Below are 72089 nucleotides of genomic sequence, written 5' to 3'. Positions count from 1 at the left end.
AAAAATTACAGTTGGAGATGTTATTTAGTCCAAATTAAAGTGAACCATCATCTTTCAACATTGGTATTTATCATTCTCTAGACAGAAACCTATAGACTTAATTGAAAAAATAATAAGAAAAAATAAGTAAATCTCTAAATGCTTTTACTATATTGCCCAAGTAATAAGATTTGAAAAGAGTTATTCATGCTTTCTCTCAATTAAAATACTAGTCTTTCTTCATTTATCACCTATCCGATATTTCTTGAGTCCCCTTTTCTAAGTGATGGCATAACAATCCATTATTTTGTCTCTAAGACTGCTGGACCATGGTAATAATCTACTAGGGGAGGGAACGCGAAAGTTATATTTAATCAGATGTGTCTTCATCTAGAAAAGTTTTTTGTTAAGAGTACACAGTAAATAACAGACTAGAATTTGGCACTTCACTTCATGGGACTTTGATACTGTAATTTCCTTATTTGTTTCTAGCTTCAAAGCAGTTTCTTAGACTGTAAGATGAAAATTTAGGTTTAGGCTACAATTATCTAAGATAGTTGCACAATTACTAGCTGTTTGAGAAGTGCCATAATTGACACTCATCAGGATGAATAGATAGATGAGTTGATGGATAGGAGTAGAGATAGATGAGAAAATTCTTTCAGAAGCAAGACATGTTGTATACTTATCAGGAAGTGAACACCCATAAACTCACTGCATTTATCAATGATTATGATAGGTAAAAATGTGTATTCAATAGGCCTCACTTTCTCTTAAGTTAAAATGTAATCTCCACTTCAAGTGAAAAATATATGATGGTTTAAATGTACCAAAAATGTATCCCCAAACAACATAATAGAGATAATTTTTTATAACTGGTATATATTTGTATAACATATAATTATAACATACATACCATAATAAATAATATGTGATACATATTTACTGTTTTATTTTTAGTGAAGGAATGTGTAATAGCCTTTCAACTATGGAATTAAAAAATTCAATGCAGGTTATTAATAGTAAGTGTGTTCTGTTCATGGAATCTATGAGTTGGAAATACTTTCAGACATAATCTAGTCTAAGGTCCCACCCAATGCAGGAATTCCCAGTAAAAGATCCTGGACAGATGGTTATCCTGTCTGTCCACATCTACCAGCAATCAGGAAATATCTTAGAACACAGGTTATGCACAATAGAACAATTTCAATTTTTGTAAAGCTCTCTCTTTTTGTCATTATGCATCCCTGCAACTTCTTGGTTACCTATCAGTACCTGATAATGTGAAACATTTTTTCAAGGGACCCTGGTTTATATCTAGTCACTACCATTTTCTTTCTAGTGTTCTCTACCTGTTGGATATGAAGATGATAATGAAATGGGACAGTCAAAGAAGATTCTGGATATCAAAGTTATGATGCAAACCATTTAAACATCCATAAAGCAAGTTGCTTTTGACACTGTGATATTCAGCATGGCTAAATTCAAAACTGTAATGTGCTTCAATAAATGAGTTGCATAGAAGGTGATGGAGACCTGAGCTGGCTGAAACATGAAAAGGCTACTTCTCTTTCCATTCAAACTTCAAATGCTGCATTAATTAAAGACAATTAATGAGGAACTACATGTGAATTCATAGTGTGACACAGCTGAAAAAGTCTGAACAATCTGAATTAATACAAATATAATTTTCTTGAATCCTTTGAGATTATCACTTTTTTAAATTCATGGTCAAAACACATCTTGAGCTCTGTCTTAGAGGTGTTTGGGCAGACCAAATTTGTCCAGAAGTGATTCAGATAGGAAAAGATCTAGAAACCTATCAGAGGTCAAGAGACTAAAAATAGTCAGTGGTCAAAGACTAAAGATAGTGCTGTGGAAGAAGAGCTGGCCTCAGAAGCTGAGAACCAAGGAAACAGAGGAAAATTATAGGGAGTCAGACAGCTCACTGTAAGAAAGGATTGTGTGTGTGTTGGGGTTAGGAGTGTACTGGAGATTGAACCCAGGGCCTCACACATGCTAAGCAAGTGTTCTACCACTGAGTTACTCCCAAACCCAGGAAAGATCTTTCTAAAACTGAGACTGAAAGATTGTTCCATCAAACACAAGGAACCTCCATGAAGAGGGGTGCCCAAGAACTGTCAGATATCCAATAAAACTTTATAAAACACTCTGGGGGAGAAAGGTTTTTTATAGTTGACTCTTGATTCAGCATTAACTGTGTGCTTATTAGGTTCTGGGCACTTGAGTGCCCCCTGAGGAATAGCTTGCTCTAAAGGAGGTCACAATCTGTCATTAAAACCTCCCTTGAAGGCCTTGTGCTTTGGCCAGTTCAGAGTCATAACACCAATGAATAAGATGACCATATAATTTATCTTTCAGATCAGGATAATTTGAAAGTGAAAAGGGTATTACTAATAATCATGCCAGAGCCACAAGTGTAAAAGGGAAATGTCCAGATAAATGAGGACATCTGGTTACCCTATTAACAAGTCCCCAAAGCAGAAGGAAATCCAGACTTTCTGGGAATAATAAATCCCCTTCTAAGTTGAATTTGCAAACTGGCCATCAATTGTTTTGTCCTCCTAGCTTCTCCTTCTGCATTGTTATGAAAAGAATACTCCCCCACTTCAGATGAGATCAGGCACGTTCAGTGTGGTATAGCCGTAGAAAACTCCCCTATTTTATCCATTCCAGAAATGCAATTCTTGCTCACACTTCAGCCACAGGTGGGCACAAGACTCAGTCAAGACTTTCTCCCTGAGGTATTTTTTATGACTATCCCTCTCTAGTGGTAGAACTATATGGATGTAGAACTTAGGTAAAGGTTACAGTCTAGTAGAGAGGATGAAGTCAACATGTAGAAAAGAAGTGATGAGAAATTGAAAAAGAGAATCCCTGTAGTACTTGACTATCTATGTTCAGTCTACCGATGCTCAGGTGCTTATCATCATTTCTGTGATTTGATTGCTCAGCCTTTTAATTGTGTTCCTAGTCTTTCAATATTTTTCCCTTTCTACTTTATCTAGATTTCTGGCACTGTCAGTCTCAAATCATGTAAGTCAACATAATTAATCAAGATTTAGGTAGAAAAGCTGGCTCTTAAAGAACTTCTTCCATTTAACTCCCACCTTTGACCCTGTTCCAGTTCCTAGGAGAGAAGATACTTACCCAGTCTTGAGCAATTAGATAATTGTATCCTGAGACCAGCCTCATCTGATTCACTAACTTGTATTTCTGAGCATCTTTCTTCATCCTCTTTTCTGAAGCTCTGCTTTGGTAACTTGTAGTTACCACAGGTCTCACCTGGTTCATTGACTTGACTTGACTTTACAAATTACCTTCCCCAAGAAGGTAACAGTTGTTCAGTTGTGAATGTGGCCTTGTTACCCATACAGGTTGCTTATTAGACTTTATTGTATTTGTCCTCTTTGATAGATTTATGCTGCTGATATGTACTCCTTCTTGACCTTGTCTTTTCTCTTGATCTCTAAGACATGGAGTTCTTCCCAATCTTGTCCCACTTTTCTAAGTCCTTTTTTATGTGTTCTCATACCATCTTCCCTTTGTTCACAGCCAAAATGCTAGAGATCTTGGGAAGGTTTACTTAATGTCTCATCTCTAAATATTCTTTAATTTAATTGAATCTCATGATTCTACTACCAGCAGAATAATGACTACCAATTCTATTTTTCCAAGCCATGTCTTTCTTGAGCTCCTGATTCATAATCCAACTATGTATTAGACATCATTCACTGGGTGACCCTTTAAGTGCCTCAAAGTCAAAGCATCCCAAAATGATTTCATCTTTTCTAAAAGCAGTTACATTTATGACATTTTTATTTTCTTCAGATCGCATTATAATCCACCCTCCTAACAATTCTTGAAGCTATTCCTACCTATCAACTCTCACTTTGAATACCTTAGTTCAGGTCCTTCTCCTTTATTCCTTTAACTATTTTAATGGTATCCTAAATGGTTTTCCTTTATCCCTTCCCAAATAACCTTGTTGTCATCATCTTCTGAAATAGTCTCAAGTTCAAAATTACCCAGTGACTTCCTATTATCTATAAAACAACTCAAACTCTTCAGTAAGGCCTGTGAATTCACACTGGAGGTAACCTGGCTACACCCCTTAAACCCAACTGAACAGCTCACCCTTTTCTTAAAGGCCCATGCCTTTTGTACATGTCATAAAATGCCATGCAGCTTCTTCCTTTTGGGATGCTAACTCTTACTTTGTTCCCTCTTTATTTTTATTTTTTATTAGCATACATCAGCTGTACAAAAGGGTTTCATTGTGATATTCCCATACATACTAGAAATATACCTCCATCAAATTCACCTCTTCATCCTCTTCCCCTTTGCAAAACAATTTCAACAGGCTCCATAGTTCTATTTTCATACATGGGTATAAAGTACTTAGACCATATTCACCCCCGCTTCACCTTTTCCTCTCACCCTCCACCATTTTGAAACACAGATGCCAGGTCATGAGAAGCTCAAGTCACATGAAAATGCTGCAGTAGTGCTGCAGTCAACAGTCCTGGGCAAGTCTAGCTCAGGTGCCAACCATGTTAATGAAGATACCTCCAGAGGATCCAGATGGTTTTGGCCCTAGCTGTCCTATCTTGCCATCCACTTAAGTCTTCCCAGCTGAGATCCCAGACTCAAAATATACTTGCTGTGCACTCTCTGAACTCCTGGCCTCAGAATCAATGAACATAATAAAATGATTGTTGCTTGCACAACTAAGTTTGGGGTATTTTATTACAGGGCAACTGATAACTAAAAAACCGTCTCATATCATTCAGTTATCTGGAATATTGCACTCTAGGATGCTTCCCTATATCTTCCATAATTTGTCCCCCCTCCCATTATAATAATTTCCATAGGGCTGTACTCATTGGCTTCTTAGAAAATATGTTTTACTTATCTTTGCCCAGGGCCTTTCCCTAAGGATTTGTGTAGGGTCATGTCTGCAGGAAGATCATAAGGTTTAGGACATCTTTTTGTACAATACAGACAGGAAACTAAGCCTTCTTTTACCTGTGAGAAATAAAGATTTAAAACTTTGTTAAACCAAACCTATATAGGCAGAAAATGCAAGATATATTTAGAATTAAAGATATATTTATATACAGAAAAATATATTCATATATAGAAAATTTTCAACAAATGTTCTTGATTGAATTCCTGAGCTACCTCTCTCTAGTTACTCATCACTGTGTCTTAGGAACACAGTGGGACCCTCCTCCACTCTATCCTTTATTGCTATAGTTTATTTTTAACTTTTATTGCTGATAATTGTCCCAGAATCATCTTTGCCCCTCAAAATAAGTTCTTCAACAGCTATGGCTCCAGAAGTTCACTCAGTGAACAGACATCAGTCTAGTTTCAACCTAGCTCCTTCCTGTAACCAGAGAAGGTATTGCATGGGTTCCAAGACATGGCATGGATCCATACCTGATGGTATAAGGAAAGGTGGCAGTGACAAATTCATTTTCATACTTACCGTGTGTCTGTTGTGCTAGAAGCTCTCCACATGTTATCTGCCCTAATCTTTTTGGCAACTCTGTGGAACAGACATTACAATTTCAGTAACGCACCTAGGGTCATTTAGCTGGTAATTGACAAAATTAAAGACCAAACCAAGCCTGCTTGTTCCAAAGTCAATATACTTTCTCCATGCCACATTTTCAGAGAATCTCTCCCAGTCCAGAAATACACTAATCCATGAGAAAGCTAATGGATAAAAATCTCACAAGTAAAATTTTATTTCAATGACTATAATCACAAAAGGAGTTTATTCTCTGATAACATGCAAAACACCTAAAACAGACTCAATTAGTATAATCAATCAATAATGTTCCAGCATGCACATGTTTATTCAGGGAAAGTCTGCCTGGAAAGTGGAGAAAGGAAGCAGAGTGTGCAGAAGGCCTGCAGGAGAAGAAGGAGCTGTCTCAAGGTGAAGTCAGAGGGAAACTGATGAAAGGAAAACCTGGAGCTTGACACAAAGGGCCTTTCCTTGGGGATCTGAGTAGGGTGTGTCCTTGGGAAGATCAGAGGGTCTAGAAAGTCCTTTTGTATAATACAGACAGGAAGCTAGAACTCCTTCTTTTGCAACTGAGCAGAGAATATTTAAAACTTAGTTAAGCCAAACCTATATGGAAAGAAACATACCAAAATGAAACTTGTATGGTAGGGTTCTATTTTTAGATTTTCATTAATGTTAGCTTTATCACTCTTTAATTAGATGTAAATAGATTTTTTTTTCATTATTGTCAAAAGATTCATGTACAGCAAAGTTGGATTCAGGGTTAATTTCTTTTTCTTTTTTCACTATTTTGGTATATTTTAGTGAAGGGCAATTGATCAATATTTTAGAAAAAAATGAGGCTCCTTTCCCTTGCCATCATTGATCTATGTCTGAGCCAATGAATTCCCAAAAGCCAATCTCTGTTTTTCTTGTCAAGAAGAGTTGAGATCTTGGTCCAAGCTGCCACATTGATGCCACTGGTAAGCCAAATAAGTGCATCTTGGCAATCCATAGTGTACCCAGCATTCTCTATTTGTACCTCTTTTCTAGGCAGCCTATAAGCATGTATCTTGGGGATTAGGAAATAGGTCACATGTTTAAAATCTGGTTTCCTAAACCAGAAGTCATGGATTTCTCAAGAAGATCTGGCTCTACAAAATAAATGGATTTTCCTCTAAGTTGGGACTAATTCCTTTCTATATCCTCTGAGCAGAAGTCATGGTTTTGCCAAAGCCTTTTATGGGGTTTGTCCTAATATCAAATGAAAATGTGTTATTCACTTTAAAACACACACACACACACACACACACACACACACACACCACATTCAAATTAAACTTAGGCTGTTTCTGAGGAATTTCTTTAAGTACTATATAAAACATTTCAAAAGATAAAGATTGTGGTGCTAAGCGGTCCAGGTGAAACCATATTAGGACTCAATTCTGCTCTTTGCTACATTCTACCATCAGACAATCAAGGGAATCCTATGAGGTCTACTAAGATGGCATAGTCCAAGAAGAAAGAATTTCATCTTATCCACTTTATTCTTTTTCATTCTGTCACTCAACAAAGATATATAAAGCTTTATTATGTGCAAGGACTTCACCTGTCTCTGGAGATGGGGCGGTAAGTAAAATGATTAGGTTTTCTGCTCTTAGGGAATTTATAATCTAATAATGAAACCAGAAAATAAAAGAAATAAGTAAGTGAATTAACAGTACAATGACAAGATTGTGATCATTGCTATGAAGAACATAGAATAATTAGCTAGAATGGTTGGAGAAGGGTAGATGTCAATTTTGTACAATGGCTGGAGAAGTCACCTGTGGGGAAGATGACAAACTGACCTCTATGGAGAAGAAAAGGCTAGCCACATGAAGAGCTAGAAGTGGATTATTCTAGCTTGAGTTCTGGCAAGTGCAAAGGTCCTGAGGCAAAATATACTGTGACATGCTTTAGGCACTGTTAAGAAGAAAGAGATGATGTAAAGGCTTCAAAAATGGATGAAGCCAGCAATCAAGAGAACTAACAATAGAAGTAGACAAATCCACAATCATAGTTGAAGACCTTACCACATAACAAATGCCCATAAAACATAGAAAACTAAAACAATAGGTATGGATGATATCAGTTTCTGATTGGCAGGTCTTCTGAAGCAACTGACTGATTGGTTCTAGCTAGTGGCTCTCAGTAGTTGCCTTCTATATACCAACTGAGACTGCAGTCATCTGAAAGCTTGATTGGTGCAGGAGGGTCTATTTATAGCTGTCTCCTCACTGACTGTAAGCAAGAGACTTACCCATGGGTTTGTCAGTAAGGATGCCTGAGGGTCTTTAGGACATGGTAACTGGTCCCCCACAGTGAAGGTGCTAAAAGAGAGAGCAAGTCAAAATTGTTTTCTACTAGTCTTGGTTGTTACACATGGTCACTTTCAACATATGTTATTCATTATTATTTCATCACTAAGTCCAACTCATACTTAAAGGGAGGTCAGGAAAAATACAAAAAAATAAAGTAAAATCAGTGATCATTTCTTAAAACCACCGGAGGATGTTAACTTTATACTTGACGAATCCTGCAGTAGAAATAGAATGAAATTAGGGGAAAGAGTCCTGAAGTTCACCAGCATAAATTGTATTAGACATTAGGGAACTGGATGAAGTCATTAGGGAAAGAAGACATTATTAACAAAAAGATAGTCCAGCACTGAGCTCTGGGGCCCCCTCTAGTGTTCAGAGATCCAATACAGGAAGAAGAACCATAAAAGAAGAGAGGGGACAAGGAGCCACTGAGGTAGGAAGAAACCAGAAGCATGATATCATCAAAGTAGAGGGACAAGCATTTTGATAGTGATAATATATTAGCACAACAACAGTAACAATTAATAACAGTTATTAAGCACTTTCTATTGTCTCGATCATTGTTTAAAGTATTTCACACATACTAACTTTTCCCCCTAATAATAGTGTAAACACCTCATGATTCCCTACTTACTGTTGGAGAAATTGAGACACAAAGATGCTAATTTTTCCAAAGTCTTACAGATAACAAATGGAGGACTGGGAGAATGAATTAGTCTCTGGCTAATCCAAACCCTGATTTAACCCAACTCTGTCTATTTACATATGCACCTGAGGTTTTTACAGCTCTTGTTCTTCTTTCACTCACCCTGTTAACAGTATTTAGTAGAGTTCATTCATTCATTCATCAGGCAAATGTATATTTAATGCCAGGAACTGAAGACATTAGGGTAAATGAAATAACAAAAATAAATAACTGTCCTGTGATATTGTACCTTCCAGTGAAAGAGGCAGATCACAAGAAAAATACGTAAAATCGTTATATGTAAAATAGTGGTAAAGTAGCGAAAAATAAAGCTGGGAGAGGCAAAAGGAAGTGTGTGTGAAGCAGGCAGGGAGTAATTTTAGACAAGCCACTCAAAGAAAACCTAGATGTCAATTCAGCAAAGCCATTAAGTGAGGGGTGCTCCATGGGGCTATCTGTAGAAAAGCTTTCCAGGCATAGAAAAACATTGTTGAAAAGGCCCAGAGGGAAGAATGTTTCTGGCATGGGACAGAATAGTAAGGAGGCCAGAGTGGGAAGAGTAGAGGAAGCAAGGAAAGAGTCTCTAGAGAAGACAGAGAGAGAACAGGGTCAGAACAGGTATGGTCTTGCAGATATAGGAGTGAACCTTACTTTTATCCCAAGTGAAATGGAAACAAGGTTTTTGGGTGAGGGATTTATATGTTCTTTCCTGCATGTTACATGGCTTGTGCTGTGCTAACTATGATTATAGAGACAAGAACAGAAATATAGAGATCAGTTTGGAAGCCAGTCCATTCATCTAGGCAATAATTTCCAGTGACTTAGCCAGAATGGTGACAGTGAGTTGATAAGAAAGGTTGTCTGGAAATAATTTGAAGGTAAGATAAACAGGATATGCTGATGAACTGGACATAAGGTCTGAAGGATAAAAGGAAGTTTGATTTCAAGGGTTTTGGAAATTGGAAGTAATCAGAGCACATTATGTGGAATGTAAAGCCTTGAAAATGGATAAGACCACCAAGAACAAGTGTGGAAAGAAAACGAACAAGGTTCGTGTGCTAAACTCAGGACTTCCCCACTATCTAGGGTTGGGTGACATAAAAGAATAAGAAAAGGAGTCTGACAGGAGCTGCCAGAGAGGTAGGTGGGAAACTAAGCAAGTGTGAGGTCTTGGTTGCCAGGTAAAACAAATGTTTCATGCCCAACTGTGCAAGTAATGTGAAAGAGCAGCATTGTTCAGATCTCACAACTTCAACACCATTTATTGACACCATTTGCTGACCTTATTCAGAATAATTTTCTTGGAGCAGTGAGGGAAATGACTGACCATAGGGGCTTCAAGACAGAATGAGGATGAGCAAGACAAAACTGGAGGCATCAAGTATAGCTAGCTCTCTTGCAAAGAATCTTGGTATAGAAGGAAAAAAAGAAATAGACTAGTAACTAGAAGAAAAGTGAGGCCAATACATTTTTGTTGTTGCTGGGCTGCTATTAGTTTTTAACCAAAGAGATGATGTGGAGGGTGTCAGATCTCCAGAAAGTAGCAGGACATAGAGCACAGAGCGTAAGTGCAGAGACTGGTCCTGAGAGGCACAGATGTGAGTAGATTGCAGAGAAGCAGTTTTCTGAGAGCTTCTAATGTATCTCTTTAGTTTTCATGAACAAAATTATATGAATTTATCAAGTATAACATGTTTTGAAATGCATATATTGTAGAACCATTAAGTCAAGCTATTTAACATATACATTTCATCAAATACTTATCATTTCGTGGTGCAAACACTTAAAATCTATTTTCCTAGCAGTTTCCAAGAACATGGTGCATTGTTATAATCTTAACATGATGTGCAATAGATTTCTATCTCTTGAGCTTATTCTTCATAACTGAAATTTTTTGTCCTTTGACCAACATTTCCACACTCCCTACCCCCAATCCCTGCCCACCATTCTATTCTCTACTGTTATATGTTCATGTAGAATTCTGTACCTGGCCTTCTTCATTTAACATAATGTTCTCCGGTTCATCCATGTTGTCCCAAAAGGCAGGAGTCCCTTATTTTTTAAGGCTGAATAGTAATACATTGTGCACAAGTGCCACATTTTCTTTATCCATTCATCTAGTTGTGGGCCCTTAGATTGAGTCCATATCTTGGCTATTGTGAGTAATGCTGCAATGAACACAGGAGTACAGCTGTCTTTTTAAAATACTGACTTCATTTCCTTTGGATATATACCTAGTACCAGGGACCTGTATTCTTTCTTTTCCTTTTAATTTTTTTTGGAAACATCCAGTTTGAATTCAGGGCTTTTCACTTGCTAAGCAGGCACTCTACCACTTGATCCATGCCTCCAGCCCTTTTTGCTCGGTTATTTTGGAAATAGGGTCTTGTTTTTTGCCCAGACCAGCCTGGACTGTGATTCTCCTACTATGCACTTCCCACCATCACTGGGATAGCAAGTACATGCCACCATACCCAGCTTTTTTTCCATAAGATCAGTGTCTTGTAAACTTTTGCCTGACTGTTCTCAAACTGCAGTCCTCCTGATCTCAGGATTACAGGTGTAAGCCACGTATGCCCAGTTTTAATTATGTATTCTTAATAATGATAAGATAATGTCATTAGTTGGAAAGAAGAAGGGAAGTGTGGGAAGTTGGGAGACAGAGAAAACAGTATAAAATAATTATCTCACAGATCGGCAAGTATACTCACTATGGAAACAGCCAGATTCCTGGCCATCATTAGATGTCATTTAAGGTTTGCTATCCCAACTTTAAAGTTAAAGTCATCAATTTAAAATCAGTCCATCTGGTTCTGTGATTTTCTTCAGCAATAGCTACTGAGAAGCTGAAGAGTAGTTCAGATGTCTACTGGGATCCAGTCATGAAAAATGTCCCAACTCTGGAACCCCAGGACCATGGCAGAAAGGGAAACCAGTAGGTAACAACTATAGGGTGACAACCAGAGGGTGACACTGTGTGTTATTCTGGCTGCCAAACACTTTAAATGAGTTTCTATTTTAAGAGCTTAGATGTCAATAGTGCTTAATTTAATCAACTTCTTACAGGTTAAAATGGAAATTGAAAATCCACATGAGTACTGAGAAAAGTTTTTATGAGACACTCAGACTGATGGTTAAGGAACATTACAGAGCAAAGAGAATAGCTTTATCTGTTCACATCAAAACAGTTATGATCTTGCAGGACAAATTCTTTAACTTGAATGCTTTTTATCTAGATCTAATCAGGATCTGATCATTGCTTTTGGGAAGAATCTCTCCTTTTTTCTTGCTTCATTTCTTAGACTAGCCACAGAAACATGTCTGCTGGCTCCAAGGTCAGTCCTGACCACAGTACAAAGATTTTAGGAGTTCTAGGTCAGAACTCAGGGACCCTGGCCTCCTCACTGTGGCATATAAGGCCTTCTAAGGTACAATTTCAACCTATCTTCCCAGGTTCATTTCCTACCACTTCAGTTATATTATAGTGCTTATATATTCCCTGGTAATTCATACGTCCAAGAAATTCCCTTTCTCTACCTACAGTGTCTTTCTTGTCTTTCCACTTAGGGAGTATTTCTGTCTCCTCAAGACTCCTCAAATATCACCTCCTCAAGCCTTCTCTGATTTCCTTCATCCCTCATTTCCCCAATCAACATTGCATCTGGCTCTTCAAGCTCTTACCACATTATGTTGTGTGTTTATGAATTTGTCTATCACAGTATTCTTTGATGGACTATGTCAAGTTTCTTCTTGCATACCCAACACTTGCTGTGAATGCTAAGCATTTGTGCTTGAAAAATAACAGCCTCAGATTCAACTCATTGTGGGAAAAAAACCAAAATGGGCAAGAGATCTTTAAATCTTTTCCCAAAGATCAAACCCCATGTCAAAATCTATAGCATTTTGGGTGCTTGTCTAGTAAAGTAGTTAAGATTTGGGTTTTAGTTGGAGATCTGGATTTGAATCTCAGTGCTACCATTCATCAACCAAGAACTTCTCTGTGCCTCAGTTTCCTCATATGATTAATGATGAATATTAGAGAATTGACTTCACAAAGATGCCATGAAAATCAGATGGGAATGTGCATGCTATATTCTTAGGTTAATGTTTTGAGGGCATGACCCATAATGGGCTATAACCATTAGTTATTGTGATTATTATTGTGAACTATAATTATCTACAAGCTAGCATCTTGCTGAATTTCTGTGTCTGAATACTTATCCAAAAATCTTAACCATTTTACTTGCTCAGTGAGTACATCTCTGCCTTGCAGTCTCCTCCTTTCTCTTCCTTCCATCCCCACCACCATCCCAAGATGTCTGCTCTTCCAGGAGCAGAAGCCTGGCACCTGGTTAACCAGTCTCACTCATCTTCACTGTCTGCTTGCATCTCTCATATCATGTCTTTGAGGCTCCCTGTTGCCATGTTCCACCTGCCTGCCTACAGTGGAGTCCCCTTCTGACTCTAGTTTCTTCCTCAGCTTCCCTCCCACTGTCTGTACCCTTACTGAAGCTCAGCCTTCCAGATTGCCCTTCTTTCCTCTTCCATTGAATCTATCCCCATCTCCAATATCTGCCCCACACCAGCTTTTCCAGCTCTGTCTGTATCTGTCTGGGCATGTCTTCAATAACCTTTTCCTATATCTCTGGCTATAACATGCACCTTACAAATGCTATGTACACTTTTGCTGCACAATGAGTACTAGTGTCATCACAGCACACAAGAGAGTGTGCTGACCCAGTTAAATTCCTTGAGATGCTTTCTCTCCAAAGAGCCTCATTTAATCACACATTAGATTATACCACAATTTGTTAGTTTTAACCAAAGCCATCTAAACAGCCCAACCATTTCCTCCATGCAGCAGCTCAGGAGAGTAAGTATTCCAGCTGCAGTGTATAAAATGACTTTGACTTTTTATTCAGATGAACTTCCCCACCAAAACTTCAGGCCTGGGCAATATTTTGCCTAAAAATCTCTACCCACTACTACCAAATAATATAAAGAAATTCAGTGGATTTTTAGCAGATGTAAATGTGATGAAACAGGAGAATCATCACATACTCTTAATGTTTGTTTCCCAAGTCAGAATTGGAAATGACCATGGGCAATTAATTTAAACTAAAGTGTCAGTCAACTGAAATGGTGAATTTAGAGAGGGTAAAGAGAGAGAGAGAGAAAGAGGGAGAGAGAGAGAGAGAGAGGTGCAAAAGCAGAAGCTGCCATTGAATAAACAAATTATCCTTAAAACACAGCTGCCACAATTCCATTAAAGAGGCGTTTACTTGCACTTCACCAAGCATGGTAACAACTTTTTCTGTAAGACTATTTAGACTATTTTTCCTTCATCTTACTCTCACAGAATTTTGTATAAATTTGTATGATTTGGGAGAAATTAATTCATACATGATGATTATGCTTATATAATTATAGTTTATAAAGAAGACATGTTTCTAGACCTGAGGACCTCTGTAACCTGAAATAAAATCTTAATACAAAAGAAAGGAAGGTAGTTTCTTCTACTTCCTCAGGAGAGAAATCATAGGGCAATAATATCTTTCCATTCATCATGGCAGTGGTTAATTAACCCAATATGAGAAAGGAAGTGAGAGCTGAGAGGAGAAAAATCACTGTTTACAGCATATGGAGTGATGATTCATTCAACAATCACAGATTCTTTCCTCTATGTTAAAAAAGCAACAAAGCTGAAAGGGACTGAATTAGCTTTTCCAGACTTGCAAAGTGTGCCATCCAGACAATTTAGAGGAGGTGGGGGAAGGGCAACTGGGCTTTGGAGCTCTCCTAAGACATCAGCCTAGAGCTTCCTGGGGATCCGCAGTAGTCCCTTACACATCTGCATTCCAGCAGCCCACTCGATTCAGCTGCCTTTCCCCAGTGTCTGATACTAAATATAGCTGCGGCTGCAGACTGACAGCAGAGCTCCCACTGCTGCCCTGGGAGCTGAATCTTCACTTCTCACACTCCTAATATGGTCAGCCCCGCAGCTGGCTCTTACCCTTCCCAAGGTTAACCTTTGTGTGGAGGACAGAGGAAACCTAGAGGGACCACTGGTAGCTGAGATTTTCTGTTACAAATAAAACCAAATCATATGGACATGGTCTAGAAACGAGGATCCAGTCCACCTTGGAAATACAAGCGTTTATACTCGGTCGCTAAGCATCCGATCAGGGTAGCAGGGCAAGACACAGTGCCTTAACCCTTCAGCTCACTGAAATCAAACAGGCAAAGAAAAAGGAAGCTAGGGAAGAAAACATCCTCAGGAGTGGGGAGAGGCATTGGGAACAAGGACTACAAGGAGACTGACAAATGTGTGTCACCCACAGCCCACAGGCCGCACGTCTCCTCTCTTACAGCAGCTGCTGCCCAAGACAAAGAGAAAAACAGGTGTCCTCAGAAGCTTTTACAACAGCGCAAGCAGAGAACAGAGAATGGGTGTCTCTGTGGGCCACTTCATAAGCTTCCCAGCCTGTTAGAGCAGCCAGCACCCCAAAGCTGGGACCATTCTGAGTTTCAGAGGGTTTACAAAGAACCAAAGGTTGCAGATCTTGGAGGAATAATAAGGAAAAGTCAGGCAGGAAATGAGTACTTAATGCTCGTAATAACCTGGTGCATTGGGGTGAGATACTAAAAGCTTCTGTGGCAGCTCCTCAGTATATGAAGTTCCTCAGGACTGATGTGTTCCTTTGTAAGAGGGGTGATATTAAACAACATGAGTGATGTTCGTCATGCTGGTTATTCTCAGGATCCAACTGGCCTCCACAGTTTGGGCTATGTATCCTCGGGAAGAGGATAGGACTCTTAGAAACAGTATCAAGGCCGGTGCCAGTAGCTCACGCCCGTAATCCTATTTACTCAGGAGGCAGAGATCAGAAGGATTGAGGTTCGAGGTCAGCATGAGCAAATAGTTCCTGAGACCCTATCTCAAAAAAAACCATCACAAAAAAGGGCTGGTGAAGTGGCTCAAGGCCCTGAGTACTGCAAAAAAAAAAAAAAAAAAAAAAAAGAAAGAAAGAAACAGTATCCAGGATTTATTAAATGTGGCTGTAGCCCTGCTCCTCACTGCCAACTGTGCTGAGCATCTTTGCCCTGCATTATAAAAACAATTTTTCGTACTTTTTGTCAAGGTCAGAATCCCCTGTAAGCACATTAGGGGAGGTTCTAAATTAGAAATGAGACAACGTTTGGGATTGTGACAAAAGGCATGGATCAAACCTCTGCTAGCCATCATCTTCTTCCTAGTGAAACCAGGTTCCCTTGCGCTCTCTGGCCCCACCCAGTATGTGTCTGTGTCACCTTATGCCTCTCTAAGCAGCAAGGACCCTACCTGTGTGTCCAGGGTGGCTTTCAGTTGATACTTAGGAGGAGCCCAGCAGAGTCTCAGGTGGCAGATTGGTGTCCTATGGTGAGAACTGCTCAGGAAAGTTCCCTCCCGACACAGGGGAGATACCTCAAGCTTTGCCAGGGTAATGAGTGAAAGAAGACTACCTGTAGCTTTCGCTTGGCTTTCATGTGCTCCCTGGCCTCTGCCATCCTCTGGCACCTCTGCACTCTCTCCCCTCCTTCTGGAAACCAAGGCCATGCCCCTTAAGGTCACATCCCTGTCTGCATCTCTCTGTGCAAGACCTCCCCACCCCACCAGCACTCACACATTTTTCTTTTCAATCTTTGTTGTTGCATAAATTCATGAATGGGACTTTCCCTTCCTCCTCTGTGACTTTGCTTTGGTTTCAAAGGACCCCCCACTAGCAAATCCAAAAATCTCTAATTAGCTATTTCTTTCCCTTGGTTTTGGAACACAATAATCCCAATTCTCCCTGTGTCAATGTGGAAGCCTCAAGCAGCTGCCAAAAGTATTAGGAAACATGAGAAGAAAGAAAAGCATAAAATTAATACATAAAGACCTTTTCAGGCATGAGGTTACATGCTTATAATCCATGCCCAGAACTCAGGAGGATGAGGCAAGAAAATGTGGAGTAGGAGACCAGCATGGGCTATACAATAGGTGCCAGGCTAACCTGGACTACATAGAAAGACCCTGTCCACACACACACACACACACACACACACACACACATACGTACACACACATACACATACACACATACACACACACACACACACATATACACACACACACAAAACAAAATAAAATCTTGTACTCATTGGCCAATCTAATCAACTGTATGACAGAAGGGATAAATGGTATCCAATTAGCAGAACACCAAGAGAAAATTAAAAGCATCACTTTATTTTCAATAAAGTATAAATAAAAAGTGCTGTGTCAAAAATTGTATTACTCCCCATATTTGAAACCCAAATTAAAAAAAAAAGACATGGAGGATGTTTTTTCAGAAGTCACATTAACTTCGCTAATTCATAACCTCAGTCCTACAACTGGACTTCAGCACACTTGTCCCCTATCCCATCAGAGTTGGAGGCACCCATAACAAGCGTTTATATTCCTTTGATGTTTTGTATCTCCATGGTGACAGGCCCTAAAGAAGTGTAGAATATGAATCTAATATGCTCTTATTTGTAAATGATTTGTATTGGCAATTAACAGTAAGCAACAGGATTCATTTATGATTGTAACTTAACACAACAATTATATTTTGAGTCCTGCTACATGTTATTCTCTGTTGTAGCTGAGAGAGATACTATAGTAGCCAAAGTGTTCCTACCCTTTGAAACTTTAAATGGAAAAAATGGATAGAACAAAGTACTGATTTTCATAATTTCTATGAAGGAAATAAATGAGACAATATAATGTGTGGAGAAAACGTGCACTACAGATGCTGTTTTAAAAAGTGTGACCCAAAGAGAAAGACTTCTCTGAGAAGGGGACATTTTGAGTTGAGACAGACCTGGTAGTACAAAGGTCTTAAATGCAACAGCCAGTTCAGCCCAGATGGTGGGCAGAAATGCCAATGCATGGCTTGAGCCCTCATCAAAAGAGGAGGATGAAAGCGATGACAGTGCTTAGGAAGGAGGGTCTGGAAAAGGCTCAGAAGAGGTCACACATTTATTCTAATTTCAGTGGGAAAGAAAGGAGAAGATTTTAGCAGAGAAGGACTGGGATCTGAATTCCAGGTTAAATATCAACAATTTCTAAACAGTATTTTAGTAATTAATCACCAAAGTGATAACAGTGAAGATACAAGACATCTGCTGGTGTCTGTATGCCATCTTAGCAACTCAAGAGGCTCCTACTGTTTCAGCTTCTCAAAGTTTGAAAATTCTGCATCACCAAGCACCTGAGTCCTTCAGGAGTCAACAATATTGAAGAATACCTCGTAGGAGTGCTCCTTTCTTTTCCCTCTGTCAGGAACCAGCAAGGACCTTTCCCCTCAGAGTATATCTAAGAAAGCTAACAACCCTATCAAATTACAGGGAAGACCTATGACACTGGCCTTGTGTTTGCTCACATTCTAGGTTCTAAGTTTGCACAAAAAATTATCCAAACCAGGAAAGACAAGCAAGTTTCTTATTCCAGACATCACACGTGGAAACCGATTGTTAATATAAACAATACATAAGAAACAGAATGATTTCAGTAGCTGTCCTTTGGTTGAACTTTCTTCCCTGTTCTTTTGGTTACTATCTTGATAGCTTTTTGTAACTTCTGATAGCATAGCTGATTAGCCTTTAGGTGAAAATATCTATACTGAATTCTCACCTGCCTGAGCCTAACTTAACTTCTGAATACTTACAGGATGAAAGAAGAGGGGTCTGGCTATATTTACACTGGAAAGAGCTGAAGATGTATTTTTTCAGGTAGAGATCCTGTCTTCAGGGTTGACCACCTAAACTTTCAAAAGGTATAAATGAGGAATGACATGCTTCCCGTGCCATAGCAAGGCCTCAAGGGTCTAATAAAACATCACTTAATATTCATGAGCTTTCTTTTATGCGTGCCCTCTGTCATCTCCAGTTACACAGAGGAGAAGTTGAAGGTTCTTATGAAGCACTGGAAATGAGCACAAGCATAAATCTCAAATTTAATTAGTAATGCCATTCAGCTTTAAAATGAGCTGACATGCCCTTTGTAGGGCTTTGAGTTGGTAAAGCCAGGGGATCGATACCAGTTGAAAGGTTGTTTGTGTTCACGCATGGAACCCCACAAAGGAAAGAATTCTTCCTAGGAAACAGCAGAGATCTGTTTCTTCAAAAGTGGGTAAATATGTAGACAATGGCCATTTTCACAATAAACATTAGTTCAACCATTACTTTTTTAAAACAGATTTATTAGGTGGGTTTGTGTGAATGTGTGCATTTGGCAAAGTTCTTGAAAGTTGTTCTTTTTTTCATGAGAGGTATAAAAAACTCTCAGCAGAGGCCGAGGAAACTATTTCAGCAAAGAAAGGAGCTACAATGGCCTGTAATATAACCCAGGAAATAATTGTAGCCAGAACCAGAAAATGCAGACACTGGAAAGGCTGCAGTAAGAACCAGGCTGTGACCAGGAGCCCCCCAGATGGCAGCCCTTTTATCTTTATGGACTCTACTACTGGAGAATGACCTTAAGATGACTTTCAAGTCCTAAGTTTCTCCATGAAAGAAAATATTAGAAAGGAACATGAAATTATGGACAGGACCTAAAAATTGAATGAAAGAGGAAAGAATTCTAAGGTTAAAGAAAATGATTCAATTCCTTTGAAATTATCTTTTATCCTTTTTTTGTTGGTAGTGATGGTACTTGGGTTTTGAACTCAGGGTCTTGCACTTGCCCACTGAGTTATGCTCCCAGCCCTTTTTGTCTTTGGTTATTTTTTCCATAGGGTCTTGCATTTTTTTTGGGCTGCCATGATCTCCATGTCTCTGCCTCCTACGTAGCTGGGATTGCAGATGTGCACCATCATGACCAGCTCTTGAAATGATCCTTTATCTTAAAGTACAAAAAAAGGCATTGGGGAGGAAAAAGAACTGGACACACAGTCAGATCAAGAATTTACAGGCCAAATGCTGAAACAGACTCAATTAAAAGCCATCGATTTAGTTAGGTCACCTCACAACTTTGATCAGGGAGACCATTTACCAAGTGTGACATTGTTCAATATTTGCTACACTGAAGGATAAAAGGAAGAATGCATTGTGGTAGATGCTGCCATGGGCTTGCATGCAGACAAAGCATCTAATAAGCAGGTGAGTGTTAGGCGTGATCACTGTGTTCTTGATCTGTATTTGCCCATCTGAGATTCTCTTCTCTGCCTGTGCTATAGCCCACGGACTGACTCCTGCAAACTGCCTGCGTGCTGCTGACTTTTGGTAGAGTTTGCCACTTGAAAGTGGGCAGAGCAACCTGTCTGGGTTATTTCTTCTCTGTTACGTCCCCTACTTTCATTTCTTGTCTCTGAGATGTCAGCACCTTTCCAGATCACTGCCTCCATAACTCTAGTTCACTGTGGGCACTAGGAGCACAATTCTCCTTGCCCCTGTCCTCCAGTTTTGCACATGAAAGTGGCTTTGTGACCTGCTTACTCTACATATCCCATCCCCTTTGCTTCCTCCACCTCACACATACCTCTCATTATAACCCCTTCCTTTCATTCTCATCATGTAAACCTCTTGAGCTGAATGGTTTTTCCTGCCAGGAAACTGACCCATATAATCCTGAATATATTTTCTCAAAGAAGACTGCACTGATATTCTAAGGCAAATGACTACACCATTGGTCCTTTATTTAGATTCAATGCCTCAATGTGGAAAATAATGTGACATTACTACAGAACTCTTATTTGGTAGCTCATTGTTTTCTTTGGTCATTTTCGACAGAAGCTCATGTTCTTTATATATTCACACCAGGGGGTCTGGCCCAGTGCCCTGAGATACCCATGATAAGATTCACCTTCTGGGGACCCAACAAGAAGGAACAAAACAATAGAGGTCAGCATAGCAGTTTTTATGTTGGTATTAAGAAATCTTATCTTTCTAACTGGACATGGTAGTGCACGCCTATAATCCCAGGTATGCCAGAAGCAGAGGCAGGAAGATTAGGATCTTGAGTTCAAGGTCTGTTTGAGCAAAGTTAGTGAGATCTTATCTCAAAAACAAATTAAAAAAAAAAAGGTCTGGGACATAGCTCAAGTGGTAGACACTTACCTAGAAAGCCTAAGGCCCTGGGTTCAATTCCCAATTACCTCACCCCCACCACACACACAAAGATGAGAGCTTATAATTCTAGAAATATTTGAAATATTCCCCCAAAGAATCATTTGTAAAGGAATTAGAAACATTTTGAGTTCGTTTTTCTCCCTGCCTATGAGAAATTAGTCAAGCCTAGAGAAAGCCTAGAGAAAGATTTAAAAACAAAAAGACAGTTGAGAGAAGGAAAGGGGAGATGGAAAGGGTTTGAAAAGGAGAAAGGTACTAATTCTTTCTCAAATTTTAGCCAAGGCTAAATAAGTTGTCTTTTATAGAAAACTGAATAATTTTACTTGGAGAAGTCAAGATTTTTGCTTTGAAAAAAGAGCCAGCCTACACAGATATTTAATTTACAACCAGGGACACAGAGGCCTGAACATGCTACCCAAAGCATCCCACGCCACATTCTCCACTAGAACCCATACCCATGGCCTGCTCTATTTTTCTCAAGGCACTGGGCACCACTTTAACATGAATTTGTCTGTGCATCATTGACCTTGGCCTCTGGAATGCAGCCTCTGAGGCCAGGTGTGCTTATGTGGGTTCACCAGTGCCAGGTAGAATGGCTTCAAGAGTCGGGGGAGCAGGGGAGCAGGGGAACCTTACAAGGCTAGAAACCTGCACTGGCAACTTCTTTAAAAGTCAGATGGATGAGTGGCATTGACCAAACAGCTGTGATTACATTTTATCTCAGGAAGTCTGAGTTCAGGACTTAGTTATTCCAAAGCAATCCTCTCCCAAAACTACTGTTGGTGAAAACCTGTTTCAGGGCTTAATTCTCATGCTGTTAGTTGCACAGAGAACAAAATGTCTCTTTTCTCTTCCTTGAAGCTGGGTTTTCTTCCTAAGAAAATCAGAAAGAAAAATGGTCCAGATGGAGAGTGTCTCATATTGTCAGCAGATTTAGGAAAATTCCCCTGGAATTTGCATGGGTGATGTGGCTTGGTGCAGACTGACAAGTGAGTAATCTCCCTTCTTATCGCTTTAATTTCAGGCTTCAGAGATGCCCAGCTCTGTTGTTCAAAGAGTTTTATTAAAAATTTGTGAGGAGGGAAAAGAAGGCTCCATGGGCCTGTCTGATTTCATTATCTCTGACAGAACACACAAATGGAGCAGAGCGGGCGAGGGCTGCGATTGTTGTGCATGGCGCTGGGGTGAGCAGAGGGCTCTGATCCTCTCCGTCCTATTACAGATGCTCTGTTCTGTCAGATTTTCTCATATGATCATGAATCTCAGAACATAATCTAGTGCATACTTGTCACTCACTAAACCACCAACATTCTAGCCAGAAGACACATTCTATGAATCCCCCACTTTTGGGGGATGAAGGATGCTGGGTATTGAACCTAGAGCTCAAGCATGCTAGGCAAGAGCTCTACAACTGAGCTATACCCCAGCCCTAAATCCCCAGCCTTTAAGTAGCTCCACTTGGTGCAACTTCTATGACTGCTCCTCTCACCAGCAAAAACTGCATTCTCTGATCATTTGTTTGTCCAGATCAAGCATCAGCTGGCAACAATTCCTCTGCCAGCTTTAATACACAGTTTGAATCCTGCATTCCATGAAGGCATTTGGATTGCAATTCAGACAATGTTTGAGTAGATATGGGCTTCACAATTCTTAAAGGCAAGGATTTGCCTGACAGCACCAACTGAAATGGTAGTCCCATGGGAAGGGCAGACTGGCTTGCTGGTTCCATAAGGAGGAGTACTGGGTCATGGGAAAGTAGTCAATTCAGGCAACAAACCGTTCTCACCTGTCCACATTTTTTCTGGCTTTAGACAGGGGTCTCTAGCAACTATAGTGGCCCTGATGAAAAATGTCTAAATGGAGTTTAGTAAAGAATCGGGATGGATAAAAGGGTGGGAGTTTGCTCACTGGCAATGCAGAGTGGGCAAGAATGCAGAGTGGGCAAGAATGCAGAATGGAAAGTAGGAAGCAAATTGTCTCAGACTGGCCATCTGGAATCCAACCTAGCTCACTTGCTGGCTCCACCCCAGCCTTTCTCAACCCTAGAGAAATGTTAGGATCAACTGAGTGTTATTTCAAAATATTGATGCCTGGGCAGAGCCCCAAAAACAATAAAAATAGATTCACATAAGAATCTGTTATACCACCTTGTCAAAATCTAAGCATTTACAAAGAGAAAGGTAGATATGGGGTGACCTAGGACAGGGAGGGCCACCTCTGTTGGTTGTCCTCAGGGTTCCATACTGCCTTGGGCTCTTTGAAAAACCAGGCCTACACACAGGGCAATAGATAGCACCTTGCTTAGGTCCTACTTAAGTCCTGGAAGTATCTTCCTTTGATTCTCTATTAAGATCACCCCCACAACCAAAAAGAAAGATTCCACCTCCCACTAACAAACTCTTTTACCATATCTAAGAACCTTTGTCACTGTTCAATGTAAACTGGTCTTCTGCTCACAAAAGAAAAGAAGTCATCTCTTTTTTTCTTTGTTTTACAGACTGTATTAAATTTGGCAATGGCACTAATTTTTACTTAAGGAATCACTGTCCTAATTAATAGGGTTGTACAGAGTACTATCTATGTGGCTATAGGTTATAAACCCCACTCCAGAGGAACTAATACAGAAACCTTAAAGAGACAGAGGTTATCATGAGAAAGGGATCAGGAACCAATGTAAAGACCAGTTAGAGATGAATCAACATGGGTCGTAGCACATGGGTACATAAAAGCAATGCTAGGAATATTTCTGTATAGCTATCCTTAACTCAACTAGCAAAAACTCTTTGTCTTCCTTATTATGCTTGTTTCTTTTCTTCAACAAAATAGTGATAAAGGCAGAACAGGACCTGCCTAGAAGTGAGGGGGGGAGGAGGAGGGTGGAGAGGGGGGCGGAGGAAGAAATGACCCAAACAATGCATGCACATGTGAATAAATGAATAATTAAAAAAATATATATATACATTGTAATTAAAAATAATAAACTGCAGTTTATTAAAAGTTACATATTTCAATAAATCACTGACTTAAAGGCAAAAAAGAACCTGGAAGAAGCTGTAGACTAAACAAGCACGCCACAGACACAAAAGTGCAAATGAAGGCTGGGGACGTAGCTTGGTTGTAGAGTGCTTGCCTAATGTGTGTGAGACTCTAAGCTAAAGCCACAGCATTTCAAAAGAAAAAAAAGTTTAAACAACTGAATTGAGAGAGAGGGGCAGGGGAGGAGAAGGGAAGGGGGGGAACCATTAGCATGGCAAAAAAGAAAAATAAAGAAAAGGGAACCAGCAACAAGAATAAACCTAGCAGAATGACCCATTTTAACCTAGACAGGGATCAAATGGTTTCATGTAAACTGTGATTTTCCCTGCTTCTTCCTCAGCCCTAGAAATTATGCTTTTCTTTGAAGAGCTGATGTAGCACTCTAAATGATACATTCAGTACTGGAATTTGGTGTTCTGTTTCTCTGTAGGATGGTGATAGAGACTGGATACATATTCTAGTGTCTAATTCTCCAGTTACATAATTAGTAATTGTACAACATGCAAGATTTTTTAAATGTCTTGCTATGAGACAACATCTTACAGGAGGTAAAGCTGAAGTTGCTGTGCAGGTTTAAAAATAGAAAGTTGTTTTGCAGTGTGCAAAATATAAGTAAATAAGCAAGAAAAATGTTTTATTGTTAAGGCTTCTTTAGCCCCAGGTCATTGTTATTTGTTTGCTCCTTCTATTATCAGCATTATTACTATTATTTGATCACTGTTAAGAGAATATTGTTCTAGCTTGGCGCCAGTGGCTCATGCCTATAATCCTAGCTACTCAGAAGGCAGAGATCAAGAAGATTGCAGTTCTAAGCCAGCCCAGGCAAATAGTTCAAGAGACCCTATTTCAAAAATACCTAACACAAAAGTGGAGTGGACTGGCTCAAGGTGTAGGCCCTGGGCTCAAGCCCCAGTACTGCAAAAAAAAGAAAGAAAGAAAGAAAGAAAGAAAGAAAGAAAGAAAGAAAGAAAGAAAGAAAGAAAGAAAGAAAGAAAGAAAGAAAGAAGGAAAGAAAGAAAATTGTTTTAGAAAGCTGGGGGAAGGAGAGGGAATGACATTGATTCTGAGTCTCTGAACTACAGTTTTCTTCAGCTCCTGAGACACCTTTCAGAAAGGCATAATCTTCAAACAGAAGACTTAGAGATTAGATTTTTATCTCTAATATTCAGGAGACCCCAGTACATGTCAGAGTTCACTCTGTGATGAATAGTCCCAAGGAGGGCAAGGCAGAAAAAATGAGAACAAAGAAAATCAAATTACATTTGCCAGCAGGCAACAAATCTGTAACAGGGTAAATCAGCCAATTCCCTTTTCTCCTCTTGGTTCTTCAGTTATGTAATTATATTTTCTTATCCACAGTCTCCAATACCTTCTTCCAGAACATATAATTTTACAGTTCTTTTACTAGGGTTCCAATCTCTAATCTCTCTGAGACTTGGGTGCAGCTCACTGGCCTCTACAGGTTGTCATTAGAACAGGACTTGGGAAACAACCTGGGTCAGGATCTTTTTTCCAGATCTGTTCCTCTGAGCAGTGGGAAATTCCTCCTTTATGGAAGGCATCTTGGCAGAGCTCACGGTTGAAGTATTGTTTTCTTAGGAGGATTTCATTTCCCTCAGGAAAAGAAGACAGAATCTCTATCAGAGAGATCTGTGGGACCCGCCCTTCACCCCAGACATTCCAGCTCCGTGTCACCCTCTCCACACTGAGGCTGTCCTTTTTCTTTAGCACTCAGGAAGAGGAGAACAGTATCTACTAGCATGTGTGTTAAAGTCAGAGAAGCAGTGTTGGCAACTGCAACCTTAACAAAGGGGCCACATCGAGGGTGCCTGTGCGGTCCTCCCTCACCCGTGGGAATTCAGGCCAAGGAAGATAGCTTCCAAACACCTCTGGAAGCAAATGCTCAGCTCCTGCACTCAGGAGCAAACACTGCAGTCCTAAACCTCAGCCTATTAGGCTTACTTAAGATGGTCTGTGCTTCACAGATTTCTTGTTAACCACTGTTATCTGACCTCAGCGCAACGGACTCCATCCCATAGCTGTGTGGATGGATGTAATCCAGTACTGAACCTTGAATATGGCCTCTGACATTTAACAGAGTCAAACACCATACAAGCTGCATTGGGGTCTGACGTATAGTAGGTTTTGTACAGTAGGTTCTCCTTGGGTGTCACAGAACAGCTGCACTTTCCACATGAAGTTTCCAGACACCTCTACTTGTAACAAAGTTCTTTCCAGACTTTTGAAAACAGTTCCAATTTTTATTAATTTGCCTTCTTGTTACCAAAAATACCTTGTACCTGTTATATTGGTTCCCTATATTCTGGTTTCAGCCAACATAATTAGAATTGACTGTGATTTTTAGTACCTATCCAGGCCTCAAAGTCATACGAACAAACATCCTAGGTTACTCTCAATTTTTGAGATTGCAAACATACCACATATATACCATATATACCACATGTGTGTATGTGCGTGTGTGTGTCTAAATGCCAAATCAGGGTTACAAAAGTTGTGGTGCAGTTCACATGTTCATATTTAATAATGTAATGCACTTAAGCCCACCCCAAACTATCTTACACTATAACTGTGCTATTCCCATGAACTCGATATAATTCTGTGGTACATCCACATTCCCTCCCCAACACACACACACCCATAAACAATGTGGTTTGCTCCTGGGTAACCAGCTTATTGATGTGTAAGCATCTTTTGGTCTTGTCCTTGGATCTCCCTATTTCTGGCTAATATCACATTGAACTTCTGAATGAGCTGGGTGTGATGGTGCATACCTGTAATCCCAGAACTCAGGAGGCTGAAGCAGGAGGATCAGGAATTCAAGGCTAGCGTGAGCTACTTAGGAAGACCCTGCCTGAAGATAAATGGACAAGTAAGTAAACCACATCTGAATGGAGCTGCCTCATGAAGGTGGCACCAAATGCCCTCTGACCTCCAGGTATGAGGCCTTAAGGTGAATGCTAATAAACTGGTCTCCCAAATTAGGCCAAATGCCAAATCAATTGCCCCACCTAAGAGAAGCAAGTGCATCCACAGAAACAGACTGGGAGCATGGCCTGAGCTTTTTCCAGCTTTGCTTTGGGGCCTACAGTCTGGGAGGAACTGGGAAAAATCCTTACCCCTGGAATCAATTTCTCAGTTAAACTAACTGTATGTTTGCTAGAGCCACTGGCAGGAACTCTTTTCCAACCTAGTTTTAAAGGGAGGGAGACATAGAATCAGAGTCTTTCCGAAGTGCCCTGCCTCCCTACTGGCTGTGGGGAACTAAAGTTGATTCCAACCCCACTGGAAGAACACTGGTCCCAGGCAACTTTCCTATGCAGCCATCAGTCACCATGACCAACTAGGAACAATACACTGGGAGATGTTTCTAGGTTCTAGTCCTGGGACATTGGCAGGAGAATGGAGATTTGTCTTCCCCATTTCCCAGGGTAAGGGTCATTTTTAAAGGGTAAATTCCAGGTCTCTCAAGCTCCAGAGGAGGGAAACTATCACAGTCAGGTTAATTAGCTGTCTGAAATTAGCTGCAATGAGAACGAAGAGGGCATTGCATCCTGAACACGTCAGGGAGAAATGATTCCCACAAAGCTCCAATGTATATCCAGCTCAGTTCCCCAAAGGCCCAGATTCCTCCAACTTCAGAGGCTCATCCTTTGATCTTTTCCCTTTCTTCTGAGGGAAGGGCAGTGGGGGTGGGGCGGCTTATAACTTCTGCAGTGGCTGGAGGGCAGAAGTCACAGTGGCTCAGCCCTGATGCACATGTGAGCAGAAGAGGGACTATGTGCAATTAGGAGTAAGGAAGATAAGCAGCAAAATCCTTTAAGCAAAGACCCTGGGGCAGAAATGCCAAGGACCAAAATATCAGAAGGTTTGTGTATTCCAATCAGCTTGGAAAAAAGAAGGCCCCCTATAGCACAGCCTCAAAGAAAGTGACAGGGTCATGCTGCAATGATGCTTTTCTCCAAGAAAGCTGCATTCCCCACACTGTCCCCTTTTCAGAAGTGTGTCCACATGCGTGCACACACACACACACACACACGTGCATGCATGGGCCCAGCTACCCCACCTGTATTCAAGTCCCTCTTAATCCAAGTTACACTGCTGTGATTCTCGTGGACAAGGGCTGGGCTCAGACCCCATCTCCCTTTCTGTGCATGGCTATGAGTATAGAGTGGAAAGTAACACCAGCACAACACGGTGAGTAAGTATTAAGGTGCTCTTCTAATAACTCAGCAATAACTGTCTCCTAGATTTAGGTTTTTTCCTTCATGTGCACAAGATGTGTCCTCCTTTATGATATATTTCTTTTTAGCATGCGTCTGGCACCATTTTTGGCTCTAATCTGCTCCTTGTTTTTCTCCCAGACCTGTGTCTCAGCCAGCGGGGTAGCAGCCAGCAGAGCACATCTGTGCCCATGGCCCAGGGAAGGGAGGGCCATCCTCACAAATTCTGCCTTGGTGGAGCCCACTGCTCCTCTGCATGTATGAAGTCAAAGCCTGCCATGGAGCTCAGTTTTCTCCCAGTGAAAAGTGATATGCAGTTATTAGGGTCCTGGCACTGTGACTGCTGTTTGGAAATGAAAATATTTGCTTCTAAATTCAGTCACCATCTGTTTGTGACCTTTACCACTACCCATATGCCAGCTTGAAACTGCCACTGTAGCCTTCCAGTGTCCCTGAGGTTTTGTGACAGACAAGCCACCATTCCTCTTGAAACGGTTTGGATCACCCAGAGCCAATGTCGGAGGCGCTCTTCACCACAAACAGTCCACTTTCCCAAAGGACTGCAGTTATGTGCCATTTTCAAGCTTCCAAGGAACAAGAAAGAGAAAGAAAAGGTCAGAAATTAAAATAGGAGGACTTAACAAGCCCATAAAATTCATTCAGAATTTTACACCATTCAGAACATAACGGGGTAGTTTGAAAAAAATCAATCATGTTATTAAAGAAAGCAAATGGAAAAAATAAAAAAGAACGTGTTTAATATTTCTGGGTAACAATAATATAACAGAAAATGAAAACCCCACTTAAGAAGTAGTAAAACTCCATGAAAATTTAAAAACATCTGAGATATACAATATTTAACAACACTATCCATACTTGCTATAAGAAAAAAATGAGACTGAGTAATGCAGAAATGATGTTGGTTGAGATATTAATAAAGCAAATATGGCATCAAAGCAGATTTCAAGCACAAATATTTAATCTTGGGAGTAGGCATCTTAGCAGTTAGAACTACAGAAGACATTTTTTAAATTTAGTGTTAGCATAGATATAGGTTCTTGCTGGTCCGGCCTGTTGCTTACATATCAATAAAATTATCAAAATATAAGTTTATTCCTTGTTTTAGTCAGGGTTCTTCAGAGAGCAGACCAATAAGATATATAAAGATATAAACAAAAAGAGAATTACCTTGATTAGTTATAGAGGTGGAAAATTCCACCACACCTTGCTTGAAGGCTAGAGAACTAGAGAAGCTGGTAGTATGGCTCAAACTAAGTCTGATGGCCTTTGAACCCAGGCAGTCCACTAGTGCAAGTCCTAGAGTCCAAATGTGAGAGAACCTGTAGTTCTCATATCCAAGCTTAGGTAAAGCAGGGCCTCTGGCTCTGGGAGAGACAGTAAGATGTCATCCTTCCTCCACCTTGTTGTTCCAGCAGCTGACTAGACGGTGCCTGCCTACATTGAGGACAGATCTTCCCCACTCAGTCACTGACTCCCTTGCCAGTCTCCTCTGGAAAAAACCCTCAGAGACACACCAGGGGAAGCTCAGTGGTTCTAACTCAGTGCCAAACTAACTAAGTTTTCCAATCAGCAGAAGAGGGGCTGACCCAGCATCTACTGAAGCATCAAGAATAATTAATGCTTAAGCTAGTGTTCCTTAATTTAATTAGTTGATAACCCAAATCATACTCTGTCACAAAGCAGGCTGGGATCTCAATGGTGTAGATTTGATGGGGCAGTGTTGTGAGAGAGAAGAATTAGCTCAACTTACCCTTCATAAGCAGCTGAACAGTCAGAGGTACAATGTAGAAAGGGTAAGAAATGATCCTGTGTGACTCAGCCACCCTGGTGCAGAGGGGTCTGTGGTGGCAATCCAGGAACTAACAACTAAATCTTGCTGAAAGTGGCCCAGCATTTTTAAACATACAATAAGATAGCAAAACAGAATTTGTAAGCCATCGGCTAGACTCTGTGCTAAGAGCTTTATAGATTTTATTTCCCTGGATCCTCAAAACCAGCCAATGAGAGAGGTATCCCTAATTTTGCATCTGTGTTCTTATCTATAGCCTTAAATTTTAGATGGATAGAATGAAAATGAAGTTTGGAAATGATAACACCACTGGTACTTGTGAAGTAGGAATATGAACCAACACTCAGACTCAGAAGTCTTTTTCTTCAACATTCACCTCCATCCCTTTCTTACTGGATAGCTGCAACAGAGTTAGAAATAGTTCTTATTGTTCTTAGTCAACCATGGTAATTCATTGACCCTTGGTGACCCATGAGACCAATCAGTATCTAACAACTCTCCATTAAAATTATCAATGCAAGAGGAGCATATGATTTGAATTGGTCCAAGCAAAGGAATAAGAAGAATCTGATTTCCAAAGATGAGGGAGAAATGCTCTCTCTTTCTCTCCAACAGTGAATAGAGAAGCATACAGCACCAGTAGAGCGTGAGGCTGTCCTGACACTCATCTTTATTTCATATGAACCCATAAATAACCTCACTGTGTAAATAGCTTTAAGTTGAGTAACCATTCCCTGCAACTGAAGACATTCTAACCAGTATCAACCCCATGAGTCCTATGCAGACAGGAAAGGAAGAGCTAAGCCCATAAAGATAATCCCACTCTTTTGAGAGGGTCCTTAATATGTCCTTCCAGAGGTGCAAATAGCAAAGTGTAGCAAGGTTAAGGAAATTGTCTGAGGTTACACAACTAGGAATTGATAAGGTTGATATTTGTACCTGGGTGTGTCTGATACCAGTGCTTCTGTGCTTTCCATTAGGCATTGTTCAAATCTGGGCCTATAGACAGGTATGCAGCGGACTGGAGTCATGGCTCAAGTAGTAGAACACTTGTCAGAGCAAGGGTTAGGGATCCACAGATATCAGGAATATAATCAACATGAATTTGATCAAGTGGCTTCAAAATGCAATGCCATTAAGTTTTTAGTACCATGTCTACTGAATTTTTATGTATAATATAAAAATGTTACCATTCTTTCTTGAGTTCTTGCTCAAAATTTACATTTGCATCTGAAAACTCAAAATGCTGTGGTATCCAACTACATTTCCCAATCTCTTCTTGTTCCAGGATTGGCACGAATGGCTGCTGGCATTGCTCACTGCACAGTTCAGGGGGTGCTGTTCCCATGGTTCCCCTTGAATGGTACATTATACAACCTGCACAACTGCACCCAAGGGTCTTGTCTGGTTTGGCTAACTCCTTTTCCACTCCTGTCCTCTTTCCTTTATTTTCTTTATTTTACTTTTATTATCATATTGTTGCTGTGCTGGGGGTACACTGTGATATTTACAAAAGATCTTGCAATACATCATAGCTGAATTCACCCCCTCCATCATTTTCCTTTATGTCCTCTCCCCCGATTCCTGGAACAGTTTCAGCATGTCTCATTTTTCCATTTTCACACATGAGTACATAGTATTTCCACTACATTCACCCTCCTACACCTTTTTCTTATATCCTTCCCCCTCCAACTGGTATCAACCACCAAACAGGGCCTGTTTTACCTCCCTATTCTCCATTTTTAAATGAAGACATTTTTGTTTGTTTAAGGTAGCTATATAAGATGTCTCATTGTGACATTTCCATGTATTTATGTATTATAACTGGAATTGGCTCATCCCTTCTATCTTTCTCCTTTCTACCTTAGTCCACTTCTTATGGTGGTTCCAACAGGTTTAAAAGTTTTATGTTCATTCTTGAAGAGAAAGAACATCAACCACATTCACATTCTTAACTTCCTTCTTTTATCCTCCCTCTCCTGTTAGTGACCTCCCCTTAGTGTGACCTGTTTTTCATAACACTGCTTGTATTTGAATTGGGTCTGTATTCCACATGTGAGAGAAAACATGAGGCCTTTGGCTGTCTGAACCTGACTAACTTTACTTAAAATGATATTCTCCAGTTCCATCCATTTACCTGGAAATGACAAAATTTCATTCTCCTTTATGGCTGAATAAAATTTCATTACATATAAATACCACATTTTCTTAATCTACTCATCAGTAGTGGGGAATCTTGGCTGTTTCCACAGCTCAGCTATTTTGAATAATGCTGCAATAAACATGGGTGTGCAGGTGCCTTTATTATAAACTGACTTGCATTCCTTCAGGTATATCCTTAGGAGTGGTATTGATGGATCTTATGGCATTTTTATTTTTAGTTTTTTTAAGGATCTTCCAAAACCTTCACTTCTATTGTTTTCCAAAGCGGTTGTACTAATTTACATTACCACCAACAGTGTATAAATGGTCCCTTTTCCCCACATCCTCACCAACATTTGTTGCTGTTTGTGTTCTTCCTAATAGCCACTCCAACAGGAGTGAGATGGAGTCTTAACATAGTTTTGATTTGTGTTTCCTTTATGCCTAGGGATGGTGAGCATTTCTTCTTGTGTTTGTTTATTTATTTGGCCATTTGGACTTCTTTCTTTGAAAAAGCTCTGTTCAGATCATTTGTCCATTTCTTCATTGGGTCATTGATTTTAGGAAAGTTTAGTTTTTTGACAAGTCTCTTTTCTTAATTGGACTTGTGACTATTTTCACTGCTGCATGGGAGAGAACTTAGTTGATGGTTGTCACAGTTGCTCAAGCAGCCAGTGGAAAGGAAAATGTACTGGTTTTGGTTTCAGATATGAACTGGAATTGTAGGGTCTATTGCTGGCTAGATGTCCCTGACAAAGTTAACTAACCAAGCCACTGCTTTATCATTTATAAAATGAATAAATAATATCTACCTCATGGTTTTCATAGAGGATATGAATTAAATTAGATGCAACATGTCACTGCATATTTTCGTTATTATAACTCATTTTTAAAAATTTTATCAAAGTCCCTAGCATAGTCCCTTGATATCTGTCAATTTCAGTCCCTTCTCCCTGCAGAGAATGAACTGGACAGCAGATGCCTGCATCCTAAGTGAAGAGCACCCTCTGATAAACATCTTCCTAAGTGGGCATGAGTTGCATTTTGCAAAGTGCATCTTCCACCCCCTGAGAAATTCTGTGTTGGAGGAGGAGGGTAGGCAATTCTTTATATTCATATATTTGTGAAGTATTGCATTCTATACTTGCTCTTGAAGAGTGTCATTCATTGCTCATTGGCACATTGAAACTTTTTTAAAAATCTCACTTTTAAGAGTTTATTTAAATATTTTACCAAGTATTTCTCAAACTAATAGGATCATGGATTCCTTTTTACATTATGTAAATTAATATCTCATTACTATATTCCATAGAGCATATACTGGGAAATGTTGGGTTATGGCTAGGAGCTAGGACAGTTATATATCAGCCAGGAGAAATTTGGTGTCATCCAAAGGTGAGGCTGCTGACATGGAGCATTGAGGCATCACAGTAAAGGTCTAGGGTGGTGGCTTAGTAGATGTACATATTCCTTCTGCACAAACAGGGAAATGTGTGTAGAATGAGGATGAAAGAGGGCCAAAAGGAAAAGCTTAAGCCATCCCTTTGAGTTTATTATCTTAAACTTTTATTGAACAACCATCTGAGGGCTGTAAAGATGAAAAGCATTGTCCCTTCATCAATGAGATAAAGGAAATGGGGTAAAGAGGAGCAGAAAGAGGGGATGGGGGAAAGGATGACAATAGATTAGAAATGGGGAAAGTAGACACATTTGAGATGACCAGGTAGTAAAGATTCCAGTTTGTTCTGTGTCACACAGGCTGCCTGGGCCTGGGCAACTTATCTTAAAGTTCAGGTAGTTCCTCAGCAAATGATTATATTTTTTTATAAAAAGTAAAGTAGAATCTGGGCTTGACACACCTATAATCCCAGCTACTCAAAAGGCAAGATAGAGATAATGGCAGTTTGAAGCCAATCCCAAGCTAAGTTTTAGCAAGACCCTACCTCAAAGAACAAGTAGTTGCAGTGATGCACATCTGTAATGTCAGCTACACTGATAGTAAAAGGATCATGGTCTTAGGCTGGCCTGAGCAAAAATTACAAATCCTCTTTGAAAAATAACTTTAAAAAAGCAAAAACGGCTGAGGAGGTGACTCAAGTGGTAGATCAAAACATGAAGCTGTGTTCACTGAAAGAGTGAGAGAGAGAAAAAAGAAAAGAAGAAAGAGAAAGAAAGAAAGAAGGAAGAAAGGAAGGAAGGAAGGAAAGAAAAAGAAAACTATTTAGGAAAATAAATAAGTGTACTAGAAAATTTCAGTTATGTAGGTAACAAATTTGCTAAGGGCAATCATGAAACAGCAACAATATCTATTAATATCCATATGCATTTCTGAAGCAAATATGCTGTACCAGCCCCTGAAACAGTTTGGGAATAATCCTAAAGAGGAACAGTTGAATTTCAAGTGTGCCTTTGGGATATGTATTGCATTCTGTCACCTCACTTGCAGAAAATGAACAAATTGTCCACAGCAGAGGAAGATGAGTGAACAGGAGAAATGGAAAAACTAAACTAGATGCAGTGGTCAGCAGTGGCTCAGCACCTAGGAGCCACGCTTCAGAAACTCTGAGAGATTAATGGTCTTCTTGGAATATTGGAGCTTGTTATTGCCTTCTGCTTCACCCTCTTCCTCCTTTCCATCAACATATCCTCCAGTGTATTCCCAGCTCATCAGCCCCTTCATCCCTTAGAAAAAGAAGTTCCCCAGCAGAGTTTCACTTCCTGCATATTCTCCTACCTTGTGGCGTTTGTGTTAGTTTAACTCCTCCTTTCTGCATCCATCCAACCATCCAACCATCCATCCATCCTTGTATCTATCCACACAACCATCCATCTATCCATCTGTCTAACAATCCATCCATCCATTCATCCACCCAGCCATCCACTCAACCATCCAACCATCTATTCATCTATTCATCCATCCATCCACCCATTCCCTCCATTCATTCTTCAGCAACTATTTATAAAGTCCCTACTATTTGTGATTCCAGTATAAGGCACTCAAAGAATCTGTGAATCTCCACAACTTTATTGAAATGAGATTTAATTTTCTCTTCTCAGTACTCATAAATTTTATAGGTTTTTGTTTCGCATGCTTAAAAAATCTGTAATGTTTTCAATACCTCCAGAAAAAATAGACACAGTGATGAACTGCATGTCAGTCACAATCAATGCAGCTGATTTCACTTACGACCAAGTTTTGTATTCTGCCACACTTTCCGTGGGCTGTTGGGACTTTATCAGGGAGACTATTGTCATTTAAAGTGGGAAGAGTGCTGTCATCCACCTTTTATCTTTGTCACCCCAGCCCAAGAATTTGTACACAGAGGTGAAAGCTGAGCCCATGGATTAGAAGAGTCCAGAAGAAGTATGCTGTATGGAAACAGTGGATAACAACAAACTTTTTCCTCAAAGGACCAGTGTTTAGTTCATTTTCTGCTACTATAATGAAATACCTCAGGTAGGTTAATTTATTTTTTAAAAGGTTTATTTCAGCTCATGGTTCTGGAGGTCTAAGATCAAGGACCACATCTGGTGACCACTTTCTTGCTGACTCAGTTCCAAAGTGGCACAGGGCATCACATGGCAAGAGACAGTGAGTACATGTGTATATCTGTGTGTCTCTTTTGGTCTATCTCTCTCTGTTCTTATAGAGCCACCAGTATTCAGTCATAAGGTCTTCACCCTGAAAACTAATCCTCATCATCACCCAAAGCCCCACCTCTAAACACCACAATTAGATTAAGTTTCTACCTTCTTAACTTCTCAAAATGGGGATTAAATTTCAACACATGAATTCTTGGAAGACACATTCAATCCTTATCCACACCATAGCAACCAGACAGCAACTATTTTTACTTTTGCTAGCCATAGAATTGCTTGTCACATTTAGTCAGTTCTGTCATTGTAGGACAAAATTAGCCATAGATAAGACATAAAAAATAAGCATGACTATGTTGCACCAAACTTTGTTAATGAACACTGAAATTTGAACTTCATATAATTTTTCCATGTCATAAAATACACTTCTTTGATTTTTTTTCCAACCCTTTAAAAATCTAACAACTACTCTCAGCTTACATGCAATAGAAAAACAAGTAGATGGTCAGATTTGGCATTCAAGCCATCTACTCCTCTTTTAGTGAAAGAAAATAATCTGTATGTGATGAGTGCGCAAATATTTGTGTCATGAGGTGAACTAATTCAATATCATTGGGCCTCTTATTTTCTCATCTGAAAATGGAAAAAAAATTAACCTTAAGTTGTGAGAAAAGAATATGAAAAAGTAGTTTTCTAAATAATTAAAGAGGCTGATGGACTGAGGCATGCTGAAGCAACATGCTGGAGAAAAGAAAAAAAGACAAGCAGGAAGAATCATTTCTTGCCCCAGGTGTAAACAGGATACCTTGTCCCTTAAAACAGGATAGTTGTTGGCTGTTTTTACTATTAGTATTATCACTATCACTCAAATAACAGCTAGTATGTAGAGAGAAATGATAAGCATCCATAATAGACTTAGACAAAAAGAAAAAAGGAACTAAAAAGGGAAAGTGAGAAGGAGTGGGAGAGAGAAGAAGAAAAAGCCATAAAAGTGTATTACAAAAGCCACTCGTGCTCCAAGCTTCCTCTCAAACCCCAGACATGGTTTTTCCAACTCTCCTTGAATACCTAAATCACGGCATCCCACTGGCATCTTAAAGCCAGCGTGGACCAAGTCTTGCTGAGTTTACTTTGAAATTTTTCTAAGGTCTATGTTCTCTTAACCTTCTCTCCTAAACTCCCTGAATAGCCCACAGTTAGTGCCAGCCTTTCCATCCAGCTGCCAGTATCCTCCTCCCACCTTAAATGCATCTTACCTGAAGGTTGTCCATGGGGAATTGTCCCAGTCCAAAGTGAGGCACATGTCATATCCCCATCACTACAGATTAAGTTGTCCTAAATCAGAGGACCTGCCCTCAGTACCCATCTGTCCTGATTTTCTACAAAACTTCCAGCAATTCCCTTTGCATCTCAATTCCTTGATGTCTGCCATTCCCTCACCTAGAATATTCTTCCCTTCTTTGCATTTCTAAATTCTAGGAATTCTGCTCCAGGAAGCCTTCAGCTGAAAGTAACCTTTACTTCCTATGAACTTCCATAGGGATCATCTGTATTTCTTTCTGGCAGTCATCAGTTCCTATTTTTCTGTATCTATGTATGTATCTGTTTTATCATTTGTATGATACCAGTGACTCTCAAACAGAAGCAATTTTGGGACCCCACCCTGGGGATATTCAGGATATGTAGAAATATTTTTGATTTGGACTGTTACAAATTGGGGCAGGGTTGCTATTGGCATCTGGCAGGTTGAAGCTGAACATCCTGCAAATCACAGAACAGCCTCTCACAGCAAAGAAATATCAAGGTGTAAGGTTGACTAGACCCTCACTTCTTGGAGAAAGGTTTCTTAACCAATTCCTTTGTTTCCTATAGTTAACTCTTACATGTGGTCATTGCTAAATATGTATTTGCTGAATTAATGAAACAATAGGAGTTTTGGGAGAAAACGCACACTCCTGAGAGATGATGTGCTTTACAGCAGTATATGGACATGTGTGCACAGTAGATCTATTCATTGCCTTTGAGAATCCAGGGATCTTCTATATCTGCAGGTTTTTGTTACGCTTCACGCAGATAATACAACCGACTGCTCAGAGGATCTCCTGGGCATTGCCAATCTGATGATTCATGTTGTGAAAATGCCTTTCAAATAAACTACTTACAGAAGGCCTGACTTCTTTGCTGATATATTTCATACAATCTTGACCAAGAGCAGTCAAAAAATAAGTCAATAAAAACCAGAAGAAATTTCAAAACCCAAAAAATTTAACTCCAACGTGTGCATTCCATAGTTTAGTTGATGCAGAGAGAGAAGCACTCTGTTGGTCACGTGTCATTGTCAGTTGTGTTACATTCATTGTGTGATCTGCTAAATGTTTCCCTAACCCTTCATTTTGTGAAAATACGCTGTGTCTCCCCAAAAGCAAATGGTGCTAAAAGCAAGGTAAAAGTGAATGTGTTGAACTGAAGTGACAAAGTGAGAATTTGAGATCTGTTGAAAAGCAGTATGTCTTTAGGGAAGATGGGTGGTGTGAGGGAAAAGATGAACCAAGCCTCCACAGTATAGCACTGCTATGCATCCCCAGCATGTATGGCTTTTCCTCAAGGGGTCTCCTTAGAACCACATCCCACAGATTCCAAGGGTCTATTGTATTCTTCTATAAAATATGTAAAATAATGCTTGCTTTTCTTCCAGCATTTCAGCACTCTAGGCAAACACCTTGATTCTGAGCGAGTTGGATGATTTTAAGCAAAACAAGGTCATCGCACCCTGTAAAGCTGGTCTCCCTCCTTCAGCAAAGTATGCACTTAAGACATCCATAAACTTCTGCCTAGCAAGTGTGAGGCCCTGAGTACAAACTCCAGTACTGCCAAAAAAAAGTTTAAAAAGTCACATATGAAAATGGAAAAATGAGGCCTGATGAAACTATTCCAGGAATGGGAAGAGGGGGGATAAAGGAGGATGATGGAGAGGGTGAATTCAACTGATACATTGTAAGAATTTTTGTAAATGTCACAATGTACCCTCAGCACAACAATAATATGATAATACAAAAAGTAAATTAAAAAAAAAATAAAAGAATTTGTTCAGGGATAAGCCTGCAACACAAAAATAAATAAATAATAAATAAAAGACATCAGAAAGACTCAAATTGTGAAGACTTCCCAAGATGGTTTCTGTGGTCACTCAGATATTGTTTAAATAACCCTCATATTTTTTTTTAAAGTCCCCTCTCACTTTTCTCCTTTCATTCACTAGAGTTTAAGCCTGTTGCTTTTAAATCTGTTCTTAGAAATGGAGCCACTCAAAGTAATATAAGACAAATAATAATAACAATACAATTTAATCCTTCTGATTTATACAGCACTTGTTGTACTTGTGGTACTGGAAGTTGAACTCAGGACCTTGTGCTTGCTAGGCAGGTGCTCTACCACTTGAGCCACACCTCCAGTCCTATACAGCACTTTTTATCACAGGCATTCCCATTCACTAAATAACAACTCAGTGTTCACTGTGGTGCTCAGGGTTGCAACTCTAGTCTCCTCCATATTCCTTCTCTTTCCTACTCATCAGCACCTTCATTGTGGAGAAAAATAAAAGGAGACATTCATTAGCCATTTTAATAGATCCTAGGTGTCAGTAATGATGAATTTTAGGTTTGCTGATTATCTCGGGATTATTTGCCCACTTATCTATTTACATAAAATATTAGAAGTTTTTGGTAATTGGGCTTAAACCCAATTAAATTCTGGGAAAATCTGAATTAGTTAAGTAATTTTCCCACTCTTGGATCTCTTCTAGCAAATCTTTTCCCTAGTTAGCTCTTACATTTTACAGTAAGTAAATATTTTAAATAGTTTCTGGAATAGAATATCATATTAAGAAGTAGAATATAAAAGAGTCCCATGATGTACATATATAGAGCGTTTCTAATGCAAGAATTAACTCTATAAGAACTTTTCACCCAACTCTTCATAAGTACTTTAAATTCTGTGATGTACTATTGAGGTATGCCCATGAAAACATAAATAGCACGTTGGAATTTACTACCAAATCAGCTAAGAGCATATTCAGTATCTTGGTGACCTCGATCCCTAAATATGAAACCCTGCTCCCACTTAAATGTGGTTTCCATTCCCAGGTGTTGCTGATAAAGCTGCTTCTCATATGAAGGGTTGGGTACTTGAGAGAGGCCAGGTTTTTTTGTTTGTTTGTTTTGGGATTTTTTGCCCAAATCTGAAAAATAAAATTTACTGAATTTGATTTTGATTTGAATTTCTTAAAGACATATTATTGTCAACACTAAGGAAGGTTTTTTGGGTTTTATTTCATAGAGCTTCTAGCTAAGGCTGTCCATTTTATATGGGTAGGGTGCCATATTGCAAATACTATGAGTAGTTTGCAGCACACTCTACCTTATTTAATCCTATCAACAACCCCATGACATAGGCTCTGTTGTTACTTCCATTTTACAGATGGAGAAACTATGGCTAAGTGTAAAGAGACTTGCCAAAGTTCACATGCCTAAGCAGTGCTGTGGCCAGATGTGTACTTGATCCCAAAGAGGTCTAATTCCAGAGCCCATAGTCTTCAAGTCTGTCTGGTCCCCTCTATTGTGACACCAGGGTAGTAAATGTGTCAGGATAGTAACTGCCATTAGGTTCCTCCAGATTCCTTAACAATATGTAAAATGGTTGTTAACAAAAGACTATGAGGACAAAAGAAATAACAGTGGGGAGAAATGACTTGTATATTAGATCAGTCATGTACAATTTTGACAGTTTGGTAAAATACATGAATATTACGTGGGCATGGTGGCTCACAACTGTAATCCTGGTTAGTCAGAAGGCAGAAATCGGGAGGATCACAGCTTGTATCTCAACAAATAAAAACTGGGCATGTACCTGTCATCTCAGCCTTGTGGGAAGCATAAATAGGAGGAGCACAGTCCAAACCAGCCAGGGCATAAAAGCAAGACCCTTTTTGAAAAATAACCAAACAAAAGCAGCAACAACAAAAAAGGGCTGGGGATGTGGCTCAAGTGGTAAAGTGTCTGCCTAGCAGGCACAAGGCCCTGAGTTCAAATCCCAGTATTGCCTCCCCAAAATGTACATGAATATCATGTGTATATATTATGTACATACATTATATATATAATATATAATTGTATCTGTATATAACATACATTTTTCATGTTACAAGCCAGGACTTCAGTTCAAGCCTTAACACTGTCATTTGATATTTTTGATATCTGTCCTTGGGAGACTCACTTCAACTTCCTAACCATTCTCATTTTCCTTGTGTGTGATGGAGATACTAATGGTATCTATTCCACCGGGCTGTTATTGTGGCAATTAAATGAGATAATTCTCTCAAGTGTGATAAAATTGTAAATAATTTTACTATCTGGCACCATGGTTACCCTAAAACACAAAGCTCTCTGTGAAGGAAAACAGTTTGCCAAGCTGCTTGGGATGGGGCTGGAGCTGAGGGATGGAATGAAGTGAGGAAATCATGGGAAGGATAAACTCCTCTGCACAGGAAATGACTAGGGCTTGCAGAAAGCAGAGAGAGCAGAGAGGAAAAGGGGTAAAGAGAGTGGAGAAGGAAGCAGGCTGAAAGAAAGATACCAAGAGAGGCAATTCCCAGGTGTGAGGAGACCTTAGAGTTTCAGCAAAGACTGTAGCATCTACCATCACTGACAGGTCTTCTGTCTCTGTGACACAAGCACCCTCCATTGCTACAGATCTTAAAAAAGTAGCAGGAACCCATCAGAGAGTGGATTGAGAGGGAAAGCAATAGAAGGGGGCATATCTTCCAACTGGCTGGTGCAAAACAAAATGGGCACCATCCACAGGGAGCAGAAATTTGAAGGCAGAAATGTCCCTTTGAATGGGAATGCCTCAAGGTCAGGCATAGTGGCTCATGTATGTAATCTCAGCAACTCTGGAGGTGAGGATCTGAAACATCACAGTTTGAAGCAGGCTGGGCAAAAAGTAAGCGGGATTCAATCTGAATCCTACTGAGGTATGGTGGGAAAGAGATGCAGGAGTCATAGGTATAGAATCATGTGGTGTGAGACTGGCCTGGACAAAAACATGAAACTCTCTCTGAAAAAACGAAAAAGGGCCACAGGAGTGGCTCAAGTGGTAGAGCACCACTCAGCAAGCATAAGCCCCTGAGTTCAAACCCCAGTACCACCAAAAAGCCCAAAAAACAATCTAATCTGGTCTTTGTCTCTGCCCACATTCCTGATTGTTTGCTTGTAATCCTCGGTGTTCTTGGGCTGGTAGGTGTGCCTCTGTACATCATCTTCCTTTGTGCAGGTCTGTCTGTGTCCACATTTCCCCTTGTTATAAGGACATCAGTCGTATTGAATTAGGGCCCATCCTGATGACTTCAGTTTCATTTGGTTATCTCTGTAAAGACTCTATTTCCAAATAAGATCACTTTCTGAGTATGGGAGAGTAGATTTCAACAGAGCTTTCTGGGGAGTGGAGTGAAGGGATATACAGTTCAAGTCATAACAGTAAAATAGGGAAAGGAGTTTCAATTCTATCCTAGGGCCCATGTGAAAGACCTGACACAGAGTGTCTGGCACATACATGGTGAACCATAAATGTCAACAAACATCATTTTTATGCAAGAATGTGTAAAAAATGCAAACAGTTCACAGGCTGGTTTTTACAAAAGGCAATTGGACCATGTCTGTGTTCTGGCTGAAATCCCTTTACTGGCCTTCTTTTGAACTCTAGAAAATACCAAGTCTTTATGAGACTGGAAGCCCTGGCTCAACAACACTGCTTGAGCAAGGTCTTCTCTGGTCTTGTAAGACCTGAGTCCTCTGTGATCTCCAGCTCCACCTGCTCCACCCACTCCACCCACACTGGTCTCCTTGTCCTTAAGGCCCTCAAGCAAGTCCTTCCCACCTCTGAGCTCCTCTGTCTGTTATTTCTGCCTACAATGCTTGTCTCCCAGGTACTGGCAGGGCTAGTTTCATCTCAGCTATTTCCCCAACCTCAGCCCACACAGACTTCTCCAAGAGCTCTCTCCAAAATAATGTCCCCAGAGGAAGGAGACCTGGGGGAGAGGGGGAGGAGGGGCAAGAGAAGGTAATGGGGGGGTGAATGTCTATGTACATTATAGACATGTATAAAAATGTCATAATGAAACTCATTATTCTGTCCAATTAATACACACTAATAAAAAAAGGAAAAAGTACAACCATATTTGTCTTAATCTAAGTCTTTTAAGACATTTGAAGAATATTTTTAAACATTTAGATTTTCACCCACCTGATTAATTGAAGCAGAAGAAAACAAATATGTTTGTGAAATTTTAGAAAAATAAGTAAAATATTGCCTCCATCATTCCTTTTACTTTTCTGGACTTTCCCTCATAGCTTTGATAAGTACTTAAAATTATTCTCTCGTACATATTTAATTATACAATATAACTAATTAATTAATTAAGCTTTCCCTTGCCAACACAAGGTCAGCTCCCCGAGGCTAGGAAAAGCACATTTGATGGCACAACTTGAGTCCCCTTGAGTGCCTGGCACTTAGAGGTGCTAAATATATGTTTGCCGGATAAATGAACCAAAGGTGTTGATGAAGCCGGGGAAATGAGGTGTTTGGTGCCCTATGCCCACTAAAGTATGGTCTTTCCTGGTTTTGTGTCTACAATTCAGAAATTCCTAATATTTCTTGGTTTTGCCAATGATGAGTGTTAGTCCCTTTGTAAATTTGTCTATGTTCATTGTAGAGCACTCTCAAAATAGGGTAGATTTTTATCTCACAGACATGGAGTTCAACAATTATGTTTGTATTTATTTTGTATTTTTGATGTTATTGCTGCATCTGAATTATGCAGGAGGTAAAATGACATTGAAATACTTTCCAGAAGTGGCTGGTGGAGTGGCTCAAGCGGCACAACACCTGCTTAGCAAACACAAAGCCCTGAGTTCAAACCCCAGTACTGCCAAACAAACAAACAAAAAACATGCTTTCCAGAAGCCAGGGTTGATGGTACATGTCTATAATCCCAGCACTCAGGAGTCTGAAGCAGGAGGATCTTGAGGCTAGCCTGGGCTACAGAATGAGTTCCAGGCCACAGGCTACACAGTGAGATCATGTTCAAATAAACAAACAAGAATACCTTCAGGTACTCTCTTCTCTGTACTGAAGTAGTGAAAGGGGTTCCTAAACCCTGAAGGAGTAATTAAGCTGAAAGGTTCCTAGCAATCTAAAACATTTCCCTCTAAAGGGTAGAAGTAAAATTAAACTGTAGTCAAATAGAAAACAGAAAGGTTTGTTGGACTGTAAAACGTGATTCCAGATGCACTCTGAGCCACAGAAGAAAATTATCAAATTTCTTTATAATTCTAAATTTTCATATTGCTTTGTATTATAATCCAGAAGATTATAATGCAAGTTGATGATTTATTGTATGAAAGTGATTTAAAAACAAATGGCTTTTAACTATTTCCAAAATTCAAATCAGTCTCTTATGAAAGAAAATCTTCCATTAACATATTCAAAAGAATGTGCTGTAAGTTCTTAAATTAATTCCAAAGAGACACTCAGAAAATATTTCAAAACAAGTACCATCTCTGAAATAAATGAATAACTTCCCAGTGTGACCACTCAATTAAATGCACAAATTTTGCTAAGATTTCTAAAATTCAGTCATACTTTAAAGTAAACTTATACATATTAAGTGCTGTGGTACATTAACTTTCCCAATATACCTCAATTAATTAAAAATGGTTCATGCAACTTTTATAAATTAGGTGATAGAACTATATATTTTCTAAGGGAAAAAAAAGTACCTAATTTGAAAATGTATGGTCCTGAGTCAAATATTTTAAACTATGCAAATAGCTATAAAATTAATTTACTATTCTATAATTCCATTAATTCTCTGAGGTTTTTACTTTAAAAAGATTCCCTTAAAAGAATATGTACTCAAAAGACATCCTGATTACATGCCACTGTAAGTAATAAAACTATTAAGAAGCAAATGGAGGGAAAGTAAGAACAGGAAGAAGATGGGAGGGAAGGAAAGAGACAAGCAGGAAGCAAAGAAGAGAGAAGAAAGGAGAGGGAAAAGTAACTTTTGTATGACTTAAAGATTTCAAAATTCAGCCAGGATCCCAGGATTTTCATATAGCATTTCTGCCCCTCAAAGTTCATGTATTGGAAACTTCACCCCCAATGCAACAGTGTGGAGAAGTGAGACCTTTTAGGGGTGATTAATTTATGATTAATTTATTAATTTATGGGTTAATTTAATTTAACCCTTACCAAGGGATTAGCTGATCGAGTGGGAGTGGCTTAGTGATAAAAGAAGAGCGTTTACCCCACCCCCATCTTTTTCTGTTTTTAAGCTCTGTCTCCACCTGGAGACGTCTACCATATTATGACACAAGAAGATGGTGCTCACCAAATAGGGCCCTTGATCTTGAACTGCTCAACTTCTAGAAACATAAGCCAAATAAACTTCCATTTATGATTTACCTGGTCTATGGTATATTGTTATAGTAGCAGAAAACAAACCAAGACAGTGTTCAACACAAAAATTTTAGAAAGTCAGAAATATTTAACAGTTCCTTAGAGTTTCATTCCCAACTTGATTGGCAGTAAATAGATATGTACTTCTTTTGAGTAGTTTCTATGTTTATAAATTCAATTTCCTGGCCAGTTTACCCAGACTGGCCAATTCCTTCAAGCTAACACTGATTTTTTTCCTCCCTTCATGGCCTCAATAGTCAACTTTAAATAATTTATCAGCCAATTCAGTCAAAAGAGGCACATCAGTATTATATGCAAGCTCATTCATTATAATCTCAGAAAAATGTCACAATGGCATATTACAAATGACAGCAGCCCAGGACACTAATGGAGAAAGCAGGTTTAGAAAGTTCTCTAATCGTAGCTGTCTGCCCCTTCATTACTCTGCTGAGGATTGTTTGATTTTCATTCTATGCAGAAATGATTTTTCCCAATGGACTGCTTGCTTAGTGAACTGTGATGTATTTCAATAAGAGGACAATTAATAATTGTGGGATAGCTTCATGTTGAAGTTCAAAGCACTTCTGTGGCAGCAAAGAGCACAGTGGTTTCTACTTACTAGAATGGAGAAGGCTCCATTCCATTTACAATGAAATAGAGAATGCTTCTTATTCCAAGTCATTTCATAGCCAAAAGTTGCTCCAGAAACCCAGAGCTAGGTTTAGAACTCTGGTCTTGAAAATGGAAACAGAAAAAGTTAAATATATTCCACTGAAGTTCTCCTTGGCTTTTCTTTATGCCCAAGGCATTTCTGGTGGAAACAGCCTTAAGAGACAAGAGTGTTGTTCTGAAAATTACCCTTGTCTTTTTGGAACAGTCAGGGAAATACATACTTTAATTCTTCTACTACCTCTTGCTTTTTAGGCAAAATTTATTTTTAAAATATTTCTTTACCTTCCAATTAGCTAAATTACCAAATTTTATTAATCTTCTAAAATTTATTTAAATTATCTATTCAATATTTCAGTTGCTTTAAAGATTTAAAACCAAATTTATTTATGAATCATTTATACAACATGTAATTGTTGAACTTCTGTGTACTGTGGATACAGCAATGAAAAAACTAACAGGTTCCTTACTCTGATGAAAATTGTTTCATAGTTGGGAAGGAGAGTGACTATGAAAATTAATAAACAACAAAAAAAAATTATATTAATGGTCCAGAGAACCAAAATAGGGCAGTGTGACAGAGAGGACAGGCACCTATGCTAGGTTGACTGTTGTGGGAAGTTCCCCTCCAAAAGGTAGCAGTTAAGCTGAGAATTGAGTAAGAATCCAGACATGCAAAGGCCAGGGAGAAGCAGCATTTCCAGCCTACAGCACAGGGCTCAAAGTAAGTCCCTAATGTAGAATGAGTGTGGTGTTAAATAGTGGCAGATGTAGTACCAAGGCAAGGACCACCAAGGATTGCCACCTACCACAGGAACCAGGAAGATAAAAGGCAAGATCCTTCCCTAAAGATTTCAGAAGGAGCATCCCCATGTGAACAGCTGGCTTTTGGACTTTGGGCTCGCAGAACTGTGAGAAAATATGTATTTCTGTTGATTAAAACCAGACACTTGGTGGTGACTGGTTACCACAGCCCTGGGAACTCACCTGGGCCCCAGGCTCATCTTTTTCGGTAGAGAAGAGAACCATGTACCTGGTTCTCCCTTGGGAAAGACAAGAGACTTCTTTTCAGGAGCCTCAGTAGCTTTCCTCTTTTCTCTTGTGACTGTAACTGGGGGTTCTAGGCTAGAGGCCCACATGTCAGGGCTGGCCTCTAGCTTCAATATGCCAATAAAGAGACCAAAAGTGATGAAGAACAGAGAAGGGAAATTTATTATGCAGCTCAGGCATGCCTCAGAAAGAGGCAAAGTATATCCTTTAGTCTTTCCTCCCTGTGCACACATGAACTTTAGGTTTAAGTAGAGGAAGAGCTGGGACTGGGGGCAAGAGGCCTACGTCATTATTAAACAGTCCTGGTCAAAGTGTGGTTCAGTGGTCAGAGATGTTATTATCTCAGGACTGGTCAGACAGGGCCTGGGCAAAATAAGAAAGGCATTGTTTGGGGGAGGAGGTATTTCAACTCTTGTCTCAAGGTGTTATCCATCAGTCCTGACCTTCCCAGAATCCAAGGTGACTGCAGAGAGAACACCTCACAGCAAAGACAGATACAAAATGGAGGTAGAGATGCCAAACTTTTATCCTGCTTGTTTAGTTACTTTTGGACATTTGCAGACTCAAGTGAGGCGTCAGTACTGTTCAGCAACCACAGTTTTTCAGTGTTTGTTGTATGATCATGCCTGAATTAACCAGGCTACCCAGTTGCCCTACCTGGAGCTCAAAGAACAGTTCTGGATTCAAATCATCTGACAAAACAGTGGAGATGGGAGCCCCAATGAAAAACAGGATACTGTTGTCAGGGGAGAAAAGGGAAATGAATGCTAAGAAGGCACTGTACTATGGAAGGCAGTTGGGATGACTTGGTTGGACGTTACAGAAATCCAACTCTAAAGGGCTTAAACATGGAGGGAATGTACTGCTTCATGTAACAGGAGACACAGAAGCAGATGTTGCTCCCGGCCCAACACAAACAGGGCTCCAACTCTGCATCCCACTTGTCCAGCCTCGGTGTTCCTTCTTACTTGTCTTCAGGCCAACATCCCTCATGGTGGTCAGAACAAATCAGCAACCTTTTCATGTACAGTGGGAAAGAATACATATCTCCTGCCCAATTATGAAATAAAGGTCTTTCCTTTTAGATGATGTGAACCTATTTAACACACATTTGTCTTATACCAGTACCAATTGCTACAGAACTATCATACATGAAGTGTCCTAAACCCAGTTACCTGAATGAATGGGGAGGGAAGTTGTGGTGGAGAAGAATGGTTTGCTATGATTGGTGTGGAATTAGGCTAGTTCAGTTCTCCCTTGGAACTTAAGATGAGTTTTCTTTCTCTGAGATGTACATGCTGCATGGGAGAAGAGTTCTAAAAATCATGAAAAGTGAATATATGCTGGTTAGGCATATATCCAAATCCAAATGGGATCCCATCTCCTCCATTATGCCTCCAGAGATTATTCCTATGTCTGGATTTCCCTACTCTTGCTCTGGATTTCTTCAGCACTTACTACTCACACTAACATTGCACACTCTCCCTGTATTTTTTAAAATCATTTTCATATTTACACACATATATAGACATTGTTTGAGCTACCTCCACAATCACCTCTTCTGGGCAGAACCTGTTCTCCAATTTTGTAGAAGAGAGAACATGAGAGATACTAAGAAAGACATAGCGTTTTTGCTAGTTTGAGATAAAGATAGCTATACAGAGAGACTACTAGTGTTACTTCCATGCACATGTGTATTACAACCCGGATTGATTCATCTCTACTAGACCTTTTCACTACTTCCTGGTCCCCTTCCCATAGTGATCTCTGCCAGTTTAAGATTATAGATTCGCTTCTCTACAGTGAGCACATCGACAACATTCAAGTTTTAGGTTTCCTTCCCTTTCCCTATTTCTCCCATGCATGTTTTCCCCTTAGTGTGTGACCTGTGTCCAATAATATTAATACATTTGTTTTCAGTCTATAATCCACATATGGGGAAGAACATGAGATTTTTGGCCTTCTGAGCCTGGCTAACTTTGCTTAAAATAATGTTCTCCAGTTCCATCCATTTACTTGTGAATGACAAAATTTCATTCTTCTTTGTGGCTAAATAAAATTCCATTGTGTATAAACACTACATTTTCTTAATCCATTCTTCAGTAGTGGGGCATCTTGGCTGTTTCCATAGTTTGGCTAGTGTAATAGTGCTGCAATAAACATGGGTGTGCAGGTGCCTAAGGAGTAACCTGTGTTGCATTCCTTCAGGTATATCCCCAGGAGTAGGATTGCTGGATCATATGGCAGATCTATGTTTAGATTTTTAAGAAGCCTCCGTATTGTTTTCCATAGTGGTTGCACTAGCTTATATTCCAACCAGCAAAGTAGGAGGATTCCTTTTTTTCTTCATCTTCACCAACATTTGGTGGTGTTCTTGATCTAGCTATTCTAACAGGAGTAAGGAGGAATCTTAGTGTGGTTTTGATTTGCATTTCCTTTATGGCCAGGGATGGTGAGCATTTTTTATGTGTTTTTTGACCATTTGGACTTCTTCCTTTGAATAAGTTCTGTTTAATTCAGTTGCCCATTTCTTTATAGATTCATTGATTTTGGAGGAGTTAAGTTTTTTGAGCTCCCTGTATATTCTGGTTATCAGTCCTCTGATGTATAGCTAGCAAATATTTTCTCCCACTCTGTGGGTGGTCTCTTCAATTTAAAGACCATTTCTTTTGTTGTGCAGAAGCTTTTTAATTTCATGTAGTGCCATTTGTCCATCCTTTCTCTTAGTCGTTGGGCTGCTGGAGTTCTATTGAGGAAGTCCTTGCCTATACCTATTGCTTCCAGAGTAGTCCCTGCTTTTTCCTGTACTAACTGCAAGGTTTTGGGGCTGATAGAAAGGTCCTTAATCTTCTTTGAGTTGATACTAGTACCGGGCGACAGGCATGGATCTAATTCAGTGTTCTGCAGGCAAATAACCACTTTTCCCAGAAACATTTGTTTAAATAAGAGTCTGTCTTTTCTCCATCATATGTTTTTGGCCCCTTGGTCAAAAATAAGGTGGGCATAGCTGTGTGGATTCATATCAGGGTCTTCCATTCTGTTCCACTGGTCCTCACCTCTGTTATTGTGCAAGTACCATGATTTTTTTATTGCCATGGCTCTGTAGTATAGTTTGAAGTCAAGTGCTGTGATTCCTCCAGCATTGCTCCTTTTGCTCAGTATTGCCTTGGCTATTCGCAGTCTTCTGTGTTTCCAAATGAACTTTAGGGTAGATTTTTCAATCTCTGTGATGAATGTCATAGGGATTTTGATGGGAATTGCACTGAACACGCAGATTGCTTTTGGTGGTATAGCTGTTTTCACTATGTTGATTCTGCCTATCCATGAGCAAGGGAGATCTTTCCACTTTTTGTAATCTTCCTAGATCTCTTTCTTCAGTGGTTTGTAGCTCTACTCGTCAAGGTCATTTACATCTTTTGTTAAGTTTATTCCTAGGCATTTGATTTTTTTTTTGAGGCTATTGTAAATGGAATTGTTTTCCTATATATATCTCAATTTGTTCTCCTATATATATCTCAATTTGTTCATTGATGGTATATAGAAAGGCTACTGATTTTTGTAAGTTGATTTTGTATTCTGCTACATTGCTGAAGCTGTTTATGGTGTCCAGGAGTTTTTGGGTGGAGTTTTTTGGGTCTTTGAGGTATAGGATCATGTCATCTATAAATAGGGATACTTTGACCATTTATTTACCTATTTGTATTCCTTTTATTTCTTCTTCTTGCCTTAATGCTCTGGCTAGGAATTCCAGGACTTTGTTGAATAAGAGTTAGAAGAGTGAGCATGTTTGTCTCATTTCTGACTTTAGGGGAAATGGTTTCAGTTTTTCCCCATTAAGTATGATGTTGGCTACAGGTTTGTCATATATAGCCTTTATAATGTTGAGGTATATTCCTTCTGTTCCTAGTTTTCTTAGAGATTTTATCATGAAGTGATGTTGAATCTTATCAAAGATTTTTCTGCATCTATTGAGATGATGAAGAGGTTTTTGTCTTTGCTTCTATAATGTGCTGTATTACTTTATTGATTTGCATATGTTGAACCACCCCTGCATCCCTGGGATGAAGCCAAATTGGTCATGGTGAATGATCTTTCTGATATGTTGTTGGATTCAGTTTGCCATTATTTTATTGAAGATTTTTGCATCAATGTTTGTTAATGAGATTAGCCTGTAGTTCTCCTGTTTGGGTGTGTCCTTTTCTGGTTTGGGGAATGAGTGTAACACTAGCTTCATAGAATGAGTTAGGTAGTGTTCCTTCCCTTTCTATTTTGTGGGAAAGTTTAAGGAGGGTTGGTATCAGTTCTTCTTTAAAGGTCTGGTAGAATTCAGCAGAGAATCCATCAGGTCCTGGACTTTTCTTTTTTGGGAGACTCTTGATTGCTGCTTCAATTTCATTTTTTGTTACAGATCTGTTTAGGTGGTTAATATCCTCGGTTCAGTTTTGGATGGTCATAAGTATCTAGAAATTTGTCCATTTCTTCAAGATTTTCCAATTTATTGGAATATTGGTTCTCAAAGTAGTCTCTGATGATTCCTTGGATTTCCTTGGTGTTTGTTGTTATCTCCCCTTTTGCATTTCTGATTTTACTAATTTGGGTTTTTTCCCTTCTCATTTTAGGTACGTTTGCTGGGGGCTTGTCAATCTTGTTTATTTTTTTTCAGAGAACCAGCTTTTTGTTTCATTGATTCTTTTTTTTTTTTGTCTCTGTTTCATTAATTTCAGCCTTTATTTTTATTATTTTGCTCCTTCTGCTTGTTTTGGGTTTTGCTTATTCTTGCTTTTCTATGAATTTGAGATGTATCATTAGGTCATTGATTTGAGATCTTTCTGTCCTTTTAATATATGCACTCATGGTTATAAACTTTCCTCTTAGAACTGCCTTTTCTGTGTCCCAGAGACTCTGGCAGGTCATGTTTTCATTTTCATTAACTTCCAGGAAACTTTTGATTTCCTCTCTTATTTCTTCTATGACCCACTGATTGTTGAGCATTGAGTTCTTCAGCCACCAATTATTTATGTATTTTCTGTTGTTGTTTTTGTTGTTGAGTTCTGGCTTTAATGCATTGTGATCAGATAGGGTGCAGGTCTCCCTATATTCTTAATAGTATTATATGTACATTCTTGTAATCCCCTGCACTAAATCTTTAAAATCAAAATATATATTGCAATACGCACAGTATATCACGTAGCGAAGAATAATTTATGCTTAATAAAAATTTATTGCTTAATTGTATGACTTCTACCAAGCAAAAAGAACCAGGAAGACCTTAAACTTAGCATTAGAGATATAGATCCATCACTTATTCAACTCTTCCATTCTTCTAATAGAAATCTCCCTTGCTTATTAACAATCCAGAGTCTTTCATGCAGACATATTGGTAATTCATCTGTGCATGATCAAATGGTTAGAATTTGAACTTAATTAGCAAAAGACACTAATACTACATACTTGGCTACTGTTTTGAACAAGAATCTGGACAAGATACAAAACTAAAGTGGTAATAAAAGGTTCATTATAGAAACTGAATAAGGGAAAGGAAAGAAGATTTCTTCAATCATCAAAAAAGATGTTTTAGTTATGTTTTCCAGTTTAATAGTATAAATCACAGTTGTGGTTATCCATTCATACTATAGATTTTTCAACATATTCTAGGTCATATCTAACTATCACAGATGAATGCTTTATATATGTATATATATATATGGATATATGAAAATAGCATAATGAAAAAACATTTAAAAAGGAAAGAGGAGAAAGGTTAAGAAAGAGTATTAGAGACAGGGTGAATTTGATCAAAGTACATTATACGCATGTATGTAAATATTACAATGAAATCCTCTTTGTAAAATTAATCTTTTTATTGAAAATGTCTTTTGAAAAACAGTTCCATTGGCCTGGGGGGTGTGGTTAGAGTGCAAGATCTTAAGTTCAAACCCCAGTATATACTGAAGAAAAAGTTCCATTTCTCAGCACAACATCATTAAGTTGGTATTATCTTTGAAATAATTACACTATGCTCAGGACCAGAGTGTTTTAGAATGTTTTCTTACCTACCACCTCAGTGATCTAGCATGAATTTTAATGATTAATTTATTAAGAGAATTGTGACCACTTTGAAGAGGTAGTGAAGGCATCTGAAATTTTCTCTGCAAATGAATTCTAGTAATATTGATGGTGATTACAGTTACTATTAGTGATTAATATAATGTACTGGTCAACACATGCAAGCAAACACAATAATTAAATCATCATTTAAATAAAGAGTGTTGAGAGTAAAAATGTCTAAATGAAATCACCCTATTTTCCCTCAATGAGAGCAAAAAAATTGGGGTACCCACTCTCCTAAGACCCTCTAGGTTAGTGGAGATTAGAAAGCTTTACTTGAGTAATGAAGATACATGACTACTTATTTCATGCCTTAAGTAAACTTTAGTCTTATTTTTATAAAGCATTTGAATCAACTTCTCAAGCAGTTGAGAAGTTAGAGCAGGTTGTGGTAGTGTACACCTGTAATCCCATCAGGTGGGATTGCTCAGGTGCCAGAGGTAGAAGGATCGTGAATTCAAAGCCAGGCAGGGAAAAGTCAGTGAGACCTTATTTTAAAAACAAAATATAAAATAAAAGCATTGAAGGAATGGCTCAAGTGGTAGAGCACTTGCCTAGCATATGGATTCAATCCCCAGTACTGGAAAATAAGTAATGATTCAAATCTCCAGAAACATTTAATGTTTGCTGACTGTTCAAGTAACTAGACAGAATAAGGCAGGAATACTTATGCCCACATTAGTCAGCTTTCTGTTACTACTATAACAATATCCCTGAGATAATCACTTTACAAAGAGGAAAGGCTTGCTTTGGCTCACAGTTGCAGAAGTTCCAGTCCATGATTGGTTGGTTCTATTCCTGTGGGCCTGTGGTGAGATAGCACATCATGGCAATGAGCAATTGGTGGAGCAAACTGCTTATCTCATGGCAGCTAGGAAGCAAGGTGAAATGGGGAGTGCCTGGGTCTTAATATCCCCTTCAAAGGGCACACCCCCAATGACCTAACTTCCTCCCACTAGGCCCTACCTCTTAAAGGTTCTTCTCTACCTCCCAACAGTGCCATGGGTTGGGAACCAGGTCTTTAGTATATGGGTCTGTAAGGGGAGCAAATAACAGAAAAATGTGAAGGGAGCAAATGACAGAAGTGACTTTATCTCGGATAAAGGAAACATCTAAAGAGATGAGAAGCAGGCTCCTTAAGAAAAGTAACACAGAAAACCTCCCCCTAAGATAGCAAAAGATAGCTGTAAAGTGTAAATGATGAGCCTTAAGGCCAGGATGAGCTGACCAGACCATCCTAGAGTGTCCAGTTCAATTAGGGTGGGGATGACCAGGTGGTCAGGTTCAGTAGGCAGTCAACTAGATGACATCTAATTACAAAAGCAGTTTCAAGATAGAAGAGGTGGACCTAAGTCAGGCAAAGCCCTATATCATCTATAGACTTCAGCTATACTACAGCTTATCTTTTTCTCCAAGGCTCTCCCATGCAGGGAGCTTTGCTACCCTTTCAATAAACTTTGTGCTTGCTTTACTCTTAATTCTTGGTCCAGTGTCTTCAATCATCGACTTTGCCAGGACACAAACTGGGGATCAGCAATCCAGTATCAGGCCTTAGAGAGACACTTATCCAAATCATAGCACTACCTCTGGGTTCAAAACCCATATTTTCTAAGTATTTCCAGGTTCATTCTTTCCTTCCTACTCTTTAATTAGGTGTGCATATAATTCTTCTGTAGACTATCTTTACAAATTTGGGGGAGGTTATGAGAGGCAAGTAGAGGGGGAGGACATTTCAAAGACAACACTATAAAAATGGCCTTGACTTTATGGAAAGTATTTCCAAGTCACAAACAAATCTGAAAAGAGTCTCAATCTCTCTACCTCCTTCCAAAAGCTGGTTTGGAGCTGGAGGACAAAGCTTCTTGTGGATTACCTATAACACAGCCTTTCCTACCTAGCCAACTTTGAGAAATAGAATGTAGTGGTGGAAGAAGCCAAGCTCCAGCTCCATTTCATGCTATGTGACCTTGAGAAGCTACCTGACTTTCCCCAGCTTTAATTTTCACATCTATAAAATGACAGTGATCACAGTACTGACTCTGTGGGGTGGTAGTGAAGAGTAAATGCTATAATCTAAGTGAAGCTGCTAACGTCGGGCCTGGAACATAGTCAACATTCCTTGAGTGTGAGTTACAATTACAGTTATGAGGCGGAAGCCAGCCTGCATTGGACACACTCTCTGTTCTCTGGCCCAGAGCTGTCAGCCCATCATATAATTATCTACAGACAGAAAAAGCTGCTCTACTTCTTCCTCACTTCTCACTATCATTTGAGTTGATCCAGAATGGTTGATGTCAAAAGAGACACCTAATAATGTGCCTATTTACATAACATTACCCTTATTTCTTTTTTCCTTCAAAAATACTGTTATTATCAAATTAGTCGCATTTTGAAGATGACATCCACTAGAACTAATCAAACTAAACAATTTTTATTCCTTGATATTCTCCGGATTCCTGCCCATTAATGTAACAGCTGCACTATTTTAAAAGCGGCTGGGAACACTCACACTGCAGACACTCGGCACTGGGTGACTGCAATCATGATTGTTTACTGAATATTAATATTCTGTATGTGCTATGTGGTTTGGCTTTCAAATGCCAACAGTCATTCATTGCAGAGAATTAGAAGTCTGCTAGGAAGACAGACATTCCTGCTTAATCCAAAACCTAATTCTCCCCAGTTGTCTGCTGATCTTTTAACATTAACTCTCATGAACCAAATTTCTAAGTATATACAATAAAGGAGAAGCATTTAAATCTTAAATTTCTGGTGATCTGAGTCATAATAAGATATGTATAGTTGATCCTCATCCATTTCCTGGCATACATCTCCTAGAATCCTTAGGAAATCTGGAGTGATACGAGCCTTTTGTATGCTAATGAGATGACAGGTAGCTGAGCTCCTAAGTAGCTTCTGGTTTGAGGGAGGTCACAGGAAAAATCAAGGCATGATTTGAGGTTTGGGAGTTTCCCCACCATCAACCTCCAGGGAGGGCAGAAAGGCTAAAGATTGGACAATGATTTAACCAATCATGCTATGGAAGGAAGCTTCCATAGACACCAAAAGGAATCGATTTGGGGAACTTTAGGATAGCTAAACATGTGGAGGCTAATGGGAGTGACACCTGGAAAGGGCATAGAGCTTCAAGGTAAGGAATCTACCTTACCCTGTGCATCTTTTGCTTCTGGCTGGTCTTCTGTATCTTTTATTATATCCTTCAGTAATCAACTAGTAAGTGTACATAAGGTGCTTCCCTGAGTTCTGTGAGGCACTCTAGAAAAGCCCAAAGAGGGCTTTATAGAAGCCCTAATTCTAGCCAGTTAGAAGCACAGATCACCACATGTGCTTGTGACTGGTGTCTGGATGTATATGAGTTTGTGGGGGGGGGCAGTCTTGTGGGACTGAGACCCAACCCATGGAATTTAGTGCTATCTTCAGGTAAGTAATGACAGAATTGAATTGAATTGGGGGACACCCAGCTACTGGAGAATTGTATGAAGAATCACTTTGGTTGTCCTGTGGGAAAAACACCCCACACACTTGGCATCAGAAATACTGGGTGACTATAAGAGTAAGAAAGTAAGAGAGTATAGTTTGGTGTTGCTTAAGAACCAAACTAGTATTTGGGCATGGTATAATCTTTTAACAATGGAATGGTATTTGAATTTTGTCACTACATTTGATATATCCTCTACATTTAAACGTCTGTTATGTTTAAGACTTACTGACACTGTTATTTCTCTTACATACAAATGCCCCTGAAAAGACAGGTGTAAAACCAAATGACCTCACCTTCCCCTCTTCTCTTTACGCCACATCTCCATAATTCTAACAAATGTCTGCATGACCAGTGGAAACTTCATCATTTACATACTTTTTGTACATGATAGAAAACAGCTAAACATTTGGAATTATTTAGACTTAAGTTTCAGACAGTTGGCCTAAATTTCACATTTAGATTTTGCTTTTTATCTGATTCTTGGTGGGTTACGTTCAGGGTCTGTATGTGTGCACACCATTCAAATGGTTCAAAAAGTGATTAAATGCAATAACAATAAGTGAATAACTTATATTCACTTGAGAATAAAAATTGTTTTCACCTTCTTAAACCAATTGCTGATTGCTTCTGTTAGTAATGAGAATATTACTCTGCTTTTTAAAAAGATTTTCTAGTTTTTTTTCTCCTGAGTATAAATGTGATATAATTTATTATAAAATTCGAATTATTTGAGAAAAATAAGGAAATGGAAATCCCTTGAAAGTCCATGTTCTGAAGATAGTCACCATTTATATTTTGCTGATTATTCTTGGAGACATCTTTCTATGAATATATGAAGGGAGATAAAATTCCACACAAAGCTCTTCAAACTAACTTCCCCAGTCAGCAATATATTTGGATGTTTTCCTTTGCCAATAAATATATCAGTGCATCTGTGATTCACATTAGGTTTTTCGTCTGTTGGATAAGAGTACAATGCATATGTGAAATGATGTAGCAAACATTGCAAGTCACTGACATCCATCACATATTTTATAATGACACTGTAGTGACATGCTGTTTTCTTACCTTATCCCTTTTTTCTTGATGTTCATTCATTATTTTATAATTATAAATTTGTTCATAACCTTTTAATGTTTTTTAAACCTATTTATAGTCATCTTTAGTCTGAATCTTATCAGTGCTCTGAAATACCTTACAGTTGAGAAAATAAATTTGATAGAACTGATCCTGTTCAATTCTGAATAGTTTGTTTGATGTCTTGATTTACAAAAACAGAGTTGCTGTTTCTTCATCATATATAAAGCCACCTATCAGAAGTAAAATCTATTAAAATATGAAGAATGACTTCTCCATTTAGCAAATAACTCAAAATTTACCTGCTAATAGAAAAGTGTGGTTTGTGTTCTAGTTTTTCTTTTGGTAATTCTGATAAATTATACAGCTATATGCAGGCTTATCCCTCCACAAAGCCCCCTTTCCACAGGTCAGTAAGATCAAGACCTAGTGCACTTGGTCACTCGCTATTATATTACAGTCCTCAGAAATAAACTTGGGTAGCTTGAGAAGTTAACATAAGCTGTAGAACTAAACTGAGTAGTTTTTATCAAAATCCATTTCCAGAAAGTAAGACAAGGAGACCATTTAAAATATGTGCCCATGTTTAAGAAGATTCATTCTTTTGGAAAACACTTAAGCATAGTAAGTCATAGTCTTAACTCTCCCAGAGTTAAGTAGATTCAATCATTCATTCTTATTCAACCAGTAAGCTGTGAGGTGCATGACATTGTCTAGGCAGGACACTTGTGGGGTTCCTGTTCCCAATACACACTGATGCCTTAGGGCTGCTATGGTTTTAGGCCTTCACTGGTTGGTGTCTTATTCTGCAGATGAGCCAAGTCTATTCCCTTTCTCAGCCAAACTGCTTTGCAAATGATTCCAAAAGCTGAGTAGCAGGTCTTAGCACGTCTAACATGAAGCCAGAAGACCTGGGCCTGACTGCTATATAACCTTGAGGATGTTTCCTACACCTGAAACTAGCTATACAGGATTCACAGCCCAAGTAAGGATTACCGCATCAATCCCACAGAGTTTTGTAAATGCTTGATAATGTATATGTAAGACTCTGGTGCAGCTGGAGATGTAGCGCAATGGTAGAGTGTTTGTCTAGCACGTAGCTCTGGGTTTGATCACCAACATGGAAAGAAGGGAGGGAGGGAAGGAGGGAGGGAGGGAGACTCTGGCACACAGCAGGCCTTCATACAAGTGTTTTGTGAGCCAGCCTCACCAGTGTTCTGTGGAGCTATTGTGCTCAATGTCAGCAGAATGATATTCCTTTCTGCCTCCTAAACTCATAGTTCAGACCCCAAGAGAAAAATAAAAAAAAGTAAGTAAATCCATCCAGATCTATGTAACTTTCAACCACAAGAGAATTTTAAAATAAATATTTCTTTAAAAGTTATGCTCCCTCTTCCCTTTTTCAATATCTTGAGAACTAGTTTGCATAAAAATAAGCCAGGCAACTTCATTCAGATGCTTCCATAACAGTGGCTAGTGTTTGGTTCCTGATTCTTCTCTCTTCCCTGGCTCAGAATCACGTTTCATTACTACAAGTGTAGTGATTGTTGGTCCTTTATGCAAGAGGAGGACCTTATGGATCAAAAGCAGAGAAACTGTAGTGTTAGAATTGGTTCTGGCCTTGTTCACGTAGTGATGGTGTTCTTGTTACCTCCACTAATAACCAGAGACTCATTTCACCTCCAGGTGAATTGCCTTAATTGTCTCACTCAATAACCCCACTCAAGAAGTAGGTATTAACTGCCAAGAATAATCAAATCAGCTAATGATTATGGCAAACTATCTCCCTCATTCCACACTCTCAGGTAACAGAGGAAGTAACAACAGGTTAATTTTGACTTGAGTGCCTTTTATTATCCATGGGAGTTCCATATTCCCAGTCATCCTCCAGGTGTTTTCTAAAGTTTTTCTTAAAGTTTTCATTTTCTCCATGTCTAAAGCATTTTTCTTTATCTCATTTCGCTCCAGCTAACAGCACGTGTTGGAGAGAGACACTATTTTGGTCTTTAGATTCACATACGCTTAAAGAAAAAAAAAATACGACCATTTACTCTGATCTCTCAGTCTTCAAATGAGGAAAAGAGTGTCAGAAACAGAATTAAAATCAGGTCCTGAGGTTGACCCCAATTTGCTGTATTTTGTGAAGCAACTGTTGTAGTTACCCATGGTTTTTAAACTAGGCGAGCTAAGTATTTCCTGTTTGTCTAGGGATGAAAGGGGAGCGCAAAGACATGGCTTCTCTGCCTGTCCTGTGGTGTCCACCAGTTGGACTTGTATTGGTGGGTGTGTCTGTACCTGAATAAAAAGTGGGAAAGTCAATGAAGTGACTGACTGCCCTTGGCCCTTGGCCCTGTCTAACCCAACAAAAGCCAAACCTACTGTCTTCACTTCTCACAGAAGAAATACCTGTTTATGATTCCTTCTCTGACTAGCCATGGGAAGCCAGCATTTTGAGGGACATCTTAGTCCAATATCTTCTCATAAGATATGAAACTTTATTTATTTATTTTCAATTTTTTTTTGGTGCTGGGGATTGGACCTAGAGCCTTGCCTCTGCTAAGCACATACTTTGTCACTGAACTACACTCACAGCCCAGAATTTCTTTTATTTGAATTCACATGCCAATTGTTTGCCTCTGTTAGAGTCTTATATATTTAAGAATGACATTATTTTTAAATGACAGTTTTCATTAAAATTATCGTTTATCTTTTCCTATATTTATTTATTTTTGCAGCAAATTGTGACATTTTCCTACTCTTATCTAGGAAGACGAATTCACTTTAGAAAGATAAATGCCACTTTTTAATGAAAGCCAGCTTACCTACTTGATGGGGATAGTCATTCTAAAAGAACAAGCAGGTGTACACATTGACATTGCTCATTCTTCTTAGCTATGATATAAGATTTACCTTTACTTTTAATATTAGAGAAATTGCCCTGGAAATCCCATCATGAAGATGAACTAAATACCTTTGGGAATTCACTGACGACCCTCATAAATTAAATCCAGAGGAAAACTTCCTGACACAAGAACGATTTGCAGTTAAAAGGACAATAAAGCATATTTTGTACTGCAAATAAGAAAGCGGCCATCTGGGCATGGTCCAGAACCTGGGAAGCTGGCCACTTCTTCCATCTGAGGTTGGGGGTGAAGAGCGCTGAGCCCAAGACTAAAACCACATGGCTGCCCAGGTTCCTGGGACATTCATCCCTGTACAGTAGATCCTGGAAAGATGAACTACATCACCAAGTGAAGCTTAATTTTTATATAAAAACTCACCTACTTCATAGAGTGGACATTTAGCATCCTTTTGACCTCCCAGTGGCTGGTCCCTCTTCCTTCTAGGTTTGGGGAATTTCTTGTATGGTGAGTTGTGGGGGATAGCAGGGCCTACCTTCTACTATAGAGCAGAAAGAGTCAGATAACAGTTCTCCCTAGGAATAGATACAGTTGTGCTACCCAGGCTGACCACCAGGTGCTCACCCTCAGGTTTGGGGACTGGAATAATTACTACAAGTAGGAATTCATTCCAACTGCCTGGGCCACATCACCCACAGACCAGCAGCAGCAGTGGGAGGGCAGGACACGCAACAGCCAATGCTGGAGACTCATCCTCAGTGGTCCTGGGATAGGACCACTGTGTGGTTTAGGAATTTGTTAGAATGCAGAATCTGGGCCTCACCCCAAATCTCTTGACTCAACATAGAAAGCATAGTTGGGTGCCTTTTTCATAGTAAGGCCTTCATGAATATTTCTTAAATCTATAGTCATATGAAAATGGGTTCAAATTAGATCTTGTCAACATTATTTAATTGTATTTTTTCAAAGCATATTTATGTGAACAGCCCTTTTCCCAATGGTAGTACTCTTGAAAACACAGTAGATGATATTACATACAATGAACTGTATTTTAAATGCATTTCATTGATATTTTAGGGATTCTTAACTGAATCCTTCTGTAAACTCATTATGGCAATTCAATATATAATCATCCCTTCATCTATCTCTGTTGTTAATTTGTATTCCTTAAAGCAGGGGACACCATCATAAAGATTACTGTAATCAACTAAGTTGTCACTGAGATGACCATTGAAATTCTCTCCACGGCCCACGTAGTTATTTTGGTTCTTGTCTGTCTTTTTATTGGCTCCCATAAGTGCCAGCTCCATGAGGTCTTGTTGTGTATCAGCACATAACTAAGCAACCAAAATGAATGCATTAAACAGTTCTCTTTATAAGGTCAGCCAAATGTTGTCCTTCCAAAGCACCACACTGTATTTGGCTATCTGCAATTACTGGACATTAAGGGCAAGCTGCCCTTTCAGTTGACTTCATGCCAGTCTCAAGAGACTTGCATGGCCATCTCGAGCCAATGTTGGTAGAATGCCACCAATACAGTATCTAAGAGGACACAAAACTCTCCCATTTTCACCTAGAAGAGAGTAAATCCTGAAAAATGAATTTCAAAACTTTGGGGAAGCAAGCGAGCATGGTCATGGTAAGAATTTGAGGTGAAGAGGAGATGTTACAACTTTACAACTAGTCAATCAGCCACTTACCTTCTTACATTCTCAGGAAAGTTTCTCTACTGCCTAAGACTCTAGTGTCATCCTGGATAATCTGGAGCTAGTAAGAATGCTTATCTAATAAGGTGTTGTGGGCATTAAATGTGTGCATGGGGATAAAGAATAGTGCCAGGTACATAAATACTGTTCCATTATTCTTAGTTCTTCCAAGTATTGCTTTTCTATTATAACATTCCAGCTCATTCACCGTTTATGAAATGATCTAACTAGACATGGCAACACATATGTCATAGATAACAGGATGTTTTTCAGTAGCATAGAATTTGAGTCCTCTTCTCCCACTCCCAAAATTATGCCTTTTAAAACACCTTTTAAAAGATGTTGTAACACTTTTAAGAGATGTATTGCAGAGAAACAAGCACATGTTTTGCTGTTAGATAGATAGGGTTAGAATTTCAGAATCATAGATGTTATTCCCTTTTTCCCTCCCGAAAGTTACCAGATTTTAATTTATTTATCAGCCCCTGCTCCCCACAATCCACATGCTAAAGGAGAAGTGATGCACACAGTAGACACAATGGGCCTATGGAAGTCCCATCCCCTTTGTCAAGTGATTGGTTTGAGAATTCGGGCCTTAGCCAATCAGGGCATCTAATCCCCTTTATAAAGGACCAATGAGATATGAGGAGAGAAGTGGCTGTCATGAAATTGCATTTGAATACTTTTGACAAAGTGCTATACTTTGTGTTCATCCCCAAGTTTTAGGATCCTAAAGGATACTGGTTTCTGAGAGACACAATTCCTATGTCAGCTGATTTGGGATAAATAATCCCCTCTGAGTTTGCTTAGACTGCATGGTGTAAGACACCCCATCCAACCTCTCTCCCTCCCTTTTCAGAGTATATCAGGCCTGATAACACTTCCAGCCTTGTCAACACCCTGCCAGTTTCTGCCCATACTTGTATTTTCACTGTAAAGTCCAACACATATAATCCCATCTTGGTGCTTGCTTCCTGAAGGATGCTGTCTAACATAAAAGGTTTCCTGGAAGCTAGTAGAAACAATGTCTCTGTTCTGAAGAGTTGGGCCTTAGAAAAAAAATGTACTTGCTTCCTCTGCATTTCATGAATGGCATGGAAATTCTAGAGCTAGTCCTGTGTTTTCTTAACAAGAGTTCTTTTCTCCAGATTAAATAGCCCTAGATTCTTCTCTCTCTCTCTCTCTCTCTCTCTCTCTCTCTCCTGGTTTTCAAATCCCTTACCATCCTGGTGATACCTAGAGAAAAAAACAATTAAGTAAGAAAACAGAAACTATTCTGTCTCGCCTCTTCTATTGCAGCATTATATGGCTTGAGTTTTTGGAAGATCAATTTTTTTTAGGAATTTGTTAGCCACCCTTCACATATTTGAAAGACTGACACACAGACTGCAACTATCAAATGTTTATTCATGCATTCTATAGTAAAAGAGCAGCAGAAAACCCAGATCGCAGAGTGAGATTGAGTTCTAATCCTAGCTCTACCTCTTACAAGCTAAATGTACTTGGGAACTTAGAGCAGCAATGTATGCAGCAAGTGCCAAGTAAATGTTAAATAATTTAATATTTCAAAGCACCTATTATGTGCCAACCCATGGCCCTGCCCAGAGAATAGGACTAGGACAAATGAACATCAGAGGGTTCCCTTTTAAGTGAATATTTAAAGTAAATAAGTAAGTACATGTATTATACTATTTAGATATTGAAGAAATATCTGTTTAGGAATAAGAACTGCACAGCTTTGGCTGGAAGCATCAGGACTGTTGACATGGGGCTTCCTAACTTCTCTTTCAACTCTCCAGTTCCAGAGTTCTATGTCTGAATTCCAAAACCAAGAGTTCACATTGTGCAAGCTTTCTCTGTAGGGGCAGTCAAGAGCCCCTTGAGGCTGTACGGGTTAGGCAAGGAATGTTGCAGCTACTTCATTTCCCCTCTGTGGTGTGAAGAAGGCCATACACAGCGTGTAAATGAACAGGCATGGTGTGCTTAAATGTAACATTTCTGCTTATATCTCATTAGCCAACATTTAGTCACAAGACCATACCTAGCCACAGGGAGGCTGGAAAAACCTAGTCTCCCTGAGAGACTAGACACTAAGATGTTAGTGTCATATAATTTTCTTGTCACAAAATGTTATTCTTCTCTTAATTTTTCAAACCATTTAAAAATATAAATAGCATTTGTATGCCACAGACTACGATTGAGTCTATAGGCCACCATTTGTGCCCCTCTGTGCTAAATGAAGCAAAGCATAAAGAAGCCTGATAATCAAGGATAGGGTGTCAACCACTGTTAAGACTTCTGATGACAGGTAAACATTTCAGGAGAATTAAGACAAAACCATCTCTATTCTCATTGACACAAAAGAAGTGTTTGGGCACAAGAAAAATTTTAAAATTACAATTAGCTGGGGTTTTGTAACAATCTTTGTTGAGGTTTTTTAAAAATCTGAATAGCATCTATACCTTTACCCCTCCTGTCTTTCTAAGTTTTGGATACTACTTTTTTGGTCCTAAGAGAATCTTGGTCTCTTTTCTTCATTCCTTGATTTCTTTGGAGGGTATCAATTTGGAATATTTGTACCATTCTTGACTCTCCCTTTTCTCTCCTCAAAATTACTGTCTTAAAGGGCAAAATCCATTAGGAATCCTTTGAAATTCTCTTAACTGGTTTTATAAAGAAAAAGAAATCCAAGGAGTTTTTGATATTCTTCTCTTTATTATGAATTCTTAATAGCTCCCAAGAGTAGCCTGAGCCTGAAGGAGATCTGTGAGTAATCCTGCTCACCCACTGACAGCATCAAGAAATTGCTTTACACTCTTGAGAATTAGGCCACCAGACTCTGTACTCTCTTGTATGCCTATCAGGAGTATATAGCTATGTTGTCACTGTCATATGCCAAATCTTGACCAAAACACTGAATCCTGCCCTTTACTTTGTTAAACTTGACAGAAAATTCAAAAGAAAAGTGGTTTGAAGAAGAAAGAATGTATTTCTGTCTTACCTAAATAAAATCAGGAGTTATAAGGAAGCCAAAGCTGTTATGGAAGTTTCATAAAGTCCTTGAGGGTCCAGATTGAGGGACCCTCTGTTTTACCTCTCTGCCATCTCTAGCATAGTTCATGTTCCAAGCTACAAAATAGGGAAGGGCAAAGAAGGAGATGACTCAAGGATACCCTTGGTCATCTCTCAGGGAAGGCACTCAGAGGCTGCCACATTTCTGCTTATATCTCATTAGCCAACATTTAGTCACAAGACCATACTTAGCCACAGGGAGGCTGGAAAAATCTAGTCTCCCTGACAGACTAGGGAAATGTCTTCTAGGGGATGACAAACCATATCTGTCATGCTTGGAATGGAAGAGTCCCACACCTGGAATTCACTTACAGGGGTCACTTCAACTTCTCTTCAGAAGCTCTTCTTCTCTTCTCAGAGAAGCCCTTCAGACAGACCAGGCAACAGAGTTGTGCTGCCTAGGAGAGTCAGTCTAAGGAGAAGCAGGCAGTGCCACTGAAGCTAGAATTTACTAAAGGTCAATGCCCTAAGAATTCTTATCTGATTTGATTGTTAATGAACACCTTCCCTTTCAGGAACCCCAGAAAGAGTGTTACTCCATGTGAGTCTCTACCTCCCTATCCTCACATTTATAACTCATGATGGGATGTGTTAAAACATGTTCTTGTTTTAAGAGGACATTGTTGAAATTTCTTGTCGGTAAGCTACAAAGGTTCTATGAATAAATACATGTTCTTTTTTTCACTCCCAACTTCCAAAATGTTTCTAAAATTCTCCTGGGATCACCTGTTTGAACCTAATGTAACATCCATTTGTTTTCCTTCTATACATTTTGGTAGTGTATTATATTCATGGGATAATCAACTTTGGGTTTAAGAATGTTTTTAAAAATAACTATCAAGGCTTTATCTTTACTCTGGGCATCAGGTAGAGTGATGCAAACAAATAAGTCGAAGACATCTGGACACCACTAGATTCATATTACTCTGGCAAGGTAAGGCGAAAAGGTAAGAGTATGACTCATGTACTCAGATAAATGAACCTGCCAGAGAAACAAAGACTTTTTGGGATTTTGAATTATCTGTTTATAGTAAGCAAACAAGGGGGCTAATTCCCTGATCTTCAATTCCTACATATTTTTCTTAAACATAGATTAGAGTCCCAGAGAATGTAACATACAAATGATGTAGGCCAGAGAAGTAAATGCATTCTTCTGTACCAGGTTAGCACTGGGCTTTCTCTTTGTTTTGCTTCCTTCTGAAATGTCTACAGACTGGACAGTGTAAGGAAGGGCTCTAAATGTTAGGCAGGAAATTATCATTCCTTGGCTTCTGTGAGCAGATCCTAAAGTGTTGACTGCAAAGTTGAAAGTGGTATATTTGTACACCCTATCTTCATTGTATTTAGGAATACTGTTTTATGTCATATCTTCATAAGTCTAGTAAAAAATAGCTCATACATTGAAACTACCTTCTGTAATATATAAAATGAATTTGATTGGTGAAAACTAAACCTACATTATAGCATAAACTATGTAATTTGTTACTTTTATTTTAACCTAAAATACATGTCATAACTACAAATTAGTTTTGAGATTAATTTCCAATCACTCTTCCCTAGGAAGCTTGTATTCATCTTTGCCATTATCTATCCATCTATCCATCTATCTGTCTGTCTGTCTATCTATCATCTACCCAGTCTGTCTAGCTACTTATATGTACCAGCTATCTATTCTATTAATATATTTTTAAAGTCTGTTCCATTGCACATATAGAGAAAAAAAATTCCTTTGGGTGGCTGAACACCTACCTCACCTCAACCTGAGGATATTACTTGTTCCAACTCCAGAGCTGGAACACAAAGCTCTCAGGCTCAGCTTCCTTGGGCTTAAAAAGCTCCCCTCCTGAGCTTTCTTCCTCAGGGTTGAACTCTCTTCTCCCTCCACACACATGCTCACCACTGAGCACAATCTTGATTTCTGTTTGATGACTTGGCCCTTCCTATGAAACTTGTACAGAAGTGATGAATAACAGCAGGAAGAGATTTTCATTAATCCACTTTCTCCTACCAATTACGAGACTTGTACAGGCTGTGCTGTGGCTGAAGTCTAAATAACCAGGAAATGTCAGAAAAGAGATGTAACGTCTACATCTCCAACATGGTCCACTGCAGTGAAAAGCGTCTGGCTGGGGGTGAAAACCCCATATTCCACTTTCCACTTTTCTGCCACTGACATGCTGATAACCTGAGGTGACCTATTGATTCCTCACAGTACCTTCAAGTCCTTCAGCACATAAGATCATGGGTCTTAACTTTAGTTTGTCCCATATCTATAGCCCTCCACACATCACTCCAACTTGCCATCACTCTAGGCAGAAGAGAACAATATTTTTAACTAGTCTTACTTCTCTGTCTGTATGTTTTTCCAACTCTGAAGAATATTCATGGCAACTGCTCAGTCCACAGCTGCTTCCTCACCACACCCATGTGCAGTGAAATTAAGCATGCACAGTCTGAATGCTTACATAAACATCTCACTATTACTAGGCATCTAAGAATGCAAAGTTTAATTTTGAGTCTAAGCTGAACATACTTGCAATCATAGAAATCTTTTGTTGGAAAAAATAACTTATTTTAATTACAGTAAATACATGTGGTGCTTAATTTTGGTTGTTAGCTTGACTGGATTAGGAGATGCTTACAAAATTGTTAACGCACACTCCTGGACGTATCTGTGAGGATGACTCCAGAGATGACTTGCACATAGGTCAGGGAAACGAGTGGAGAAGACTTGCACTAAATGGGGTGGCACTGTCTAATAGGCTTGGGACCCAGAGAACACAAAAACCAGAAGGAAGTTCACATGTGTAAACACTCAGCTCTTGTTGAGCAGGTGTGGTTTCCTGCTGCTGCCATTACCTGTAGACATCAGACTCCCCATTGTTCAGCCTTTGAACAAGTTTCTCTGGTTTTATTTTCTTTCTTCTTCTTCTTCTTCTTTTTTTTTTTTTTGGTGGTACTGGGGCTTGAACTCAGGGCCTCACACTTGCTAGGCAGGCACTCTACTACTTGAGCCACTCTACTAGCCATGTTTTGTGCTGGGTATTTTTGAGACAGGGTCTCAAAAACTATTTGCCTGGAAACTGCTCCTTCTGGTTTCTGAAGGAGCAGAATTATAGGCCTGAGCCACCAGCACCTGGTTTCTGATTTTATTGTCCATACAATGACATTTGCCTGCATAACTGTAATATCTTCTTTATCTGCCATTCTCATTACCATAAGAGAAATTACTTTTACATTTTAGGTAGGTTAAAACAAACACTGCTACCATTTGAATTGGGCATGAGATGAGCCTTCCTTTCCCCTTCCTGTATAGGGTACTCCCAAGATACCTTATGCCAGTGCTGGGTCTCCATTGAGTGGGTCTTAAGAAGAAGGGTGGGGATTGTGAACAGCTGTACCTTTATGAGGGTCAAAGTTTGCTTTACAGGCTTGTGATAAGAAAGGAGGAAGTTTACCCAATGGCTCCCTGTTGGGTACAGTGTCCACCTTCCCTCCTACACCTGAGCCACCAGGGAGTTCTGCCTATTTCTTTTTTTTCAGATTCCAGTTGAACCATCCTAACAATGATAGTACTGGTGGTACAGTATCTTGAGAATATAAAGTGTACTTTGAATGAAAACTACTGTTAGCTTAGAATTTATTTCTGGAGAAAGAATTTGACACTTACCTCTCTTAGTAATTGGAAGTTAAATCAAAAACCATGACAAGTGCATTGCATATGGTAGGCATTTGAGAAATGCCCATGCCTTTGGCTTCCCTTCTATTGATAGCTCTTTTCCCCTCCATCATTCTGGTGTAAAAGGAGGGTGCACCTTGCCCTTAGGGTAGAAGCCAGTCTCACTCAAGCTATCAAGGTTTCTGAATCAGCCTCTTGCCCTCCTCCTGTCATGTTCAGGCCTTCTCCCCATCCTTCTCCCCTACCTCTCTATGACATCTCTGGATTCCCTTCTTCATAACCCCTATCTCTTTAGAAAGCTTTGCATTGTTGTAAACTAGCATGAAGCCCTAAATTCCTTTAGTATTTAGTCTGAAAACTACTTTCTACTGCTTGGTTATATATCATAGCATATTGTATTCTTCTTGTCTTTTTCTAAGATAACCTGTGCCCCCAACCTGGTGGCACTTAACACAGCAACACACTTCACAAGTTCTCTTTTATGTAGATGTCTGTTCTATCAAGGTATATATCCCAATTCAATATAAGGATACGTTGGCTGAACTTAAAAATGAACTTGAGTTAGATTTCCTGTGCCATTAGATTGTTGGGTGGGGCTTCCAAGATGCCAAACTTTGGGAATTACTCCTCTTTTTCAGTAGGATTCAGGAATAGGCCAATGACCACCTAATTCTGTGAGAGTCAAAATAGCCCCAATGATTCTTCTTTTTCAATATTCACTTCCTGTATCCCTCACATTCTGGATCAGGGTTCGTCTGTATAAACAATAGAACACAGGATTGAGAGTGTGTCATTCAGGAGGCCAGATCATATAAAACTTACTGTAGCTTCTGTCATACATTATCTTGGGTCACTTGCTCTGGTGGAAACCGGCATCCATGTCTTATGAACACTTGGGTGGCCCCATGGCCAACCCGACATTTTCACTGAAATTTCATGGGAGATGCTGAGCCAGAACAACTTAGTTAAGCTGCTTCCAGATTCTTGACCATCAGAAGCAGTGAGAAAGATAGACTGGTGCATTTTGTGACAAATTTTTATGTAGCAATAGATTAATATACATCATCTACTCCTATGCGCTACTACCCACCTAATGTATAGCTGAAATCCTCTGAGGTAAACCCATCTTACTTACAATTGAAAACAAATTACATGTACTTTAAAATTAGTTGAGAACTGGCAGGGGGAGGGGATGTGACTCAGTGGTAGAGTACTTGTGAGATCCTGGGTTTGTTCCCCAGCACCACACATGCACAATAAAGTTTTGACTACCAACAGAGTCAAGCTGCTTGATATAAGAACATCAGGTTTAATTCTACTGTGTCATAATTGAAAACAAAATACAAAATATATTTTCATTTGTTTCTTTAGAGAGCCTAAGACTTTAATGGGATGCATTAAAAGAATTTGAAGAAAGTTGCAACTGGTATTTTGAAAGTCAAATCCTCTTAGTATGAACCACAATAATGAAACAAAACCATAAATCACTCTGTAAGGATACTTTTATCACCCAAAGAGAATTTATGTTATTATGCACCGGTACACTGTCCATGGTGTAGTTCACACATCCAACTCTCTTCTGTTGACAGTCCACAATGTACCAGATACTTGTGTTATGTTCCTCCAGAATTCAAAGCCTAGATGGTGTACAGGCAAAACATTCTAACCATTGAACCAGTATTTTACATTCTACTTTATCTAGAAAATGCACAAGTACTATAAATGTATATAATTTTAATCAGAAATTTTAATTCACAATTATTCACTGCATAGAAATATTCAAAGCAGATGATGGGAAATGAAGCAAATTCCAAGGCATATAAATCAGACATTTTCTTATAAGTCAGAAAGAAATGACAGGAAGCACTGATTCCTTAATTTGTAGAGCCCAGTGCAAATAAAAATGCAGCTCTCATATTCAACACTTCTCAAGAATTCTGAGATGAGAGCAGAGCATTAACCTCAGCACAAAGCCTTGAGCACAGAGCCTATGAGGCTACACAGTCACATGCCCATGAAGCTGGCCTGGTGACAAGGTAGCCTGTGTGGGTTTTTGAGGAGATCTCTGGAATTAGGTGCTACAGGCAAAAGGCAGTCCATCCAGAAGGCCTGAGAATCATTTATTTAACAGTAACTAATATTTCCACTGTACTTTATACTCCACGGAACACTTCTGCCAGATCCAATAGCTCACTTAACTAAAGTGACAATTATGTGAGATATTAGTGTTTTTCCTCTGGTAGAAGGCAAACTCGTACCCAAAGAGGTCAAGTGATTCATCGAAGGTCAATCAGCCAGTATGAGTCCTAATTGCAAGTCATCTGACCTTAAATCCAATGTATTTTTCCACAAGTACAATACCACCTGGTGTTAAGAGTTGTGTGTAAAAAGGCATAGAACTTCATGTCTATAGTTTAGAATTCACTGGTGACAGCTGGTGGTGACTGGTGGGAGGTGATAGGTGAAAGGTTGACAGACTGTTTTTATTGGTTGTTTTCTCATCTCTGGGTGTGACATAACTATAGAGCAAACACCAGGCCAAATTCCAGATTCCTCATCCCTACTCACCTCCCCTACTGGATCTTGTCATTCTGCATAACAGTATCTGCTCTCAGTTCTTTTTCAGTTTCTGGACTAGACAACAAACTCCCATTAGCCTGGAAATCTCCCCCTCAGGCTTGCTTTCTTTTGTTATAAGACACAGAAAACCGTATTTCCTACAACTGACTTTGGACTGTTGTCCTCTTTAAGTACGAAGCACACAACTTTAATTAATTAATTTACCACACTGGGAATTGAACTCAGGCCCCCCAATTCTTTTTGCTCTGGTTATTTTGGAGATAGGATATCACTTTTTGTTCAGGTTAGGCTGAACTGATATCTTCCTATTTTATCTATTTTATGCTTTCTACCATCACTGGGATAAGAGGTGTGCACCAACATACCCACCCAGCTTTTTCCTGTTGAGGTGGGTTCTCACAGACTCTTTTTTTTCCTCTCCAAGGATGACCTGGAACTGCAATCCTCCTGATCTCAGCTTCCCATGTAGCTTGGGATGACAGGCACCTGCCACTGTGCCTGGCTATTGGTTGAGATGGGGGTCTTGTGAACAGCCTCAAAACATGATCCTCCCAATCTCAGCATCCCAAGTAGCTAGAATTTACAGATGTGAGCCCCTGGTGCCTGGCTAGTACTACTCTTAAATGGCATTATTTATGAAATACTAGCTTTTAATTAGTAAACACATAAACTTGATTAAAATGCTTCCTCAACTCTGTAATTTTCCCATTTTACTTACTAATGTGTCCCAATACAGGAAGTCCAATGTCAA

Source organism: Castor canadensis, chromosome 8 (assembly GCF_047511655.1).
Source record: "Castor canadensis chromosome 8, mCasCan1.hap1v2, whole genome shotgun sequence".
NCBI lineage: Eukaryota > Metazoa > Chordata > Mammalia > Rodentia > Castoridae > Castor > Castor canadensis.
The sequence above is the reverse complement of the archived record's forward strand: the minus strand, read 5'-3'. Positions refer to the sequence as shown.